This window comes from Chiloscyllium punctatum, chromosome 11 (assembly GCF_047496795.1).
Source record: "Chiloscyllium punctatum isolate Juve2018m chromosome 11, sChiPun1.3, whole genome shotgun sequence".
Taxonomy (NCBI): Eukaryota; Metazoa; Chordata; class Chondrichthyes; order Orectolobiformes; family Hemiscylliidae; genus Chiloscyllium; species Chiloscyllium punctatum.
The window spans coordinates 91,312,826-91,384,914 of NC_092749.1; positions in this window are offsets into that span (position 1 = coordinate 91,312,826).

The window sequence follows — 72,089 nt, forward strand, 5'->3', positions numbered from 1 at the left end:
GTCCGCGAGTTGGCATCTAGCTTCAGCGGTGTAAAGATCGGTGCGCGAAACTAAAACCGTGCCTCCCTTGTCTGCCGGTTTGATGGCGAGGCTGGGGTTGAAGCGGAGGAAGTGGAGGGCTGCGTGTTGCCGACCCAACCAGTACCCTTCCACTGACATCCCCCATCACGAAGGCCTCCAAGCCCTTATTTATACAGCTGCAACATGACATCCCAATTCCTATACTCAGTGCTCTGACCAATGAAGACAAGCATGCGAAATACCTTCTTCACTATCCTGTCTGCCTGTGAGGCCAATTTCAAGGAACTATGTAACTGCATCTCTTGGCCTCTGTGTTTGACAGCACTCCCCAGGGCCCTACCATTATCTATGTAAGTCCTTCTCTGCTTTGTCTCAAAAAATGGAACACCAAGCATGCGAAGTCTACCTCTCTGCCTTCATCTATCTTCTTGGTCACCTCCTCAAAAAAACCCAATCAAATTTCGGAGAGATGATTTCCCACACACAAAGCCATGCTGTCTATCCCTAGTCAGTCTTGCCTTCCAAAGTGCATGTAGATCTCATCTCTCAGAATCCCATCCAGCAATTAACCCATTGTTAGGCCCACCAGTCTGTAATTCCTTGTTTTTCTTGTTGCAGCCTTTCTCAAATAATGGCACAAGATTAGCCACGCCCCAGTCTTCCGGCATCTCACCCATGGCTATCGATGACATAAGTAGCTCCGTTAGGTGCCCCGCAGTTTCTTCCCCAGCTTCCCATAATGTCCTGGGATACACTTGATCAGGTCTCAGGAATTTATCAACCCTTATCCAACTGTTGTTTTGGTTGAACTACATAGCCTTTATGCTGTTCAAAATTAAACCAAAAAAAAGGTGGAGGATTTGGGATAAGATCGACAATAAATTGAAAGGCGGTAGTGATTAAATGACAAATGGCATGACTCAGGACAAAAACAGGGTGACAATGAGAGAAGCATTGAAACAAAAAAAGCACATTTCCAGTAACAATACTTAGCAGCGAAACCTCCCGTCTTCTTAGTTCACACACCTCATGACTTTGACACCGATCCAATTTCCTCTTTACATTCTCTTCTTTGAAGAGAACATCATCTTTTCTGATCTCTGCGTTAATGCTGCCCCTCATCCCTGCAACCACTCTCTCCAAAGCTTCCACATCCTTCCTAAAATGCACAGTGCAGAATTGAACACAATACTGCAGACATAAAACCAATGTTTCATAACATCTGGCAAAACTTGCTTGCTATTGCTTGCTATGCCTCTATTTATAATATGGAATAACTCATGGTATGAAAGAACTTAAATATGTAAAATAAGAATTTTAAGCTTGAAGCATTGGAGGGATGAGAGTCAATGTTGGTCAGTTTTAACAATGGCAAGCAAATCCAAAGAGGATAGAGGATTTCAAAGCCTCCTTGAAAAAGTACCCAACAATATCTGGAAAATCCTGGCTTAAGACCTCTCTAAGTGGAGGGAAAGCAACTGGGAAATATTTGTGTACCTTGAGTTCACATCACCAAAAACATGCTCAAGTCAAGCATCAACAGAGAGACTGGGCATTCAATAGTTGCCTCTATGCAGATTCTTGAGCAGCAACTGCCAGGCTCACTATTCTATCCCCATCACACATTTGTCATCAATATAGAACTTGAAGAGATTCTGGAGGGAACCTTCACATAATTTTGCTTAATGTGGGGACCTTGAGGGGTGGTCGTTAGCAACATGGTCATAGGCATTGGTCATAAGATTTAGGGAACATAGTGAACCATAATGTCCAGCAGCACTTTACCACTGCTGCCCTTTTACCACCTTCACAGTCAGTAGGACACACTATCTTCCTTCGCCTGTGTTGCTATTGAGAACTTATTGGACTGCACTTGCCCTCTCACCAGTGTTGCTATCATGGTCATACTAGGAACAAGGAGCTCTCAATAAAATTGGTCCTGGGATAATCAGAGTTCACAAGCCTCTCCGATACGTTGAGGCTATGATCTATGGAAGGGGTTTGTTTTTAGATCACTTCAATCAAGTAATTTTTAAAAGGGTATGATTTCAAACAATTTGTGTATATGGGCAGAATTGAATTGGCGCCAATGTTATATCCTTGCTGCTTTTCTATTCCATTGAGGTTAATGGATATGGAAGTCAGGAGAGGTGCATGCTGGTCCATTGCCAATGAACCATCATCCAAAGCTGAAATGACCCTCATGCTGAGCAAATGACTAAAGATTCCTTTGCTTTTCACATAGTCTTCATTCCCTCAAAGTGTTAGCACTTCAGTCAATGATTTGCTGAAATAATCTATTATTTCATGGCTTTCCCAATTCCTCTTTAATAGGATTCCTGTATTGACGGGCTTCACTCAATTAAGTTGCAGGTGTCAGCAAGTGGTTTACAACACATCTTTAACTAAATTAGCATGTCGTCAAGAGACCAGTGTCAGAGCCAATAAAACAGTTTTTTAAAGTCGAAACTCACAGAGGATGACAGGTGCGGCTTCACTGCTGAAAGCTTTCTGAAAGGAAACGCTGTAGCAACATGTTCTGAGTGTGTTGGAGAGACACCGCCCTGGCAGACTGTCTGCATCGGCAGAGATATCTGAGGAGAGTGGGCCAATATATTAAGATAATATGGTCAGGAATAACCAAAAGCAAAATAAAACAAATCAACAAGTTATAGGGAAAAAATGACTGTAATGCATTTTCAGATTTTAGGTTTTGATTTAGACTTTACTGTCATTTGTACTCAAGTACAAAGGAACGGGGTACAGTGAAAAGTTTTTGAATGTCACCACACACAGCCATGATTTGGAGATGCCGGTGTTGGACTGGGGTGTACAAAGTTAAAAATCACTCAGCACCAGGTTATAGTCCAACAGGTTTATTTGGAAGCACTAGCTTTCAGAGTGCTGCTCCTTCATCAGGTACACCACACACGGTGCCATCTTAGGTACAAGGACCTAGGTACAAAAACTAAGAACAATGTAGAACGAAATAAGGAATAAAGTTAAAAGTTGAACATTATAGTCTTCTTAAAATTAAATTGAAAAGTAAGAAATAAAACTAGAAGTTCAACCATTGCAGTCTTTCTCAAATGCTTAGCCATTCTGGGACCGTACTTCCTACAAGGGGGGTGATCTCCTCCTCTCTGACACTCTTTCCTCACATTGGCTAGATCACTTCTGCTTTGGCACACTTTCCTTGTGCTAGCATGATTTCCCCTGCTCCCATTGTCACTGAAGATGTTAGAGGAATCTCAGTCGCTGTGTTGAGCTCGCTCCTGGGATCTCAGAGCGCCCAAGTCCCCATCCAGGTGCCACCTTTGCCTTAATAGGGGAAACACAAAACAACAACAGCAAAGAAAACAGGCCAATGAATTCAGGTGGATTTCACCAGGGGAGAAAAATACCTGTGGAACAAGGAGCTGAAAATGTAACACTCAGCAGCAAACGTTGGGCTGAATTTTACAGAGGGCTTCGAGGCGTTGACTTTAGGCTGGGAGAAGTTCTTGTGCCCACACCAGCCGTGGGATTGGTTCAGCCATTTCCTAACCACAGGCGGTCTCCAATTTGAGCACAGCTGCTGCTGCCACCCGTTACCTCCTGTGGTTGGTGCCATCTCTGAAGTAGCAACAACAAGACCATTGGGAGAGGTGGGTACCACTGAGGCAGATCAGCGAGCTCTTGTGGGTATCTCAAAAGCTGGGGAAGTAGAAAAAAATAACATTTACGGGGATTTTGCTTTAGCATGCAGTTTAAGCCAATACTGTTAATCTGCAGAATGAGGTCTCTGTCTAGAGTATCTCAGGCTGTGGATGTGGACTTGCCTTGAAGTTGCTTGCTCCATATCTCAAAGTATGGTTCCTGAAGTCCTCAAGCTTTGTAACACTCCTTTATTTATCTCTGGAAATAATTGGTTCTCAAATGCAACTGTCTCATATAGTGTCTTAAACCTCTCTCTCTTCATGTTCACCTTCACAACTGGTCTCTTCTTTCTTACTGATATGAGAGTCTTGTGATTGAGTACAGCGCCAGTGATTTATCTCTTTAGTTCACAGCCATGAGGCTGGTACAGTCAGTAGGCAAACCCCTTCAGTAATCATTGGGGCTGGAGCCCACTCTTTAGGTGTTGGATCCTCCTTATGGGCTGCACTGATGTTAGCTCCATCATCATTGGTGATCCCTCATGGATGAGGATGTCTCTCTTCCATTCTCAGGGTGAGTCTGTAGGTGGCTTCAATGTGTCTACTGCAGACACTGCCGCACTTGGGGCAGAGGTGGTTGTGGGAAGGGGTGGGTGGTCTGTTGGTGTAGCAGCGTGCTCTAAATGCTGTTATCCCACCTCGCATTTTCACAACAGCAAGTTCTGCAGGTGCTCGATGCCTTCCCGGATGCTCCTCCCCCACTATGAACAGTCTCGGGCCAGTTATTCCCAGGTGCCTGTGGGAATGCAGCACTTCACTAGTGAGGCCTTGAGGGTATTCCTGAAACATTTCCTCTGTCTACCTGGGCCTCACCTGCCGTTTCAGAGCAGGGAGTTGAACCTGCTTGGGGAGTCTCATGTCGGTCATGTGGACAATGTGCCTAGCCCATCGTAGCCGATCAAGGGTGGTCAGTGTCTCAATGCTGGGGATGTTGGCCTGGTCAAGGACGCTGGTGTTGGTGAATCTGCCTTCCCAGCAGGATGTTGCGCAGGTAGTGTTGGTGGTACTGCTCCAGTGTCTTGAGGTGTCTGCTGTAGACAGCTGATGTGTCAGAGCCATATAGGAGGGTGTGAATGACCACAGAACTCCTGCTAACAAAATGGCAGTGGCTGCATAAAATGGCCCTTAGTAAGGCCTGCAAATATACACCTCGGCACACAGTGGACCAGGTCCTGAGTAACCTCACAATGCGAAGCCTACCTGAACGGTAGAACTGCACTGGGAGCCTTCCCAACATGGCTTCCCCTAATTTTACTAGCACTTCCACCTTAGATTCATTTACACCACCTAGAGGCCAGTAAAATTCAGCTGCATCTTTTTGTTCCTCTCCTACGTGACTGAGAGACAAGGCTCCATTCTCCATGGTACTCATACCACACTGATTGGGGTTTAACTCCAACACTCCAATTAACAGCTGTTCCATTTCACAATCCATGCTCTATCATTTAAACAGAAAATTGTACATGTATAGCAATTTTTGCTAATATCCCAAAGTGCCAGTTCCTGCTGTGTTCGAGGCAATGCAGCAGTCAGCAACATGATGAAACAGCAGCTGCTGTACTGTTTGTTGATGCTGATAAGGAGAAATGTCACCCAGAAAACAGGATGATCTCCCTGATTGTCTTTGAAAAGACTGTCCTGCTAACCTTTGCAACCATAGAGTCACACAGCATGGAAATAGACTCTTCAGTCCCACCAGTCTAAGCCAAACATGGTCCATTCCTGATGAAGGGCTTTTGTCTGAAATGTCAATTTTCCTGCTCTTCGGATGCTGCCTGACCTGCTGTGCTTTTCCAGCACCACTGTAATCTAGACTCTGGTTTCCAGCATCTGCAGTCCTCACTTTTGCCTATAATCCCAAATTAAACTAGACTCACCTGCCTGTGCTCGGCCCATTTCCCTCCCAACATTTCTTATTCATGTACTTACGTTTTACATATCATAACTATACCCGCATTCACTTCTTCCTCTGGAAGTTCATTCCGCGCACAAACCACTCTCTGTTTAAAACATTTGCCCCTCGTGTCTTTTTAAAATCTTTCTCTTCTCACCTTAAAAATATGTGCCCCTAGTCTTGAAATTCCCCTCGGGAAATGACACCTGCTATTCATCTTATCTACGCCCCTCATGATTTTTTAAACCTCTACCTCCCACGCTCCAGTGGAAAATGTCTCAGCCTAGCCAGCCTCTCCTTATAACTTAAACCCTCCATTATTGGCAACATCCAGGTAAATCTTTTCTGAATCCTCTCCCGCTTTATAATACCCTTCTTTTAAGAGGGTGACAAGAACTAGACACAGTATTCCAGAAGAGGCCTCACCAACGTCCTGTACAACTGAACAGGAAAATGGGTTGAGCTTAATGTTTAATGTTTAATGCTTAATGTTTCATCACAGGATAACACAAAAAAGACAAACTTGCGCTATAACATCATCAAATATCATTGTCAAATCTTCCAAAGAACATCACAAAAAAAAATCTGAGCCAAAATTAGCCAATGTACCACATAAGGAGATATTAGGTCAACTGATGGAAGCAAAGGTAAATTCTATCGAGCATCTTAAAGAAAGAAGGAAAGGTAGAGGGATAAAACAAATGTTAGGGATGGAATTATCTGCAGGGTGACCACTGAGGCAGAATAAAGTCTATCACACTTTGGCATGTTAAATGTGTAAAAGGATGGGGAGGGAGGGGTATTGTGAGGGAGTCCTGTTGTGTTTGAAGCAGCGCACCCAGAGATGCAGACTGAGTTCACAAGGACTGGAATGCAGTACTGGCTGCAATCAGTCTAGGACACAAAACGACCATCTTGTGACAGTTCGCCACTCTGAGGAGCACTCACTTCATATATCCCTAAAGTATCCCTGAAGATAGTTATGTGTTTGAAATATGAACATTCAGGTCTGGTCATTGAATGGCAGTTAAACCAATGGCACCAGCTGCTGTATTAGGAAGCCATATTCACATGTGGTCTGTCCCTCTGTGTTACTTGTTCAGTGACATTACCAGTGTCACTGTCTCCCTTAGTGAAAGCATAGAAAACAGGGTCAGAATGATAATAGTGAGTATCATTTTCCCTCCACTGGATGTTACTGTGATTGGTGGTTTATTTTGTACTGTTCGATTGTCTTCGTAAGAGGCTTGGCTATTATTACAGGATTGGATGTGTACACTAAATCCATCAAATCACCCAGTAAAATCCATGGATTCTGTACTGTAGTGAGTTGATAGTATGTGGATCTGTCTGACTAAGATATTGATAAGTCATGCTGATGCGCAGTTAATAGTTGTATTTACACCATCTCATTTGGGTCAAATATTCAAGCAGCCCACCTCAATTTCTAAGCATGCTGTCAGAAAACAGTTAATAAAATTCCAGAATTATTGTCATGGGTAGAATTTAAAGACTATTTCAGGGAATTATAGCTACTGCAGAAGGCTGCAAAATAAGTGGGCCTTATCATTCCCTGTGATAGACTCTATGCCGTACCTTCAATTGTAGAGCCTTACTACCTATTCTGTATGAGTACTGTAGTGACATTAATAACATTCAGTGAAATGAGACCCTGAATATGTGATAATTAATTGCACAGTAGAATACATAAAGATAATTACCACGCCAAATTCTCTCATATGGAAAAATGGCGTTGAATAACTAAAAAACCCACAGCCTGCTTCGACAGAAGGAATGAAGCAAGACACAGTGCAATTGATCTTTGACCTGTTTCACTGGGATGATTCAGTGAGCAGGATGTGAACATCCAGCTTCATTGTCACTGCTCCAAGGCAAGAACACAGATCTGAAACATTTAACTTGCTCCCGCTGTCTGCAAACACACACTCACAAATTCACTGAGTATTTCCAGCATCTTGTGTTAACTTCATTGTCAGTGGCTCTGGGTAAAAGTTAATCCCCGAAACCTCACAAAGATTAATGTCAGCTTCTGGAACTTTTATCGCCATTGAGCAGCAGCAGACTGGGACGTGAGGTGTCTTTAATGTAACAAAATATACCCAGCCGTTTTATTGTAGCATTTCCACTTAAGGACTCTGCAGAATCCCAGGAAATGCCTGGGAAATTAAGCTTTCTGATGGGAAATCCCTTTGCACCTTGAAAAATCCTGAATGACAGAGCATTTGGAGGGTTCCATTTATGCTAAACTGATAGTCACCCAGGAAAAGTTAGACAATTAAAATTAAACCTCGGCACTGTGGCTCAGTGGTTAGCACTGCTACCTCACAGTGCCAGGGACTCGGGTTCAAATCCAGCTGCAGATGACTGTCTGTGTGGAGTTTGTACATTCTCCCCATGTCTGTGTGGGTTTCGTCCGGCTGCTCCAGTTTCCTCCCACAGTCCAAAGATGTGCCGGTTAGGTGAATTGGCCACGCTAAACTGCCCATAGTGTTCAGGGATATGTAGCTTAGGTGCATTACTCAGGGATAAATGGAGAGGAATGGGTTTGAGTGGGATGCTGTTCGTTGGGTTGGTGTGGACTTGTTGGGCTGAAGGGCCTGTTTCCACACTGTTGGGATTCTAAGATTCTAAAACCCAATCTCACTCCTGGAAAGCTGTTAAGCTGACCCCCAACTTACTACTCCAACCACACAGCATCAACATCGATTTCACCAGTTTTGTCATCTCCCCTCCCCCCACCTCATCCCAGATCCAACCCTCCAACTCGGCACCGCCCTCTTAAACTGTCCTACCTGTCCATCTTCCTTCCCACCTATCTGCTGCATCCTCCCCTCTGACCTAACACTATCACCTGCATCTACCTATCACTTCCCTCACTATCTTGCCTCCATCCCCACCCCCACCCTCCTATTTATCCCTTAGACCCCCACATTCCTGATGAAGGGCTTATGCCCAAAAAGTCGACTCTCCTGCTCCTCGGCTGCTGCCTGAGCTGCTGTGTTTTTCCAGCGCCACACACTCTCGACTCTAATCTCCAGAGTCTGCAGTCTTCACTTTCTTCTTACAACATACACCTCCAATTACACCTCCCCTGATTCCTTACACCCTCCCAGACCTCCTGAAAACCACTGTTTGTCTCAGCCCCACCCCAACAGGCCCCACCATCCCGCACAATTTGACCTGATCCTGTGCCCAACATCAAACACCTGCTGCCCACAGCTAGCCACATTCCCTGCCCATCAGCCCCAACACTGCTGATAGCCCTTACACATCCACCTGAGCTATCCTCAGCAACCCATCACTTAGCTGGCACAGTATACACCCGGCATCCCTATTCACTTGGTACTCTACCCACTTGACATATTAATTACCTGCCACCATACCCATCTGATACCCTGGCACCATACCAACCTGGCATCCTAACTTCCTAACCAACATCTTACTTATTGAACCTTTCACAGCAGCTCTCTAAGGGTCTGGCTGGACATTTAAATTTCAGGGCACAATACACTGACTGCTGCAAAATTATAGCAATTTAACTGTGATAGCCACTCCTTGGAAATATCTCATAAAAACATCCTTTTTGTCAAAACAACAATTTTTAATTCACTGGCTGGAAACCAAAATTTGTTTTTTGTAAAACCAAAACCTTCTTAAAACAGAGACACATTGTACCTTGAGTTTCACAATAAAAGATGACCACAAAACTTGCATTTCTCAACCTTTCACTTTGAATCCATTGAGGTGAAACACCGAGTCTGCAAAGATCGATCAAGGACAATGTCCTCAGGGAAATATGAGTGAGTCACATATCCTGCTCCCCATTGACAAACTCCCTTGAGATATTCAACAGACCACGATGGGTCAAGACTCACTTACTCCATTCCTGCAGGGTTCCTTCAGTGTGGTTCAGGTAGCAACCCTTACTTAAGCACCCCAGTGGTCTGTTTGGGCTCCTTGCATATGTACATGCTGCTCTCAAACTGTCTGAGTTATGTACCAATGTTGGGTGATCAGGGGAGAGCTCCTGTTTTCCAATAGCCATCTCCAGTTTCTTACAGCGGCTCAAATGACACTGGTACAGTGGATTAACACAGAATAAAATAATCAGGCATAATCTGGATAATATCCTGCATCTGGTAGGCTAATTAATAATGTTGGATCACATGGGATTCAGGGTGAGCTTGCCAATTGGATACAAAACTGGATTGACGATTGGAGACAAAAAGGTGGTGGTGAAGGATTGTTTTAGGGCAGAATCTTCTGGTTTTTGACTAAGTCTAAGTGTATCGGGTGTTTTGAAAGAATTTCTGCCACAAAGCCGAGTAAATACTCTGTCCTATTTGACCAAACCTGAATCATTAACTACTCACTCCTTCCTGTTGTGTACCAGCACAAGCACTGTCCACCTGGAGCTGCCCTGCATGGGTATTTGCCAAGGACATATCACACAGGGAGAAATCAATGCCGTGCTGTGCTGGTAGGAACCTGGGGTCGTGCCAACGCAGGGCTTCCTCTTCCTCCCTCCCATACCAGTAGTTTAGGCCATGGCACCTGATCATGCCAGCCTGGTCTGAGGATGCCACCTGGGTTAAAGCATTCTTAGCCTCCTGGAGGAATTCAGGGCAATGCAGGAAGACGGTCATTGACCTTCACTGTGCCAGTGTAGATGCCACCTACTTCTCTTCAAGAACTTTACGGAACCCACCTCTCACTGCGGCTCATACTCTATCACTCTCACTACAACCTCAGCTTGCTGCCTCATCACTCACTTGCTGTCAACCACTCCAACCCCTCACCACTAACCCTGCACACCCTCAGAGCTGGCTGTTCCCTCATCTCAGGACACTTCCTCACCTCCACTTAAAGTAACATTGATCTTTCATCTCCCTCAATACCTGCCTTTCCCTCATTCCAGGAAAAACAATCAGCCCACAAACAGGGGAAAAAGACTCAGGATGGACACTGGGCTATCTGACACATGACTCCTCGTCCTTTATGAGACTCTGACTGGACAGTTGGATGACTGTTTCCGAATCTCTAAAAGCCCTTGATTTTTTTATTTCCATTCATGGATGTGGCTGTCATTGGCTGGGTCGGTATTTAGTGCCTGTTCCTAGTTGCCCTTGAGAAGGAGGTGGTGGGGAGCTGTCGTCTTGAACAGCTGTAGTCCACCTGCTGTGGGTTGACTTAGGGAGCGAATTCCAGGATCTTGATCCGGTGGCAACGAAGGAATGGTGATAACGAAGGAATGGTGATAAATTTCCAAATCAGAATGATAAGTGACTTGATGGGAAACTTGCAGGTGGCGTATATATCTGCTGCCCATGTCCTTCTGGATGGAAGTGTTTGTGGAATTTAGAAAATGCTGTCTGAGGATCTTTGGTGAATTTCCGCAGTGAATCTTGTTGATATTACACACTGCTGCGACTGAACGTCAATCGTGGAGGGAGTGGATGCTTATGGATGTGCTGCCGATTAATCGGACTGTTTTGTCCTGGATGGTGTCAAGTGTTTTGGGGCTGCAATCATCCAGGCAACTGGGGAGTATTCCATCACACTCCTGACTGGTGTCTTGCAGATGGTGGACAGGATTTGGGGAATCATGAGGTTCTTGATGCAGTATTCCTAGCTGTGACATGTCCTTACTGTGCTGGGACCCCCAGAGTGAAGGCTATCCCTTTAGATTTGATTGAGGCCTGCTGGCAACAATTTTCCTTCCTTTGTGTTTAAGCTAAATAGCAAGGCTGAGAGTGTAAAACATCAAAGACAAGGCAAGGGAAACTGTGAGCAACCAGGTAGGCTCAGAGTGAGCAAGGGCTATGCCAGAGAGTAAAGAGCTGGGAAATACAGCCTGGTCCAGCTCATCAGATGTGTGTCTGCCCCTGAGCACACAGTGCCCTTGCTGCAACTTTACAATGATAGATGGCAGTGCAGCTGAGAGGTAGCATCGAAGTGTAGATGATCCTGTAAGTGGAGATGCGTCAAGAATATTCTTAGAGTTTGTCACATGTCAGACATCCATGTCTGTGGATGTGACTTATCTGTGATGGGTGTGCACTGACCATACCCTGACCACAATACTATACAAACATGTCATGGCAACCACTGCAAGACATGTCAGAGTGCTGGCATGTCTCCTACCATTACACATGGGGACACCACCCACCACGTATGCAGCAGGTACTGGTGTGACTCAGCCAACATTGTCTATCTCATAAGCTGCAGACAAGGATGCCCCGAGGGCATGGTACATTGGCGAGACCAAGCAGACGCTATGACGACGGATGAATGGACACCGCACAACAATCACCAGATGGGGTGTTCCCTCCCAGTCGGTGAGCTCTTCAGCGGTCAGGGACAATTGGCCTCAGATATTCGAGTGACCATCCTCCAAGGCGGACTTTGGGATAGGCAACAACGCAGAGTGTCCGAGCAGAGGCTGATAGCATCCTTGGGGATGGCCTCAAACAGGGACCTTGGGTTCATGTCACACTGCAGATGACCGCACTACACCATACACTCTCACACACAAGCACATATATACACCCCCTCTTACATTCTCACACACTCATGCAGACCTTCTCTCATGCACACGCTCTCTCTCACACACACACACATGCACCCCCTGACACTCACACACACTCACACACACACACCCTCTCACAGGCTTATACTCCATCACACTCACACACACACTTTACCAAGCATGCACACATACAAACACACACTCTAATGTTCACACACTCACACGCACACTCACTCTCTCTCTCTCTCTCTTTCATGCACACACACACGGACATAAGTCTATGGGGTGAATTTGAATTTGCAGAATTATATTTGCAGATACATTCTATTTTGCTCAAAAACAATGCACAATCTGCAGGGATTCAATGTAGGCAGTCAACCCATGTAATATTTTAATAAATTCCTACTTTGGAAATAGAACCAGTCTGAGTTCTATCGGGACAAGATTGGGACAGAGGCAGACTCGAACCTCACACCTTTAATGTCTGAGCTGAACTGTCAACTTTTTGATAAAACTTTAAGTTATTTCAAGAAGGTGACTTAGAAGAAGTTCTGGGATTTGAATAATAGGGTAGTTACGGTAGGGGATTTTAACTGTCCAAACAGAGACTGGGACTGCCATAGTGTTAAAGGTTTAAATAGAGAGGAATTTCTTAAGCGCGTACAAGACAATTTTCTGATTCAGTATGTGGATGTACCGACTAGAGAAGGTGCAAAACTTGACCTACTCTTGGGAAATAAGGCAGGGCAGGTGACTGAGGTATCAGTGGGGGAGCACTTTGGGGCCAGCGACCATAGTTCTATTCATTTTAAAATCATGATGGAAAAGGATAGACCAGATCTAAAAGTTGAAGTTCTAAATTGGAGAAAGGCCGATTTTGACGGTATTAGGCAAGAACTATTGAAGGCTGATTGGAGGCAGATGTTTGCAGGTAAAGGGATGGCTGGAAAATGGGAAGCCTTCAGAAATGAGATAATGAGAATCCAGAGAAAGTATATTCCTGTTAGGGTTAAAGGGGAAGGCTGGTAGGTATAGGGAATGCTGAATGACTAAAGGAATTGAGAGTTTGGTTAAGAAAAAGAAGGAAGCATATGTCAGGTATAGACAGGATAGATCGAGTGAATCCTTAGAAGAGTATAAAGGAAGTAGGAGTATACTTAAGAGGGAAATCAGGAGGGTAAAACGGGGACATGAGATAGCTTTGGCAAATAGAATTAAAGAGAATCCAAAGGGTTTTTACAAATATATTAAGGACAAAAGGGTAACTAGGGAGAGAATAGGGCCCCTCAAAGATCAGCAAGGCGGCCTTTGTGTGGAGCCAAAGAAAATGGGGGAGATACTAAATGAATATTTTGCATCAGTATTTACTGTGAAAAAGGATATGGAAGATATAGACTGTAGGGAAATAGATGGTGACTTCTTGCAAAATGTCCAGATTACAGAGGAGGAAGTGCCGGATGTCTAGAAACAGTTAAAGGCGGATAAATCCCCAGGACCTGATCAGGTGTACCCTAGAACTCTGTGGGAGGCTAGAGAAGTGATTACTGGGCCTCTTGCTGAGATATTTGTATCATCGATAGTCACAGGTGAGGTGCCAGAAGACTGGAGCTGGCAAACGTGGTGCCACTGTTTAAGAAGGGCGGTAAAGACAAGCCAGGGAACTATAGGCCGGTGAGCCTGACCTCGGTGGTGGACAGGTTTTTGGAGGGAATCCTGAGAGACAGGACGTACATGTTTTTGGAAAGGCAAGGACTGATTAGGGACAGTCAACATGGCTTTGTGCATGGAAAATCATGTCTCACAAACTTGATTGAGTTTTTTGAAGGAGTAACAAAGAAGATTGATGAGGGCAGAGCAGTAGATGTGATCTATATGAACTTCAGTAAGGTGTTCGGCAAGGTTCCCTATGGGAGACTGATTAGCAAGGTTAGATCTCACGGAATACAGGGAGAACTAGCCATTTGGATACAGAACTGGCTCAAAGGTAGAAAACAGAGAGTGGTGGTGGAGGGTTGTTTTTCAGACTGGAGGCCTGTGACCAGTGGAGTGCCACAAGGATCGGTGCTGGGCCTAAATGATTTGGATGCGAACATAAGAGGTACAGTTAGTAAGTTTGCAGATGACACCAAAATTGGAGGTGTAGTGGACAGCGAAGAGGGTTAACTCAGATTACAACAGAATCTGGACCAGGTGGGCCAATGGGCTGAGAAGTGGCAGATGGAGTTTAATTCAGATAAATGTAAGGTGCTGCATTTTGGGAAAGCACATCTTAGCAGGACTTATACACTTAATGGTAAGTGTTGCTAAACAAAGAGACCTGGGAGTGCAGGTTCATAGCTCCTTGAAAGTGGAGTCGCAGGTAGATAGGATAGTGAAGAAGGCGTTTAGTATGCTTTCCTTTATTGGTCAGAGTATTGAGTACAGGAGTTTGGAGGTCATGTTGCAGCTGTACAGGATATTGGTTAGGCCGCTGTTGGAATATTGTGTGCAATTCTGGTCTCCTTCCTATTGGAAAGATGTTGTGAAACTTGAAAGGGTTCAGTAAAGATTTACAAGGATGTTGCCAGGGTTGGAGGATTTGAGCTATAGGGAGAGGCTGAACAGGCTGGGGCTGTTTTCCCTGGAGCGTCGGAGGCTGACAGGTGACCTTGGAGAGGTTTACAAAATTATGAGGGGCATGGATAGGATAAATAGACAGTCTTTTCCCTGGGGTGGGGGAGTTCAGAACTGGAGGGCATAGGTTTAGGGAGAGAGGGGAAAGATATAAAAGAGACCTAAGGGGCAACTTTTTCACACAGAGGGTGGTACGTGTATGGAATGAGCTGCCAGAGGAAGTGGTGGAGGCTGGTACAATTGCAGCATTTAAGAGGCATTTGGATGGGTATTCCACACATAAACCACTTTGTATAAAAAACCATGCTCTTCATGTCTTTTTAAAATCTTTCTCCTCTCGCCTTGAAAATATGCTCCATTGTCTTGAAATCCCCCACCCTGGGGAAAAGGCACCTGCCATTCACCTTACTACAACCCTCATGATTTTATAAACCTATACAGTGTCACCCTTCCATCTCCTGTGCTCCAGCGATAAAAAGCCCCAGTCTGTCCAGCCTCTCCCTACAACTCAAATCTTCCATTCCCAGCAACATCCTTGTGAAGCTCTTCTGAAGCCTCTCCACCTTAACAATATCCTTCCTTAAACAGTGCGACCAAAACTCGACAGAAGATGCCCCACCAATGTCTTGTACAACCTCAACTTAGCATCCCAACCCCAAGCTCAAACTTCTCCTGCAAGTATGAAGGTCCTGGGAGAAAGGTACGCATTAGTACTCGTAAAGTAATCTTAACATCGTGAAGTTGATCATATTTCACTTGCTGTGGAAATCAAATCAACCCTGACTGAATGTCTCATGACGGGTGAATCATTGATGTTTAATTGCATCACAAGGTTGCTGGGAGGTTGCCATTTTCTATGCCCAGGGTTGCTGAGGCCCCACTGATCACTGGCACTTTCTTCCCTACAGTTGTTAGCCATGTAACCTGTGGAGAATTACCCCCTCTTAACTTACTCGCTCACTCACTCACAGATGAGTGGCAGTGGTGAATGCATGAATGGGGACGTGAGGATGAGTGTCAAAGGATGATGCACATGATTGTAAAATAAGAAGGTCTGAGAAGTGATGTAAGGGAGCAGGTTTGACAAGGTAGAGGAGGGTGTTATCAATGTCAAATTGTTTCAGCCTTCTTCACCCAGATTCAACCACTAAAACGCTTCCTGCACTGCATCTAGGAAGTTGACACAATGTTTTTCTCTAGGTGTTTCTCCGTTATGATAACAGCGAGTTTCTTCCTGTGGGAGGATACGACCATAAGAAATAAGAGGAGATGTGGGTGATTCAGCCCATCAAGCCTGCCCTGCCATGCTACAAGATCACGGCTCCAGATTAGATTCCCTACAGTGTGGAAACAGACCCTTCAGCCCAACAAGTCCATACCGACCCTCTGAAGAGCAACCCACCCAGACCCATTCCCCTATATTCACCCCTGACTAATGCACCTAACAGTACGGGCAATTTAGCATGGCCAATTCACCTAACCTGCACATCTTTGGACTGTGGGAGGTAACCGGAGCACCCGGAGTAATCCCAGACACGGGGACAATGTGCAAACTCCACGCAGACAGTTGCCCGAGGCGGGAATTGAACCCGGGTCCCTGGCGCTGCCCCACGGTGTCGTATTTGAACTCCTCACAGTCCCGACTCTACATCACATTGCTCCCCCAAACCCCTTACTGTGTCCAGCATGGAATAATACCAGGGCTTTTGGAATCCAGCCTTAAGAAAGAAATGGGTAATAGTTTGAAACTGGTCTGGGTCATACTAAACCACCATTTTTCAATTTATAAGAGGAGTCAGACCAGTACAGCTCATTTGTCAGTTTTCTGTCTTTTCCTTCTGAGAATTCATCTGTTTCTTCCAAATACGCCACATTTAGTACAAATCGAGATAAAAATGATTTAGTTAACGGTCACCGTGTTGATATTCTAGAGACGGATATTGCCAATGGTTACTACTCTTGCGGTGCTTACCGAGAAAGGAATACTCACACCCGGTATAGATAATGGCTTGCAGAGGTTTCTGCTTTGAGGGGAATGATGTCGGTCTGCGCAGTGCTGCTTGGAGTGGCAGCTGGTGGAACTCAAATTCAGTGAATTAATAAAATCAGGAATCGAAAGCTAAATAAACACCCATCTGTTTCACAAAAGGAATCTGTCACCATTACCTGCTCTGGCCTACACAAGAGTCCTGATTCATAGCAATGTACATGCTCTTAATGGCCAGTCACTTCCAGGATTAATAAATACTGGCACTACCATGGATGCCTACATCCTATGAAAGAACAATATAACATTAAAGAAAAGGCCACTTGCCAAGGCTGTTCCATTAACCCCTAAGTTTTATCAGTAACCAATTACATATCTATTGTAAAATAATCTCACTGTCACCTACATTCTTTATATTCGGTGTTAATCTTTGTAGAGCATATGTTTTAATACTGTTGCTGAAATCCTCATTTATTGCCTCACCTCTCTCTATTTACTGCCTGTCTACAAGAAAACCAGCCAAATAGACTGACAAGATTTCCCCTTTATGAAACAACATCCTTCACAATTTTATTTCTGGTCAGTGGGTCCATGTTCTGATTTTGACCAAAGAGCCCCGCGGCTTTACACACTCATTGGTTTGCACATTCCTGACTTAATTTTGGTATGTTTCTTAACAGTAAGAAAAGGGAGCAACATCTTGCCTTTTTCCAGTCTCATGGCGTTTCCTGGGCAGACAGGGATATCTGGAAGATTTGTGCCAGACCTCTTGTAATTTCCTTCAGTATTCTCAGATATATTGTAACCAGAACCTGAGATATTTTCATCTTAAGTTTACACAGCTGTTTGGCATCCATGCTGTTAAGAATGCGAATAATGTCACAGCTTAGCTCTGTAGTGCCCTCTAGTAGCCTTTTCATATCATGTTACCTATGGTTTTAAAAGACAATTGAATCAAGGAAGCTTACTTAGTAATTTTGTATTGATTATCATGGCTTCAACCTGAGTCAAAAACCTCCTTAATGCGGGTGTACTTACTTCCTGAAGACTGCATTAGCTCACCACCATTTCCTCATGAGCAATTAGGGATGGACAGTAGATGTGTGCTCAAGCCAGTCATGCCTATGTCATGGGAATGAGGTTAAAAAAACACAACCCTGCTTTCCAAGCCCACCAACGTCACTTAGTTTTTGTTTCTTTCTGAATATAAGCTGAAAAACAATCATATTTGATGTTAAAAATCACACAACACCAGGTTATAAAATAGGAGAGAGTGAGGACTGCAGATGCTGGAGATCAGAGCTGAAAAATGTGTTGCTGGAAAAGCGCAGCAGGTCAGGCAGCATCCAAGGAGCAGGAGAATCGACGTTTCGGGCATAAATCCTTCTTCAGGAATGAGGAGGGTATGCCAAGCGGGCTAAGATCGAAGGTAGGGAGGAGGGACTTGGGGGGAGGGGCGTTGGGAATGCGATAGGTGGAAGGAGGTTAAGGTGAGGGTGATAGGCAGGAGAGGGGGTGGGGGGCAGAGAGGTCAGGAAGAAGATTGCAGGTCAAGAAGGAGGTGCTGAGTCCAAGGGTTGGGACTGAGAAAAGGTGGGGGGAGGGGAAATGAGGAAGCTGGAGAAATCTACATTCATCCCGTGTGGTTGGAGGATTGCTAGGAGGAAGATGAGGCGCTCTTCTTCCAGGCGTCGTGTGGCCAGGGTCTGGCGATGGAGGAGGCTCCTCCATCTTCAGACTCCTCCCTCCTCTTCCTAGACCTCTCCATTTCTATCCCAGGCGACCGACTCAACACGGACATTCACTGTAAACCGACCGACTCCCATAGCTACCTAGATTACACCTCCTCCCACCCTGCCCCCTGTAAAAACACCATCCCATATTCCGAATTCCTTTGCCTCCGCCACATCTGCTCCCAGGAGGACCAATTTCAATACCGAACAACCCAAATGGCCTCCTTCTTCAAAGACCGCAATTTCCCCTCAGACATGGTTGACGATGCTCTCCACCACATCTCCTCCACTTCCCGCTCCTCCGCACTTGAGCCCCGCCCCTCCAATCGCCACCAGCACAGAACCCCACTGGTCCTCACCTTCCACCCCACAAGCCTCCGGATACATCGTATCATCCACCGTCATTTCCGCCACCTCCAAACAGACCCCACCACCAGGGATATATTTCCCTCCTCACCTCTATCAGCGTTCCGGAGAGACCACTCCCTCCGCGACTCCCTCGTCAGGTCCACACCCCCCACCAACCTAACCTCCACTCCCAGCACCTTCCCCTGCAACCGCAAGAAATTCAAAACTTGTGCCCACACCTCCCCCCTCACTCCCCTCCAAGGCCCCAAGGGATCCTTCCATATCCGTTACAAATTCACCTGCACCTCCACACACATCATTTATTGCATCCGCTGCACCCGATGTGGCCTCCTCTACATTGGGGAGACAGGCCGCCTACTTGCGGAACATTTCAGAGAACACCTCTGGGACACCCGCACCAACCAACCCAACCGCCCCGTGGCTGAACACTTTAACTCCCCCTCCCACTCCGCCAAGGACATGCAGGTCCTTGGACTCCTCCATTGCTAGACTATGGCAGCACAGCGCCTGGAGGAAGAGCGCCTCATCTTCCGCCTAAGAACCCTCCAACCATAAGGGATGAATGCAGATTTTTCCAGCTTCCTCATTTCCCCTCCCCCCACCTTATCTCAGTCCCAACCCTCGGACTCAGCACCGCCTTCCTAACCTGCAATCTTCTTCCTGACCTCTCCACCCCCACCTCCTCTCCAGCCTATCACCCTCACCTTGACCTCCTTCCACCTATCGCATTCCCAACGCCCCTCCCCCAAGTCCCTCCTCCCTACCTTTTATCTTTGCTTGCTTGGCACACCCTCCTCATTCCTGAAGAAGGGCTTATGCCCAAAACGTCGATTTTCCTGCTCCTTGGATGCTGCCTGACCTGCTGCGCTTTTCCAGCAACACAGTTTTCAACACCAGGTTACAGTCGAACAGGTTTGATTGGAAGCACTAATTTTCGGAGTGCTGCTCCTGCAGTAGGTGGTTATGCAGGTGATGAAGGAGCAGCGCTCCAAAAGCTAGTGCTTCCAATTAAACCTGTTGGACTATAAACTGGTGTTGTGTGATTTTCAACTTTGTACACCCCAATCCGACACCGGAATTTCCAAATCATACTTGATGTTATTCTTTTTTTCCGTTGCTGTATTGGTGGGCTTTTTACAATCCAAGCGTTTTTTTTTTCAGTATTACACCTGTTGTTGTTCTGTATCATTTTCTCCCATTGTTTTAAATGGCTTATTTTCCTTTTTTGTGAGCTGAAAGTCAGTCCCATTAAATTACCCTGAGCTGCCTTATATCTTTGTGCATTCACTTTGGACAGATACATATTGGTCACCTACAACGAAGTTAACACTTCCGTCTTCTCTCTGTGAAATATTCGGCCACACACTTCCCAGACCCTGAGAAATGCTCCTCCTGAAATTTGACAGAATTGTTGGGCTTTAGTAACTCCTACAAATCTTGTTGAACACAATCACTGGTATTTAAAACCTCACTCACCTTTCAATCTTTCCTGTTGCCCAATATCAAATCCAGAATGCTCTTGCACAAATTGAGTCATCAAACAGCATTCCATTAATTAGGATGTGGTGGAGGCTGGTAAAATTGCAACATTTAAGAGGCATTTGGATGGGTATATGAATAGGAAGGGTTTGGAGGGATATGGGCTGGGTGCTGGCAGGTGGGACTAGATTGGGTTGGGATATCTGGTCGGCATGGACGGGTTGGACCGAAGGGTCTGTTTCCATGCTGTACATCTCTATGACTCTATGACTCTAACTCTTAGAAGCCCTTCTATCATTTACAGTGTGGATGTATCAGTCTAGTTAATTCCTGATAAATTGATTGCTCTAAGTTTTATATTCGTTGCCTTATTTTATCACACATTCAGACTTTGGCTCTGGTCAAGGTGATGGGGGCTATCACATACCTTCAGTGATGGCTCACTTCTCTCGCCATGTGGTAATTAAATTAATTAATTAATTAGAGATGTGTATTAACACCCCAGCTTGTCTGGATCTGTATTAGTAACCTTGATAGTGTAGCACTTCAGGGCAGTGTTACACTTCATCAATCAAAAAGTGTGGCGCTGGAAAAGCAAAGCAGGTTAAGGCAGTATCTGAGGAGCTTCATAAAGACATGGACAGCTTGGTGGAATGGGTGGACAAATGGTGGAAGACTTTTAATACAGGGAGATGTGAATTGATTCCTTTTGGCAGGAAGAATAGGTAGAGGTCGTACAAGATAAAGGCTGGGGGTTGGTTTAGCTCAGTTGGCTGGACAGTTGGTTTGCGAAGCAGCGTGGGTTCAATTCCTGAACCAGCTGAGGTTACCATGAAGGACTCTCCTCCTCATCCTCTCCCCTCTCCTGAGGTATGGTGCCCTGTAGGTTAAACCACAACAGTCATCTCTCTCTAACGATGGAGCAGCCCTATTGTCTAGTAAGAGTATGGCAGCTTAACTTAACTGATAAGAAAAAGAGCAGAAATCTAAAGGGGGTGTAGGTATAGAGGGACAAAGAGCATTTGTGCTGAAATTGTTGAGGGTGACAAGGCAGATTGAGAGACTAATTTCTAAAGCAGACCGCATCCTAGATTTTATAAAGATGAGTATCGAATATAAAAGCATGATGTTATGATGAATTTGTATGAGGTCCTGGCTCAGGCTCAAGTGTACAGATCTGGGCACCACACTATAGGAAGGATTGTGCATTACAGTGGATGTGAAAAAGATTCGCAAGAATGGTCCCAGGAATAAGGAACATCAGCTAAATTTATCATGATGAATTGGAGCGGCTTTTCTCAGAGAAGAGAACATTTAGAGGACATCTGATAAAAGTCACGAGGGGGCTGGCCAGAGCACAATGGCGGACAATGGTGGAAGGATGGAGAACTAGAGGATGTCAACTGACAGTGGTTGACTAAAGAACCAGTGGCGACATGAGCAGGAACATCTTACCGCAATGAATGGTCAACCAAATGCACTGCCTAGGAGTGTGGTGCAGTAAGTTCCATCAAAGTCTTCAAAAGAGAAATAAAAACAGAAAATGCTGGTAACTCTCAGCAAATCAGGCAACTTCTGTGGAGAGAGGTAGAATTATAATTCAGATTGGCCAAAGTGAGTACTGCAGATGCTAGAGATTAGAGTCAAGATTAGAGTGGTGCTGGAAAAGCACAGCAGGTCAGACACTATCCGCGGAGCAGGAAAATTGATGCTTCAGACAGGAACCCTTCATCAGGAATGAGCCTCCAGGGTGGATGGATAAGTGGGAGGGGGTTGGGGCTAGAGAGAAGGTAGCTAAGACTACAATAGGTGGATGGAGGTGGGGATAAAGGTGAGAGGTCGGAGAGGACAGTGGAGCGGATAGGTTGGAAGGAAGACTGACAGATGGGACAGGTCATGAGGATGGTGCTCAGCTGGCAGTTTGGAAATGAGGTAAGATGGAGAGGAGGGGAAATGAGAAAACTGGTAAAGTCCACATTGATGCCCTGGGGTTGAAGGGTCCCAAGGCAGAAGATGAGGCGTTCTTCCTCCAGGAACGGGTGGCTTGTGAGTGGTGATGGAGGAGGCCCAGGCTCTGCATGTCCTCGGCAGAGTTGGAGGGGGAGTTAAAGTGTTCGGCCAAGGGGCAGTGGGGTTGATTGGTGCGGGTGCCCTGGAGATGTTCTCTGAAGCGCTCTGCGAGAAGGTGTCCAGTCTCCCCAATGTAAAGGGGGCTGCATCGGGGGCAACGGATACAATAAGTGACATTTGTGGGAGTGCAGGTGAAACTTTTATGGATGTGGAAGGCTCCTCTGGGGCCTTGGACAGAGGTGAGGGAGGAGGTGTGGGTGCAGGTTTTGCAATTCCTGTGGTGGCAGGGAAAGGTTAGAGGACGGGAGGGTGGGTTGTAGGGGGGGGGGGGCGTGGACCTGACCAAGTAGTCACGGAGGAAATGGTCTTTACGGAAACTGGAGAGGAGTGGGGTGGGAAATATATCTGTAGTGGTGGAGTCCGTTTGGAGGTGGCGGAAATGGCGGAGGATGATGCAATGTATACAGAGGTTAGTGGACAGGTAGGGTTCAAGGGCAGAGGTGTGAGACGTGGATGGGATGCGTTGGAGGGCATCATCAACCACGTGGGAGGGGAAATTGCTGTCTTTAAAGAAGAAGGCCATCTGGTGTGCTCTGTGGTAGAACACGTCCTCCTGAGAGCAGATATGGTGGACGCAAAGGAGTTGGAAATAAGGGATAACATTTTTACAGGAGGCAGGGTGAGAGGAGATGTAATGCAGGTAGCTGTGGGAGTCGGTCGATTTGTAGAAATTGTCAGTGTTGAGTTGGCCACCATTGATGGAGATGGAGAAGTCCAGGAAGACCATAAGACCATAAGACATAGGAGTGGAAGTAAGGCCATTCGGCCCATCGAGTCCACTCCGCCATTCAATCATGGCTGATGCGCATTTCAGCTCCACTTGCCAGCGTTCTCCCCGTAGCCCTTAATTCCTCTAGACAACAAGAACCTATCAATCTCGGCCTTGAAGACATTTAGCGTCCTGGCTTCCACTGCACTCCGTGGCAATGAATTCCACAGGCCCACCACTCTCTGGCTGAAGAAATGTCTCCGCATTTCCGTTCTGAAATGACCCCCTCTAATTCTAAGGCTGTGTCCACGGGTCCTAGTCTCCTCGCCTAACAGAAACAATTTTCTAGCATCCACCTTTTCAAAGCCATGTATTATTTTGTACGTCTCTATTAGATCTCCCCTTAATCTTCTAAACTCCAACGAATACAATCCCAGTATCCTCAGCCGTTCCTCATATGCTAGACCTGTCATTCCAGGGATCATCCGTGTGAATCTCCGCTGGACACGTTCCAGTGCCAGTATGTCCTTCCTGAGGTGTGGGGACCAAAACTGGACACAGTACTCCAAATGGGGCCTAACCAGAGCTTTATAAAGTCTTAGTAGTACATCTCTGCTTTTATATTCCAACCCTCTTGAGATAAGAGACAACATTGCATTCGCTTTCTTAATCACAGACTCAACCTGCATGTTTACCTTTAGAGAATCCTCGACTAGCACTCCCAGATCCCTTTGTGCTTTGGCTTTATTAAGTTTCTCACCATTTAGAAAGTAGTCCATTCCTATATTCTTTTTGCCAAAGTGCAAGACCTCGCACTTGCTCACGTTAAATTCCATCAGCCATTTCCTGGACCACTCTCCCAACCTGTCTAGATCCTTCTGTAGCCTCCCCACTTCCTCAGTACTACCTGCCTGTCTACCTAACTTTGTATCATCGGCAAACTTCGCTAGAATGCCCCCGGTTCCCTCATCCAAATCATTAATATATAATGCGAACAGCTGTGGCCCCAGCACCGAACCCTGCGGGACATCGCTCGTCACCGGCTGCCATTCTGAAAAAGAACCTTTTATCCCAACTCTCTGCCTTCTGTTAGATAGCCAATCCTCAATCCATCCCAGCAGCTCACCTCGAACACCATGGGCCCTCACCTTGCTCAGCAGTCTCCCGTGTGGCACCTTATCAAAGGCCTTTTGAAAGTCCAGATAGACCACATCCACTGGGTTCCCCTGGTCTAACCTACTTGTTACCTCTTCAAAAAATTCCAACAGGTTTGTCAGGCATGACCTCCCTTTACTAAATCCATGTTGACTTGTTCTAATCAGACTCTGCTCTTCCAAGAATTTAGAAACCTCATCCTTAATGATGGATTCTAGAATTTTACCAACAACCGAGGTTAAGCTGATTGGCCTATAATTTTCCATCTTTTGCCTTGATCCTTTCTTGAACAAGGGGGTTACTACAGCCATCTTCCAATCGTCCGGGACCTTTCCTGACTCCAGTGACTCTTGAAAGATCTCAACCAATGCCTCTGCTATTTCCTCAGCAACCTCTCTCAGAACTCTAGGGTGTATCCCATCGGGGCCAGGAGATTTATCAATTTTAAGACTTTTTAACTTTTCTAGCACTATCTCTTTCGTAATGGCAACCATACTCAACTCAGCCTCGTGACACCCTTTAATTTTTGGGATATTACTCCTGTCTTCCACTGTGAAAACTGACGCAAAGTACTTGTTAAGTTCTCCTGCTATTTCCTTATCTCCCATCACTAGGCTCCCTGCATCAGTTTGAAGTGGCCCAATGTCTACTTTTGCCTGTCGTTTGTTTCTTATGTACTGAAAGAAACTTTTACTATTATTTCTAATATTACTGGCTAGCCTACCTTCATATTTGATCCTCTCATTTCTTATTACACTCTTTGTTATCCTCTGTTTGCTTTTGTATCCTTCCCAATCTTCTGATTTCCCACTGTTCTTAGCCACTTTATAGGATCTCTCTTTTTCTTTAATACATTTCCTGACTTCCTTTGTCAGCCAAGGTTGTCTAATCCCTCCCCGGTTAATCTTTCTTTTCTTGGGAATGAACCTCTGTACAGTGTCCTCAATTATACCTACAAACTCCTGCCATTTTTGCTCTAGTGTCTTCCCGGTTAGCCTCTGCTTCCAGTCTATTTTAGTCAGTTCCTCTCTCATGCCCTCATAATTACCTTTATTCAACTGTAACACCATTACATCAGATTTCGCCTTCTCCCTTTCAAACTCCAGACTGAACTCTACCATATTATGGTCGCTACTTCCTAAGGGTTCCCTTACTTTAAGATCTTTTATAGAGTCTGGTTCATTGCAAAGCACTAGGTCCAGAATAGCCTGCTCTCTTGTGGGCTCCATGACTAGCTGTTCCAAAAAGCCATCCTGTAAGCATTCCATGAATTCCCTTTCTTTAGATCCACTAGCAACATTATTTACCCAGTCCACCTGCATATTGAAGTCACCCATGATCAATGTAACCTTGCCTTTCTGACATGCCTTCTCTATTTCCCGGTACATGTTGCGTCCCTGGTCCTGACCACTGTTAGGAGGTCTGTACACAACTCCAATTATGGTTTTTTTGCCTTTGTGGTTCCTCAATTCCACCCACACAGACTCCACATCATCCGACGCTATGTCATTCAATACCATAGATTTAATTTTGTTCTTAACTAACAAGGCAACCCCACCCCCTCTGCCCACCTCTCTGTCTTTTCGATAAGTCGAAAAACCATGGAGGTTTAACTGCCAGTCCTGACCCCCCTGTAACCAAGTCTCTGTGATGCCTACTACATCATAATCATTCACTATTATCTGTGCCATTAATTCATCGGCTTTGTTATGAATGCTACGAGCATTCAGGTAAAGTGCCTTAATGCTAACTTCCTTATTAGAGATGTTGTAAGTCATATGTCCTAAGTTATCCTTGCTTTTTTCTGCATTCTCAGTCTGCCTCAATTTTAAATCCGCCTGGAAACATGCTATCCTGCTGCTTATCTTTCCATTTACCTCCATACTCCCTGTCGCTTTCACTTTCCCTTCCCCCCAACTCAGAAGTTTAAAGTCCTACTGACCACCCTATTTATCCTCTTCGCCAGAACATTGGTACCTGATCGGGTCAGGTGGAGACCGTCCCAACGGTACAGATCCCCCCTGTTCCAAAACTGATGCCAATGCCCCATGAAGTGGAATCCCTCTTTCCCACACCAATCCCTTAGCCACGAAGGGGAGAGAGGTGTCAGAGATGGTCCAGTTGAATTTAAGGTCGGGGTGGAACGTGTTGGTGAAGTTGATGAACTGCTCAACCTCCCTCAAGGTGGCGCTGATGCAGTCATCAATGTAGCGGAGGAAGAGGTGGGGAGTGGTGTCGGTGTAACTGCAGAAGATAGACTGTTTGGCTACGTGTCCTTCCAGATGTGGATACCATTGGTTGGAGCCATGTGTTTGTGATACAAAGGATGTCCAACTGATCAACTATTGCCAGATTTACAGCACATATTAAATTTGTCATAAATGTTGTATTTTAAGCAGGCAATGCATTTTAAGTTTCTCATTTGCTTCAAAAGCCTTTTGATATTTTGTCTCTTACTGTTGGTGTTATTGATTTCTGGTTTGGGTTTTCCGTGGTATACTCTGAAACTTATTCCAATTGGTCCACATATCATTTCCACCTAAGGTATTCAGGCCTACAGTTATATAGTCACAGAGATGTACAGCATGTTCGGTTAGATTTAATTTTCCCCCACCATTCTCTCTATCCTGCACATCAACATCTCTATCCCACATTTGTTTCAGTTAAGTTGAGAAAAGCCAGCTATTGGAACCCTTCCACCTCTTTCTTCCCTGATGATCAGCCTTTCGACAGCTTTATAGTTAATTAATCCTCCTCAACAAAGCCATGACCTTCAAATAATTACTGTCCCGGAGTGGTGACTCGAAAATCTTTATTTAACTAATTATCTCGCGAGAAGCCTTGGGCATTATTTGATTAATTTCCCTAAAGAAGCCCCAAGCTTTAACCTAATAATTCCCAGGAGATATTAAAATCATTGAATAATAGGGCACAGAACGGTGGGCACTTGACCTATCATGTCTTTGCAGGCTCTTTTGTAGGGTGTTCCAATTAATCACTATCTTCTGTTTCTCCCTTATAACCTTCTATTTCTGTTTTCTTTCAGTCCTTCACCAATTCTCTTCTGAACATTCCCATTAGAAACACAGAATCCCTATGGTAAGGAAGCAGGCCATTCAACCCATCGAATGCATATGCCCCTCTGAAGAGCATCTCACCCAGACTTGTCACGCTAACCTATCTCTGTAACCCTGCATATCCCATGCCGAATCCACCTAACCCCCACATCTTTGTGACTGTGGGGATATAGTGATTGGAACCAGCTGGATCTTGTTGACTACAAGATCCTTGATTGAGGTTGTTGACTTGTGCCAGTTAGGAAAGCCCTGGCTGACAATATAGCCAGGAGATTAGAATCTCCTCAATTGAGGACTGACTGAAAAAATATATAAACCAGGACATGAGGATCGCCTCAGTCTGTGTGTACTAATGTTGTTGGTTTCTGCCGTTTCTTTTGGGGGGTGAAGCCTCATTCCTAAACTGGCTGGTCTACTTGGCCAATTTGTTAATTGGTATTCCTTTTTTTTTATTGAGGACTGATTTCTAATCTGCCTGATCCACACAGTTAATGTGTTTCAGGTGTATTTCAGTTTTCATGAGGGGACTGTTGTTTCACATGCTGGTTATAGCCTGTGTGTTGCTACTTTTCTTTGACTTTGAGAAAAGGGCTTTCTGGCTTTCTTTCTTTTTTGTATATGTCTTCACTGTTTTTTGGTGTTTGGACTGTGCCCTTGTGAGAAGATATATCTTGCCAGATAAGCTGTTCCTGTAGGTAGGCCTGGCTGTTGGGCTAGGCATCTGTAAAGACTAAACACCTGTGTGTGTGCTGAGAGGTGAGCACTTGCTGCGTCCTGGAGTTTGGGAGTAGACCGTGTCTTCAGGAGAGGACCAAACCCCTGTGAGTTAACTGCACCATTACAATTGTGCTGTGTTCCTGAGAGTGGGCCTGGTTCTCTATGGATGGGCCAGGACTCTATGGAGACTGAACACCTGTGGGGTGTGCATTTACTGCCTTCAGGAGTGGACTCTGCCCTTGATTGTGGACTCTGTTTTTAGCAACGGACTCTGCAGTTTGGATGGACTCCATTTCTGACAATGCACTTTGTATACTAGAGTGGACTCTGTTCCTGGGAATGGACTCTACATTTTGAAGAGAACTGTTTATGGTAATGGACTCTGTGTACCGGAAAGGACTCTTTTTGGTAATTGACTCTGTCTTGCTTGTTGGGGTTATCAACTGCACTGTTGTGTCCCTGTATCTAGCAGGCTTCTCTGTGAGCTGGGAGGTTCATGGGTTGTCCTGAAAGCTGTCACCCCGAGAGCCAAAGAGTGGGTAGGCTGCCCTTTGAGGGCATCCTTAGTGCTGTCACCCTGGGCAGGTACTGGGGCGGGCTGGCCTCGAGGTGGCCAGAAGTTGTGAAGGGCAGGTAGGAAAGCCAGAAGATAGGTAGGCTGTCCTGACCGCTGTCATCCTGCAGGGGGGGGGGAGGTGTGTGTCAGGGTCGACAGAGAGCCGGAAGGGGCATGTGGTCGACAGAGAGCCGGAAGGGTCATGGGGTGGACCGAGAGCTGGAAGGGGCATAGGGACGGGCTGCCTAAGAGTGGCTGGAAGGTAGGAGGGATGGGTGGCTTGCTGGGGGCTCTGTATTTGATGCACTTTTTTAATGTAATTGGACTGTCCTATATGTATTTGTTACTGTTTTGTGGTGAGTGAAAGTGGGATTTAAGTTTTGTCTTCATTTCCTGAAAATTGTTGGAACGGTGTGGTTTGGGGCTTGGCTTTGCTGCTCCTCCCTTGTAAAGTTGCTGTCTCTCTGTATACAGCTGTTAATGTTCACTGTTTTGTAAATTGTGTATTTTTAAATATAATTTAAAAAAACATGGATTAGAATCTCCTCAGTTGAGGACTGACTCTGAGGAAAAATATATATAAATCAGGAGATTAGAATCTCCTCAGTTCAGGGGACTGACTCTCAACTAGCTGGCTAATAAAAGCAAAGACAAAGAACAATAATGAGGGAGGAAAAAATTACCAGGAGATTTAGAATCTCCTCTGTTCAGGCAACTGACTTCAAGCTTGCTGGCCACAGTCAGTGTACTGCTGTTGGTTAGTTATTTTGTGGGAAAACCTCATTCCTGAACTGGCTGATCTACACAGCCAATTTGTTAATTGGTATTCCTTTTTTATTGAGGACTGATTTCTAATCTGCCTATCAACACAGTCAATGTGTTTGAGGTATATTTCAGTTCTCATTAGGGAACTGTTGTTTCACATGCTGGTTATAGATTGTGTTACTCATTTTCTTTGGCTTTGAGAAAAGGGCTATGCTGATTTTTGTGGCAGGGCTTAGCCCTTGCACTCTGGTTTTCTTTCTTTTTTTGTATGTGTTTTCACTGTTTAGACTAGGCCCCTGTGAGATAATGCACCTTTCCAGATGAACTGTTCCTGTGGGTAGGCCTGGCCCTCTGAGTAGACTAGGCCTCTGTAAAGACTGAACAGGTGTGCGCATGCATGCTAGGAACTGAGCACTTGCTGCCTTTTGGAGTGGACTCTGCTTGTTGGAGTGGACTACACCTTTTACAATGAACTGTCTTTGTGTGAGTGAGTCTGGTTCTCTGTGGATGGACCAGGCCTCTATGGAGACTGAACATCTGTGTGTGTGCTGTGGGGTGTGCATTTGCTGCCTTCAGGAGTCGACTCTGCATGCTGGAGTGGACTCTGTTCCTAGGAATGGACTCTGAAGAGAACTGTTTACAGTAATAGTCTGTATACCAGAAGGGACTCTGGTTGTTGGTAATGGATTTTGTCTGTCTTGTGTCCCTGTGTCTGGCAGACCTCACTGTGAGCTGGGATGCTCATGGGTCATCCTGAAAACTGACACCCCGAGAGCCAGAGGGTGGTTAGGCCGTCCTAAGAACCAGAAGGTAGGTAGGCCACCCTGATGCCAGATGCCCCGAGAGCCTGAAGCCTGAGCACTATCATCCCGACAAGGGGTAAGCGGGACGGGCTGTCCTCAAGGTGCTGGAAGCTGTATCAGGGCAGTCGATAGGCCAGATGGCGTGTTGACTTAGACAAGAGCCAAATGGTACATAGAGGCAGACCGAGAGTCAGAACGCGAGTAATCCACCCTCAGCGCTGCCACTCCTGGCAGGTACCAGGGTGGGCTAGCCTAGAGGTGGCCGGAAGGTGTGTCAGGGCCACATGGGGCATAGGGGCAGGCCTTCTTTGAGTGGCTGGAAGCTCTGTACAGGCTAAACCCTGCGTGCAGCCTGGGAGCTCCACGTGCAGGCCCCGGCTGATGTTTCTATGTGGGAAATGCAAGCAAGCTTCATTAAACTAGTGATGCAATTGTCAATAATGTTGTTATTCCATGTATTTTGTGAAAGAAGTTGTGATTTTGCAAGAGGAAGAAAAGAAATGCATGTGACCAGGAGAGTGGATTCTCCTGTGTTTGAAGGATGGACTCCATGTTGGCTGGGCAGAGCCAGTGTACTGTGCACTGGTATAATAAAGGATGATTTGGTGATGAGGAAAAAATATATAACCAGAAGATTAGAATTCTCCTCTGTTCAGGCAACTGACTCCAAGCTGGCTGGCTACTGCCAGTGTGCTGTGCACAAGTAACGGGTGATGGGATACCAGCCTCTAGTTATTTGTGTCAAAAAGCAGGGTGCTGGAAAAGCACAGCAGGTCAGGCAGCATCCAAGGAGCAGGAGAGTTGTTATTTGGGGCTGGTGGATGCTGCCTGACCTGCTGTGCTTCTCCAGCACCATGCGTTTTGACTCTGACTGTCCAACATCTGCAATCCTCATTATCTCAGTTATTTCAGTGGTGATGGGAAAAAAAACAGGACATGCCTGAAGAAAATTCACTTGCAGCAGTCATCTTAGAATTGGGGTAAGCATTTCTGGCTTTATGCCTTTATTTGGGAAGCTTGACTCATTCGATCCTGCCATTGGAGACTGGGCCCAGTATGTGGAAAAACTGCAGTATCTTTTCTGGGCAAATGACATTAGGGCAGATGAAAAGCAACAATCCTTCTGACTGCATGTGGATCTGCAGCATTTTCAGTTATAAGGGCCTTATGGTTAAGGACTATTATGACCCCGAACCTCCTTTTAATTCTGAAACTTTATCGGTTTTATTTGGCTGTTAGAGAACCAGGGGAATCTGTACTAGGATTTTTGAGGAGACTGACAGGGGCATGTGACTTTGAGATATCCTGAATGAGATGCTGAGTGACTATTTGGTATGTGGGATTAATAACATAACCATTCAGAAGTGCCTACTCGTTGATGCCCAATTAGACTTCAAACAGGCACTGCAGCTGGTCTTGTCACTAGAAAATGCAGCAAGTGGAACATCGGAGCTACAGGACATTCAAACAAAAGTGAACTCCCTCATGTCTCCAACTGAGCTTGAGAAACACCACTTGAGTGTAGTTAATGCAGAGCCTCACACAGGGCATATCTTGAGCAGATGGACCCCAGGCCAGCCCACAGCAGAACCCCACAACAAAGCCGAGACTTGGCCAAGTGGCTTATAGGTTCTCCAGTATCTGGGCCAGCAAGCTCCTGTAGTTGCTGCAGGTTTGCGGACTCGAGACAGCAAAGGAGTCCTGCAAGGCCTGACATGAGTAATAAAACTTGTAGGCTGGTACCCAGGAGAGTCCACACCCTGTAAACTCCCTTTACATGTGGATTGGAACAATTAAATTACTTAGCAACATCCCAATCAGAACTGATCAAAATTAATGTTTGGTTAAATGGTCACCAAGTTCCCACAGAGTTCGATACTGGCGTAGCTGTACCTGTGGTTGCGGAATCTGTCTTTAACAAGATTCAATCAAGACTCTAACCCTTAGGTTTGTACAAGACCTCAGCCAGGTTGAGCGCATACACTGAGGACCACTGCAGGTTAAGGGTATGACTTCAGTTCCAGTCTCCAATGAGAAGCAGTTGGTGCAGTAACCAGTGATGGTAGTAAAAGGCTCAGGCCCAGGCCTGTTGGGGTGGAATTGGTTGAGAAAGATTTGCCTGGATTGGTTCAACAGTTTTTCAATTAGAAAATGGCTCTCTGTGTAGTTTTTAGTGAAATAACCAGGCGTTTTTCAGGAAGGGTTTTGAACTATCAAAGGGGCCAAAGCCACATTACTTGTCGACTAGGAAGCAATTTGAAGGATTTACAAGGCCCACCAGGTGCCATTTGCCTTGTGGGTAAAAGTAGAGGCAGAAATCTGGAGGCTGAAGAGCGAAGTAATCATCAAACCAATGCGTTTGCAGAACGGGCAGGACCAGTCATACTGATTGTGAAGCCTGACGTAGGGATTTTTAAGCAAATGGTAAACCACGCTCTCAGCTGAATAAATACCCAATCCCTCATATAATGCACTTTTATGCAGAGTTGGGGGGGGGGGGAAGGTGGTGGGCTATCCTTTACAAAACTGGACATGAGCCACACTTACCTGCAATTGTAACTGGATGAGGAGTTCCAGAAGTATGCTACGATTAATACCCATCAGTGTGGAGATCAGTATACAAGACTGCCATTTGGGGTATCATCAGCCTGTGCCCTTTTCCAGCCACCATGGAGAACATTTTATAAGGGGTACCTCAGGTTCCCATTTATCTGGATGATGTACTAATAACTGGGAAGGCCAACAAAGAGCATTGGAGGACTAGGACATAGTGCTTAAGTGCTCCCAGGCAGGCGTACACCTTAGAAGGTGAAATGGTGTGTTTTGGGTGCCCCCAAGTGACCTACTTGGGTTACAGAGTCGACAAAACTGAGTTACACCATTTGGAAGAGAAAGTGAGAGCAATCAAAGGAGCCCCAGCTCCCAGGTCTGTATTGGAGCTTAGGTCTTTCCTCAGGTTCGTGAATTCTTATGGAAAATTCATACATAACCTGGCCTCCATCTTGGCACCCTTACACCTGAAACAGGGAAGTGGCCACACAGCCAAGAAGTATCCTTTAGGAAAGTGAAAATGCAGCTATCGCCATCTAAGGTGTTGATCACTACCATCAGAAGCGAGAGGTAGTGCTGACATGCGATGCCTCCCTGTATGGTATCAGGGTGGTTTTGGCTCACCGGTGGCCCATTGAAGAGCTACACCCGATAGCGTCTGCTTCCCGGACCTTGGCTAATGCCGAAAGCAAATATGCCCAGATAGAGAAGGAAGGTTTGGAGGTCATCTTTGATGTGCAGAAGTTCCACTAGTATCTTTATAGATGGGAGTTTGTGATAGTTACAGATCACAAACCCTGCTAGGCCTACTGAAGAAAGACAAGGTGGTGACATCCACAGCTTGTGGTAGAATTCAGCATAGGCTCTTAGTCACAGTGCATACAAGTTAGAACACTATCCAGGAAGCCAAATGGCTAAGGCAGATGCCTTGAGCAGCCTCCCACTGGCATATACTCCACCTACGGTGCCTCCCCTGGAACAGTCTGTTTGGTTTTAAACTTTCTTGACACCCTCCACCCCAACATTATCCAACTGTGGACACAAGAAGATCATGTCTTAGTGCAACTGAAATAGCTGGTGCTAATGGGGGCTATAGAAGGGCCATTACAACCAGGGATGAAACTTTTCTGGACCTGGTGAGACCAGGTCACTATAAAGCATGGTATGTTATTGAGGGGCACATGGGTGATTGTCCCAACACTGGCCAAACTCCACCAGGGTCATCCAGGGGATTCCAAGAGGAAGATGCTAGCAAGAAGCTGTCTGGTGGTCAGGGTTAGATGCTGACATTACTGCATTGGTGGGACAGTGCCCAGGGTGCTAACAAGGACAAAACTTGCCACCAGCAGCACCCCCACATTCATGGGAATGGCTGGGAAAGCCCTGGGCTCAGTTGCATGTTGACTCCGCCAATCCTTTTATGGGCTCAATGTTCCTGATAGTTGTGGACATCCATTCAAAGTGGTTGGACACACAAAGCTTATCCGGCAAACTCAGGGATAACGATTGAGAAGCTGCGAGCATTGTTCACAATACACGGACTCCTGGAATTATCGGTCACAGGCAACGGGACACCATTTACCAGCAGGGAGTTTGAATATTTCCGAAAGTCCAATGACATTCGACACATAAGGATGGCTTCATACCATCCATTGTCCAATGGTCTCGCGGAAGGAACAGTCCAACCATTGAAGGCAGTCTTAAAGAAGCAGCCTACATCGTCACTTGATAGCAAACTGTCCCAGTTCCTGTTCAATTAAGGGCCATCCCACACACAACAACAGGGATAGCTCCAGCAGAGTTGCTGATGGGGAGAAGACTCTGCACCAGGTTAAATCTGGTGGGGGGAGGGAGGGTGAAACGGAAGCAGGAATGCCAATCCAGCCACATATTCCCTCTACATGAGAGAGACAATTTAATTCAGGGGATGAAGTTTGATGCTGGAACCATGGGAATGACCCTGTATGGGTACGAGGTCAGGTTCTGTGACTTAGAGTACAGGAAGGTGATCCAGTCCTGAACAAACATGTAGATTACCTGAAAGCTGTTACCTCACAAATGGGGCACAAACATATCTGGCCCCTCAGAACAGCTAGGAAGCCTGTCAGAAACCACTGGTTCTCCCCCTCCATCTTGTGTCGAGTAAACCTCATTCTGAGATGAATGTAGCTTCAATTCTGTTACCAACAGAAGAAGGGGAAGAAACTCTCCCGAGATGCTCGAGACACAATATCTGGGCAACAGTCCAGTAAACACCACCGTGTCAGAGTCTGCATCGGTGAAACTGGCCTTAGTGGAAGTAGGGCAAGAAAATCTACGAGACAAAGACCAGGCCGATATCCCTGGACTTAGTGATTGGAACCAGCTGGATCTTGTTGACTGAGATTCCTGACTGGGGCTGTTAGTCTGGGCCAATCAGGAAAGCCCTGGCTGACCCATATCAGCAGGAGATTTTTAAAAACAGGAGAATTCAGAAAAAATGGAAAATTATATAACCAGGAGATAAAACAAAAACCACTTACCACCGGGCGGTGGAGATTCCCAGTGGAGGGGTCTCTACGCGGGAGTCCTCCCCCTTTCTCTCGGGGATCTGGGGTGGAGGGTGCTGCACGCAGCAGTCTCTGCAACCGCAGATTGTGGTGGTTCACGGACTCCCAGCCCAACTGCTTGTTCTGTGGAGTCTGTGGACCATGTGTATATATGGGCTGTGGGTGCTTGCTCTTCTTTTTAGCTTTCTAGAGAACCTTCTCTTCTGCTTTTGGTTGCATTTCAGTCCCACACTCCTGATCTTTGGGCACAAGGTGCAGAGGGGTGAGGGTAGGTCAGAGGACCTCCTCGTGGGTGTGCTCCTGGGCCTGGCCAAACTGGCCATCAACAGGTCCAGGCAGCGGGCCGTGGAGAGGGTCGTTAGGGCCGACTGCCTGCCCCTCTTCCGGGGTTACGTTAGAGCCCGGGTGTCCTTGGAGAAGGAGCACGCGGTGTCCACCAACACCCTGGAGTCGTTCAGGGAGAGGTGGGCGCCGCAGGGAGTGGAGTGTATTATTTCCCCGTCCAACTCTCTTTTGATTTAATCCCTGTCCTTTCATGAGAAGGGCACTGCTTGTCACTGGCCACTCAGGTGTTTTGTTCTTCCTGGTGGTGGAATATAAATTAAATTTTCTGCACTCGTTTTTTCATTGTGTCCGACCCCTGCACGCACACAACGTGCGTACTGGGGAAAATGAGCACTCCCACAGTTAGGCGGTAGGGTGGGGGGGCTTTTCAAAAAAAAGGATAAGAAAGAGAATTAAAAGCAGAAAACAAATAACTGAGGAGATTTAGGTTTAGAATCTCCTCAGTTCAGGGGACTGACTCCAAACTGGCTGGTCACAAACAAGTGTCCTGTGCACAAGGAAATGAAGGGTGACTTGGTGACAGGATATTGCTGTTATTTCAGGGAGGAAACTGGAACACCCGTCGGAAAACCACGCAGACACTGGGAGAATGTGCAAACTTCACACAGATTGTTGCACAAGGGTGGAATCAAACCTGGATCCCTGGCGCTGTGAGGCAGTTATGTTAACCACGGACCCACCATGCCATCACATTGAATCTATTTCTACCACCCTACCAGGCAGTACACTTTTGATCAAATGTTTACGAGCTACCAATCCTTCAGCCATTGGATTCTCATTACTTATTCGATAACGGCTACGCGTACCCTTTGAACATCTCTCTTAAATTTCCCCCGAAGCTCCTCTGTTCTAAGGAGAACAATTCACGGTCTCTCTAAATAAAAATTATTTGTCTATGGTGATGTGTTAGCCTGTGCGCACTGGGAGCAGATATCACAGAAGTCCAGCAGAAGGTCAAAGAGCAGCAGTTGCAAAGTTGACATGTGTTTGTCCGGAAGTGCTGCATTAAAACCAAAAAAACGTCTTTCTCATGCATAAGGCCAGAATTCCAAATATGAATGAACAATCAAGTATAAAGGAATTGGAGGAGAAACATGGTCCATAAAAAATTGATTAGATGAGAATTCTCTGGTTTAGAAATTTTAGACTTTTCAAATTGGATAACCAACAGAGAATTTTGTTTAAAACGAAGTGTAATGAGAAAACAGAAAGTTTGACCCAATGAATAAGAACAATGTTAAATGTCTATTTGCAGCTGTATTACTTAGGGATGAAATTACAGAATGAAGTTCACAATAGCACTCCAAGTATCTCACATATGCTTTGCAGTGAAGCTGTCAACAAGTCTGATTAGCACATACCAGGATCAAGCTGAGAATTCTGCAATTGTGAATACTGCCAGGAACAGGGAAACAGACAGTGCGATGTTCCTGCCAAGTGAGAGGAATGGAATGATAAGCATTGTGAAAGAAGTTGGCTGCTTGTCCATACACTTCAGAACTTATTTTTGTTCACTTGCTGCTCTGCATTCAATGTGACAAAGTGTTATCAATAAACTTGTAGCTGTTAATGGTTTTGCATAACACTTGAGAGCTACTAACACTCCTGACCATTTTGATTACGGCCAGGGTTAAATGATTCAGCAATTTTTTCAAGTAATTGCTTTACGCAGTTTAACAAATGGTTTTGATTCTTATTGTGGTATTACTGGTGCTTTAACGTTGGAGATTTTAATTTCATAGAACAGAACGAATGAAACAGCTGCTGCCTTTAATAAAAAGGATAATGTTGGACTGTACAGCTGGGTCCGATAGGCTGGGAAGTGCATCACACATGGCAGAGATGCTGTTTCTTGAGTTTCTGTTGAGCTTCAGTCAGGTAGTGCAAGAGGCCAAGGACAGAGAGTTAAAAATCACACAACACCAGGTTATAGACCAACAAGTTTATTTGGAAGCACTAGCTTTCGGAGCGCTGCTCCTTCAGGTGGTTGACAATCATCTGATGAAGGAGTGTCACTCCGAAAGCTAGTGCTTCCAAATAAACCTGTTGGACTATAACCTGGTGTTGTGTGATTTTTTTAAATTTGTACAACCCAGTTCAATACCGGCATCTCCAAATCAAGGACAGAGAGGTCAGAGGTCAAGGACAGAAAATTACACGATCAGGGAATTGAAAGCTTCAGATATGTTTGCAAACTGAGCAGAGGTGTTCTGCAAAGTGTCACTCATTCTGTGTTTGGATTCCCTCACCTTCCAATCCGACCACATCATGAGCAGACATTACTGTATGGGAGACTGATGGAAATGCAAGTAAACCAAGGTTTCACTTGGAAACAGTGTGTGGGACCTTGATTGGGGGATAAGGAGGAGGGGAAAGGGCCAGTATTGCATTCTTGCACATGCTGTGTGCGAGGGGAGAGGCTGTTGGCGGAGTTGAGGAGTGGCCCAGGTGCTGAGGAAGGAATGTTGAAAACTCTGATCACCCATCAGACTGTGTTCACTGACCCACACTGGCTCGCATTTAAGTAAAGCCTCAATTTTAAAATTCTCGTCCTTGTTTTCAAACACTGCTTTCTGCTCCCAATCTACGGAAGCTCCTCAGCCCCATAACCCCCATGATATCCGCGTTTAACTAATTCTGGTCACTCGAAAATCTCCAATTCTGGTTTTTCCGCCATTGGTATCCATGCATCTCGCTTTTTAAACTCTAAGGTCTGCATTTCCCTCAGTAAATACCATGACCTCATCATCTCTCATTCCATCATTGAGCTGCTCCATGAAGCCAACTTCATTGGCTCAGCTTCAGTCACCTGACCTTGCAGGTGACTCAGGGTCATGTTTAACTTCAAATGCTCCTTTGAAGCATCATGGGGCAATTTGTTACATTGAAGGAACTATTTAAATATAAGTTATTGCTGTTTGCAAACGCTAGGTGTCAGATTTGTCGTTTGAGTAGAAGTTGGGTTGACTGGGCCTGAATTTGTTGGAGTTCAGAGGAAAGGGAGAGGACCTCACGGAAACATAACATCCTGGTCAGGCCTAGATAGGCTGGACGCAGACTTGGTTACAATCACAACATTTAAAAGGCATCTGGATGGGTATATGTAAAGGAACGATTTGAAGGGATATGGGACTAGACCAAAGAATCATTGAATCACTACAGTGTGGAAACAGGCTACTTATCTCATTGAGTCCACACTGACTCTCTGAAGAACATCCCACCTAGACCCAACCTTTAACTCTGCATTTTTCATCTAGCCTGCACATGCCTGAACACTATGGGCAGTTTAGCATGGTCAATCCACCTAAGTTGCACATCTTTGTACTACAGGAGGAAACTGGAGCACCTAAAGGAAGCCCATGCAGACACAGGGAGATTGGACATGGAGTTTGTATAGTCTCCCAAAGCTGGAATTGAACCCAAGTCCCTAGCACAATGGGGTAGCAGTGCTAACCACTGAGCTACCATATTGGGATAGCTGGTTAGCATGAACGAGTTGGACCAAAGGGTCTGTCTCCATGCTGTATGGCTCTATGACTGTATTACGATAAATGAAATCAGCAGTTATGGCCTCATGTCATATTAACATTCAGGACACCTTCCATCATGTTGTGTGCCAATACTTCCCTGTTCTGCACCAGCATCACACCACAAACCAAAACAGGAGATAAACGCTCAAAATTCTTCCATGTAACTTCCTCGTGCCACAAAACATCATCATCTCTGCTGCTGATTGCATCTAGGAATGTGGAAGCCCTGAAGTGATGTTACAGCAACAGGCACTGCGGCAGTGTCACTTGATACAAGGCAAGGCTTGTTCAAGGTGTTACTTGTGGTCCTGAACATTAGGATAGCAAAAGCCATTTTCCATTCTTCTATGTATCGGTAATCAGCAACCATGGGACTTTTAATCATTTGTCAATCGACTTATTATTGTAAGCATTTTGAGTCTTTTCTGCCTGGCTGACTGTTTTTTAAAAATCTTATTATCTGCCTTACAAAGCAGTTCATTTATTGTTGCCGCCATATTGCAAAGTCCGTCAGTAATGATGTTTGAGTGTTTTTGCCAGAATAGAGTTTGTAACTATATTAGTGAAAACTAAAAGTCTTTCTTAATTGTTTACACCATGTATTGGAGAGGCTCAGAGAGGAGATCTCTAGAATCTTCCGTACTCAGGTTTACTGTGATCTGACATCACTGACGAAGCAAAAACAGAAATTGCAGGAGAAATTCAACTGCCCTAGGAAATGCCTGTGGAGAGAAAGCTGAGTTAACATTTAGGGTCAAGTGATCCTTCTTCAGAACAAATGATGCAGTCTAGCTGCGAGCTAAAGCTACTAATTTATACATGCTATGATTAAAATGTGCAGTGATCCATTCAGATACATCCTGACTAATGTGTCCAGTTCCAGTTCCTGAGAAACAGCGTTATTCAAACATTGGGAGACAGTACAAAGAAAGAATGACATGCCTGACCCCTGTTGTCCAGTATTTGAGTTGCAAGGGATGATTGTGGAGGCTTTGCAGTCTGGATAGGAGGCATCTATGAGGCAATTCTAATGTAAATTAGATTGCAAATGAATGGAAAATGTCACTTCATGCACTAATTTAAAACTCTCAGTGTTAAGAAAGGGAATGAAGACTCAAAGAGTTAATCATAATTGAGATCTAAGCCTGACAAAATGAAGGTTATCTGAAAGAGGATTGAAAGTTATCGGGACCCCAGGTCAGAGCTGTGACAACGGGGAACGCCTGAAACGTTTTGGTCTTCCAGAACAAGGAGTTGACCCTGACCAAGTGTTGAGAGTGTGCTGCTGGAAAAGCACAGCAGGTCAGGCAGCATCTGAGGATCAGGAGAATCGACGTTTTCGGCAAAAACACTTCTTCAGGTGCAGACTGGCACATTCCCAGTTCCAGGACTACATACTGAGGGTCACACTAAAGCTTGGGGCAGCTGCTGCCAAGATGCAGTGGGAAAAGACAACCGTCTAATGTCTTTCAGCCAAAATGCAATGGGGTCCATTCAATTATCAGACCCTCTTGGTGATGCAAAGTGTGTGTAAATATAATGTTGTACAAGTAAGAAATGTCTTTGGCTTGTTTGTTGGATACAGTCAAACTCCGGTATTTGATTATTCCTTTAAATGCTTCTGTACAGAACTGAATTGCTTCAATAACTATGTGTGTATATAAATGTAGTTTTATTAATAAAGTATATTTCTGAAATTAAAAAAAATTATAATGCACACTCAATCCTCTTAATAATCACTGTCTCACTCAGCACCAAAATATTCACCCTGTCTCACTTATTTCCACACTCTAAAACTCACTCACTCATATATTGTCACACATATTCATTTATCCTCACGCTCGGCAGACACACACGCACAGACATGGTTTAATTCCCTCAGACGACTGTCTGTGTGAAAGGTTTGTAGCTCAGGTTGAGGTTTAGGGTGTAGGTATGCTCGCTGAGCTGTAGGTTTGATATCCAGACGTTTCATTACCTGGCTAGGTAACATCATCAGTGGTGACCTCCAAGTGAAGCAAAGCTGTTGTCTCCTGCTTTCTAGTTATATGTTTGTCCTGGATGGGGTTCCTGGGGTTTGTGGTGACATCATTTCCTGTTCGTTTTCTGAGGTATTCAAGAAGTATTCAAGAAGAACGGATACTCAAAAAATATAATCCGCAGATTCCTCAAGAACAAACCACGACAAGCAGACCAAACACAGCCAGAAACCCTAACCACCTTACCATACATCAAAGAAGTTTCAGAAATGACAGCCAGACTACTAAGACCCCTCGGAATCCTAGAAGCACACAAACGCACCATCACTCTCAAACAAAAACTAACAAACTTAAAAGACCCAGTACAACCCATGGACAAAACCAACGTCATCTACAAAATTCCATGCAAGGACTGCCACAAACACTACTTGGACAAACAGGAAGAAAGTTCGCCACCAGGATACACGAACACCAGCTAGCCACAAAAAGACACGACCCTCTCTCCCTCGTAGCCCTGCACACGGAGGCAAAAAAACCCACCGTTTTGACTGGGACAACACATCTATCCTGGGACAGGCTAAGCAAAGACATGTCAGAGAATTCCTAGAGGCCTGGCACTCCAACCACAACGCCATAAACAAACACATAGATCTAAATACCATCTATCAACCCCTCAGAAAACGAACAGGAAATGACATCACCACAAACCCCATGAACCCCATCCAAAACAAACATATAAGTAGAAAGCAGGAGACAACAGTTTCGCTTCACTTGGAGGTCGCCACTGATGATGTTACCAAGCCAGGTAATGAAAAGTCTGGATATCAAACCCAAGCTCAGCGAGCAAACCTACACCCTATGTCTGTGTGGAGTTTGCACAATCTCCCCATATCAGTGGGGTTTCCTATGAGTGCTTCAGTTTCCTCTCACAGTCCAAAGATGTACAGGTTAGGTGAATTGGCCATGCTAAATTGCCCATAGTATCCAGAGATGTATAGGCTAGGTGGATTAGAGATGCAGAGTTACAGGGATAGGGTAGGGGGTTGGATCTGGATGGAATGTTCTTTGGAGATTCAGTGTGGACTCAATGGTCTGAATTGCCTACTTCCATGCTATAGAGATTCTATGATTCACACACGCAGAAAAGGCAGTCAGCCATTTGGAGCTAGGTGTCATTAAGGGTGAAGTGAAGTAAGGAGAGTTTGATTTGGGCTTTTGTAGACATGTTAAACTGACTGGTTAGACTAGACCCCTTCACTCTCTGACAGGACCCAGCAGGACACCAGGCAGGTGGATAGGAAAGGAGGAACATCACTGATTCTGGTGCATTGTAATGGCCCATGATTGTTAATGTTCAAAAACTTTAATCCCAGGTGAGCAATTGACATGTGCAGAAGTGAACCAAGTTAAAAATCACACAACACCAGGTTATAGTCCAACAAGTTTAATTGGAAGCACACTAGCTTTCGGGGGGCCGCTCCTTCATCATAAAATCAAGAAGTAAATCAGCAGCTAAAACGCATTGACACCATTATCCGGTCAGGTCCAATATGAGAAAGCGGTGGCCTTTCTGCAAGATGCTGAAACATTCTGCAAATAAGTGCCTGACAATGAAGAATTGTAGCATTACAGCAACAGATAGCCACTGGAGAGATATTGATTGGGTGTTTGCTGAATCATTGTACACCATATGACAGGTTGGTTCACTCAAGGCAATAGGTGAGCATCAGTTCACCATAAAGTATCAGACAAGTCCCAGTGCATTGTGCAATGTCATGAACTTCACAACACCTGTATGAATTGGTTCAACAAGGAATCCAAAAATGTAGCACTTGATCATAAAATTAAGACTAGGTTAACACTATATGATGACACCATACTCATGCTGAGAGGACAGCTCCATTCCAACAATCTGACCAAGGATCCGAAGTTCCGAATCATAAACAGGCAAGTGAGTGGCAATCTCCTGAACTGAAGCACATCTAAATTTGGACTGGTAACCCTTAATATACCAAAAGAGATTTGTAATGTGTCATAGGACACCAAACCATTGACCATGGAACCCATCCTAGAGAAGTATACAATGTATTAATGGATACGATGTCTTCAAAGAGAATATCTTTTTCAAAGTTGATAAGAATGCAAGACAATTCAGGATCTGCTGAGGAAAGTTCCTAACTGCCCTTAAGGTCAACCTGAAGATACAAGAGCTGGAAATGAAGGGAGTCGTCAAAAAAATACCATCAGGGTGTGAACCATAACCTACACCTGAACCTTTTCTTATTTTAAAGGTAAGTATCAAGCATTGCATTCCAGATGCAATTCAATTGGTCAGACTACCAGTCTTGAAGCAAAACACACTTTATTCATACACTGTAGTTAAAATACGACAAAAGAAAGAATTGCAATAACTGAACTCTCTTGGAAAACTTAACAAAATAATAGATTATCTAACTACAAAGCAGAAATTGTTCCAATGTAGCAACATCCTATAAACATGCCTCTGGCAAAGGCAAATTCAGGAAGATAGATGGTCTCACAGTCAATTCTCCAGTCCAGGAGGAAAAACATTAGGAGGAAACTCCTAGAGAGAGAGAGAGAGTAGCAGGGAGATATATACTACAGCTTCTAAACCCAGCTTCAAGACCCCAGCAACTGCTACTGACAAACAAAAACTAAAAATCCTAGTTCTGTGGGAACCTGACCCCACCCATACAGGCTGCTACTATTGTTCCAACTTAAAAAAAATGCCCAAGGCCTCACAAACTGTCTACTTTATTGGCTCTGAGTAGACCACTCAGTACCTCTGACTCAACCCTTCTTCTTGAAAAACATACAGAACAAAATGCACCTCTTAAAACCATAGTATTGTCACTATGGACTTGCACGAGTACAGGGGTACAGGGATTGATGCAGCATTCAGCACAGTCAAACAGCCAGTGATAACAATGCCAGTGCTGAGATAATGTGATACCAAAGATGAAGTCACTCTGTAATGTAATGGGCAATCCTAAAAAGTAGGCCCAACCATTGACTTTTCCTGTGAGCATTTTCATCAATATCTCCCTAGAAGACACAAAGTGATGATCAAATCTGACAACAAGCCACTTTGAAGTATTTTCCTCAAGCTGTAACTACCACCTGCTCTAAAAGCGTCTTCAAAAAATGTTACTCCAAATGCAGTGAACCCGTCTGGGTGTGGCGCACAAACCAAGGATGCAGGTGTATGTTGCAGATTTACTGTCAAGAGCAGCACTCTCAATGAAGAAAATAGAGGATTCTACAAAACAGTGTGAAATCTTTTGGACCTAAAGTGGAACAGCAGCTTTATGCACTCTGCAAGTTGTCAAGCCAGCAGAGACATTGAATATAACAGATAAGTGGTTTGCTCAAATCTTGTATAAACTACGCAACAAGGTGGAAAACCTACAGCTGTCACAAGGTGTATTGATAAGAGAATAGCTTGATCATAGACATACCTGTTACTGTAAGAACATTTGGGCATATTATATAAAGGAAATAGAGTCATTAGAATTATTATCCCTGAGGAGTTGAGAGAAGATAGCATAAAGTGCATCTGTGCAAAAGAATTAAGTCAAGTCTGAAGAAGGCAAAATGCATGCTCCACTGACCAAACCTGAGCAATGAACTTGCACATCATCCAAGTGCAGCACTTCTAATGAGATCTACACGAAGCAAACTACAGATACAAGACATTCCAGAGAGGCATGGTGGCACTGTGGTTGGCACAGCTGCCTCACAGTGCCAGGGACCTGGGTTTCATTCCACCCTTAGGGCCCGAGTGTGGAGTTTGCTCATCCTCCCTGTGTCTGTGTGAGCTTTCTCCAGGTGCTCTGATCTTCTCCCACAGCTCAAAGATGTGCAGGTTTAGGTGGATTAGCCATGGGAAATGCAGGGTTATTGGGTAAGAGTTAAGGATGCTCTTTAAAGGGTTGGTGTGAAAGCAATGGGCTGGATGGCCTGCTTCCCCATTGGAGGGATTCTATGAAATTTCAAGAGACAATGGAGGTAGTTTTGAAATTGATCTCTTCACACCTTTAGAAGCTAATTATTATGTCGCAGTAGACTACTACTCTGACCAGATTCTGGATTAGTGTTGCTGGAAGAGCACAGCAGTTCAGGTAACATCCAAGTAGCTTTGAAATCGACGTTTCGGGCAAAAGCCCTTCATCAGGTATTCCTGATGAAGGGTTTTTGCCCGAAACGTCGATTTCGAAGCTACTTGGATGCTGCCTGAACTGCTGTGCTCTTCCAGCACCACTAATCCAGAATCTGGTTTCCAGCATCTGCAGTCATTGTTTTTACCTTATTACTCTGACCAATTGGCTTCAATGACTACTAAATTGTCCAATGCCTAAAAAAACACAGTTCAGCCGATATGGCATGATCATCATTGCCATGTGCAAAAATGGCCTTCAGTTCACAAGTGCTTAGTTCAGCCATTTCATGAAGGATTGGAAAATTCAACTCCTCTCACTGTACCCAGTCAAATGGAAAGGCTAGGCATCAGAGAACATTGCCAAAGAAATCAAAGAAATTTGAGCAAATCCCCGAATGAAGTAGCACACCTACTGAAGGAATGGTAAGTAGTCCAATACAATATGTTATGCTATACACAAACTACACTTTCTGTAGCAAAATAAAACTGCTGAATCCAAAATATTAACAGTGTGGGAGTGGAAAAAATCAAAGTTAAATGACAGGAAGTCAAATTTTGTTTTGACAAGACTGGTAGTAATTGTCAGACTATTATAGAGTCAGAATACAAATTTTCAACGTCCAGAGAGAAACTCTCCAAAACATTTGATTTAAATCTTACTTAACTAAAAAAAAGTAATATTCAAGCCTATGATGTTGAATCTTTCACTTTGCGTTCATGAGGACAGACATAAGAGAATCAAATTTCAAATGATCTTGTGATCTAATGTCTAGTGAAGGAGAAACAGATGCTGATTCGTTGCAATTCAACAGTGCTTGGCCCAGGTGTTGCCATGGAGAAAGCAGTATATTGATTACATGGGAAACCTGTAGTTGCCCACTATTTTCTCCATGGTGACATTCTGGCCAATCAGAATCAATTTGCCAAACGAACTATCAGTCTGCTTTTCTCCTGAATTTTGTTTTAATGTGTAGTCGCAGGATGTGGATGTAACTCGGTAGACCAACATTTAGTGTCCATTCTTAATAGCTCAAGGAGCATTTAGGAGTCAACCATATTGCTGGGGCCTGGAGTCATATGTAGGCCACACCAGGTAAGGAATGCCATTAGCGAACAGCATGCATTTTTACAACAATCAGCAGCGATCATGTAAGGCTGAATCTTACATTCTTTTGGCTTAGTGCCAGTTGAGTGGAATTTTTTTGGAACGTTTTATTGCTGAGAGGCCTAGTAAGCATTCTTGTTGTCTTATCAAAAGCACCTCATTAACTCATCTCCATCACATCCCTCACATCTGATTTCTGCCCTGGTTTACCATGCACTGTTCTAGAAACAACTCACCAAAGCTGGAATATACTGGAATTAAGATTAGGTTCCCCTACAGTGTGGAAACAGGCCCTTCGGGCCAACCAGTCCACACTGACCCTCTGAAGAGTAACCCACCCAGACCCATTTCCCTCTGACTAATGCACCTAACACTACAGGCAATTTAGCATGGCCAATTCACTTGACCTGCATATCTTTGGAATGTGGGAGGAAACCAGAACACCTGGAGGAAACCCACGCAGACACGAGGAGAACGTGCAAACTCCACACAGACAGTCGCCCGAGGCTGGAATTGAACCTGGGACCCTGGTGCTGTGAGGCAGCAGTGCTAACCACTGAGCCACCATGCCGCCCCAATTCACGTCTCTTGCATCGTCTTTAGAACCCCATTGTGGGCCTTGCCAAGCAGGTAGTCAGGAGCTGGTGTGCAAGATTCCTGACATCTGCCCTGGTTGAGGAATCATAGGACTGTATAAAGAAATCGGTGTCTTTCTCCATTCCAGTAGCGTAAGTGTTACCAACATCTCACTCGCTCTATCCCTGCACCCATCTCCCACAAGGCTCATACTCTATCATTCTCACCATCGCCTGTAACACCCTCCCTACTGGCTGTTTCACTCTCCAACCCCCAAATGCTCTTAACATTGAGATAGGCATGACTGGTATTATTACACAATTCTGCCTCAAATCTTGCTATTGTCCACCTCTCTCATACTTCTATAAGATTCTGCCCACAGTTCCTAATTGTTTGGCCTTTTTAAATAAAAAGAAAGTTCAACTTTCAACACAGTAGGATTTGAATCCAGGCCACTAGAACTTTAGCCTGGGTCCTCATTGTACCATCACCTCCCCACAAACTAGTGGTTGAAATGCTTGCGTTAACCCTGATGAGAGCAAGGTAAAATGTTTAAACAATGTTTCTTTTTCAACAATATTCAAACACTATCTTTCCTGCAACTATCTCCTATCAAAACCGTCAACTTCAGTTCCTTCACCAGTAATTGTTCCCCATTCTTTTGGTCCAATTCTGGGCTTTCGGAAGCATATGACAACTGCACAAAGGGCACGGAGAAGATTTACTGCAATGGCTCCAGAAATGAGCAATTACAAAGAGACAAAAGACTGGAGAACCCGGTGTTGTTCTCCTGAGAGCAGTAAGAGGAATTTAATGACGGAGGGTGTTTAAAATCATTAAGGGTTTAGACAGAGCAAGTAAAGGCGAGATCAAGTAAGTCAACAGATTTAAGGTGATTGGTAAAAGTGCCAGAAGCAACGTGATACATAACCTTTACATGCACCATTTGGAATGTAGGATTTGAAGTGTGCTACCTGATAAGCTGATGGAAGCAGAATTGAGAGTCCCCTTGGTGGAAATATTGCAGGGAGGTAGGGAGAGGGAAGGTGAATGGCACTAACTGAATTGCTCCTTGAAACTGGAAAGGCCAGAAGTTTCTTTCTGGTGGGTAAAGTTCAACGATTCTCATGTAGGGGTGTATTTGAGGTTTGGTACATGCGCAGGTTGTTTAAATAACCTGTGCTGTTTCTTTGAAGATGACAGCAAGTGCATTTCAGCATCCTACAGAAGACATGCACGAACCTGCAAACACCCAGGGCTGAATTCTACCAGGAATCAGCTAAATGCCATTCTCCTTGTGTTTCACAAAGGATTTCTCTCTGTGAGGTTTTCTCCATCTATCGTTCAAATGCACCTTATTAACTATGTTCAATGCCTCTATGCTGCCCTCCTTGTTCGATGCTAAGCTGATTCTCTCACCTGTCACAGGCAGAAATACTCAATAGCTCCTGGCATTAGTGCTGTGTCTAAAAGCTCATTGTGCAACCAGTCAAATGTTGTCAATCAGGAGCTGCTCTGCACAGTATGTGACATTTACGACAGATGTGGCAGACAGAGGGTAATTGACACCCCACTTTGCAAGGAGGGAGCTGGAAGTGCTCCTCGGCCGGGTAGGTGGCCACTCCCTTTCCCCAGAGCAAGGAGAGGAGGCCACGACCCCGGACTCCTGGGGCAGCCCCTAGTCAGAGGTGGCACAAAATGGCCACCGGTTGGCATAAATATGGCTGTAGTAACAGAATTAGCTTACCTGATCCAGCACCAAAGTGAGGCCATAAGTTAGCACATAGGTAGCTTTGAGAAGCAGGTGACTCAAGGTAACAGGGTCTATTTTCATCAACGAATCATACAAATTAATATACAGGGAGTTCTGTACAAACAATAACTGCAGATGTCTGTAAGAGACAGTTTGATAAGAAATGTCTGAGGAGAGACAGCTTGAAGTTTGTAGCAAGCATTCAAAAGAAATGTAGGATACCACAATAACAAAGACAAATGAGAGTGGTAGTAGATGGAAAGTATTCAGCCAGGAGCTCGGTGACCAGTGATGTTCCACATGGATCAGTTCTGGGACCTCTGCTCTTTGTGATTTTTATAAGTGACTGGGCTGAGAAAGTGGAAGGGTGGGTTCGTAGGTTTGCCAATGACACAAAGATTGGTGGAGTGGTGGACAGTGTGGAGGGCTGTTGTAGATTGCAACAGGGCATTGACAGGAAGCAGAAATGGGCTGATAAGTAGCAGATGGAGTTCAAACTGGAAAAGTGTGAAGTGGTTCACTTTGGAAGGTTGGATTTAAATGCAGAGTTCAGGGTTAAAGGCAGGAATCTCAGCAGTGTGGAGGAACAGAGGGATCTTGGGGTCCATATCCATAGATCCCTCAAAGTTGCCACCCAAGTTGATAGGGTTGTCAAGAAGGCATATGGTGTGTTGGCTTTCATTAGCAGAGGGATTGAGTTTAAGAGCCGTGAGGTTATGCTGCAACTCTATAGAGCTCTGGTTAGACCACACTTGGAATATTGTGTTCATTTCTGGTTGCCTCATTATAGGAAAGATGTGGAAGCTTTAGAGAGGGTGCAGAGGAGATTTACCAGGATGCTGCCTGGACTGGAGGGTTATGAAGAAAGGTTGAGGGAGGTAGGGCTTCTCTTACTGGAGTGAAGAAGGTTGAGAGGTGACTTGATAGAGGTGCATAAGATGATGAGAGGCAGAGATAGAATAGATAGCCAGAGACTTTTTCCCTGGGTGGAAATGGCTATCACTATTTTAAGGTGATTGGAGGTAGGTTCAGGGGAGATGTCAGAGGTAGGTTTTTTTACACAGAGAGTGGTGGGTGTGTGGAATGCAGTGCCAACAGGGGTAATACAGATAGATACAGTAGGGACATTTAAGTGACATTTAGGCACACGGATGATAGTACAATGAAGGGTATGTAGGTTAGTTTGATGTTAGAGTAGGATAAAAGGTCAATACAACAGTGAGGGCCAAAGGGCCTGGACAATGCTGCACTGTTCTATGTTCTGTAAGGGTGGGATTATGTCTTGTAAACACTTAAGAGATCATACAAGTTCATTGAGCTGTGAAAGTGATTAAGTTCTAGTCTTATTAATGAAAAAGATGTGATCTTATTAGGTAAAGGTATAGTCAGAGTAGGGGCAGTAAATTTCATCTCAAAAAACAGTATGTGACTGGAATGAATTATCATGCAGCTGCAGGCTAGAGGGGCAGTGTCTAATCGCACCTTCAAAGTCAGATGGGACAGAAACTGCTCACAACTCATTAGCTAAAAATGCTGACAGTAGGTGTAAACATAAAACTTTACATTTAACTAAGTATATACTAGAAACTAATTTTATGAATCTTATACAAATTAGGAAGAACTAACCCACTTTTGTATCTCTTGTGATTAGGACAGTGGGAAATACGAGATGAGGAACAGAATCTGAGACGGGTAACAATGAATACAATTAGTAAGAGATTTTGAGCAGTCCTTTGAGATAAGCAAGTCTGGGGAATGTCTGAAAAAGAGTATAACCATTAACTTTAGAATGTGGATTAATGGGGTACACTGTCAAATCCCAAGGCCTGATGATTAGGGTGTCTGTAAACATTGTGAGGTCATGAGCAGTCCAGTGCTGTCTATGGGGGTATCCATTATTGATCAGGTGTTTCACACAATTGGATGCATAGATTAAGGGGGAAGGAATAATGACAATGTTGCATGTAATTACTGTAACCCAAAATGTATCCCACGGGGGAAACCAAAGTATCATTGATTGTCTTCCGAGCTGAGCTGTATTAAGAGGGTGACTGAGCCCCATGTGAAAGTCAGACTTGGAGCGTTCTAGGTCTTTCTCGCACCTGTGGTAAAGAGCTCAGATAAAGATTGATTATACCTCTGCAGACAGAACTCGAGACTGCTTGTTGACATCTCTCCCCAACAAGGCCCTGCCAGCCTGGTCTGAGGTTCTACCTGGGTCAGTGCGGAGAAATGCACAGTCATGAAGGGGAAAAGACAATAAGCTTCTCTGCTCCACCAGGGTAAATGCAACCATCGTCTCTCATCTACCTAACATTCAGTCTGTCTCTGCTACTGCACCCATCTCCCACCAAGAATCACACTCATTGCCAAATGTACCGTCGGCAGCTCTGGACTAAAGGCTGTGCTGTAGCTTGATTGAAGAATATTACTGAGACTTTGAGGGCATGATCATTTGCTTGAAGCACAAACAGCATGTATATGTGGCTGACAGACAGTTCAGGTGTAACACAAATGTAGCAGAGTGCCATAGAACAACATGACTGATCAATTCTTACCCCTCCCTATCACTTTGTGTCTGTGCTAAAAGGTTGCGCATTTTGATGTACTGTTAGCACTAAAAGGCTAAGCAAATCATAGATGCTGTGAATATTTAAAGAGACAGAAAGTGAGTGAATGAGTCTTCAGCTCAGTGAGCATTAAGAGGGCACAGGAAGATCCTGGAGACCATGGGGATTAATAAGTGTGAGACCACCTGGTCCAACTTTTTCTAATTATATTCTGCAACGGTAGTTCAAAGACCTTTCACTAATGAAAAAATCTCAGATCTATCCCTCTTTAGTCCAAAATGGGTGGCCACACACTTGCCTTTGTTGAGATAATTGCTCATCCACTCAATGTATTAATGTTTCTTTGCCATTTTATGCTCCTGTCCAAACAATTTACAATGGCACTAATTATAGTGCCATATGACAAGGAGAAAGTGAGGACTGCGGGTGCTGGAGATCAGAGTCGAGAGTTCGGTGCTGGAAAAGCGCAGTAGGTCAGGCAGCATCCGAGGATACAGGAGATTCAACGTTTCGGGCATAAGCCCCCCATCAGGAATCTATAACCGGAGTCCATGGGGGGATCAGTCGGTTCCGTAGGCAGGTACTGAGGAAGGAGATATGGCCGAAATAGTGAGTCTGCTTCAGGACATGGCAGAAGAGCTTCAGGGCAGAGGAGGTGACCGGGGTGGGGTGGGGGGTGGTATGCAGTGGGAGACAGACTCACTGAGATTCTTGTAGAGAGAGGAGGTGAGCTTCTTCAAAGTAGACATCCTTGAAAAAGGCTTCGCAGTAGGGTTGAAATCAACTAGGAGAAAGTGAGGACTGCAGGTGCTGGAGATCCGAGCTGAGAGTGTGGCGCTGGAAAAGCTCAGCAGGTCAGGCAGCATCCAAGGAGCAGGAGAATCGACGTTTCGGGCATAAGCTCTTCATCGGGAAGCTTAGATATATTGATTATTTAAATAACATAACAAAAAAACAATCAGTACATCAAATATTTGAAGAGGAGACCTTGTGTACATTAGTGTGTATACGGTCTTTATTAAAACAGGGGAACTGTGGGAAAAGATCTGCCATCCTGCCCATCTACAACACGGCCACATAAGAAACACAGAAGCTGGCCTGTAAAACACAGACATCAAGCCTGCCAGCACATACAGAACACACCCACAATGCCCCAGTCAAACAGGCTAACAAAGAAATCAGACATGGCCAAGCTATTCCCAGACCAGAGAATACACTTCCCAAAAACCTTCAGAGTAAAACTCCCAGCCCTGGTTAGCACTGTGATCCCAATAACCTGAGGGCAGGCTCGATGCCCAGTGAAACCGATATCGCATAAACAAACAGGCCGACCGAGAGACCCTGGAAGATTTCACTCGCAGGAGGAGCACACTGGGCCCATCTGAATGATAGGGGAAGGCACATTTACACATATTTGCGTGGATGGGTAATACAATAAACAATCCTTTGGAAGACATTGACTTTTTTTTTCTTCTTTCTTTTTTCTTTTCTTTTTTTTCTTTTTCCCCACACTACCACCTGACAGCAATAGTGCTTATTTTTCCCCAGTACCCATGTCACATGTGTGCAGGTATCAGCCACAGTGAAAAACAACAAGTGTGTAAATCTTTATTCAATTCCCAACACCAGGAAGAAAGGAAACACCCGAGTGGCCAGTGACGAGCAGTGCCCTTCACAAAAGGGCAATGCAGTGTGATCAAACAGTGAAGGGGAGGGCAGGGACTAAATCAAAATAGAGTTGGAGGGGGAAATAATGCACTCCACTCCCTGTGGCGCCCATCTCTCCCTGAACAACTCCAGGGTGTTGGTGGACACCACCTGCTCCTTCTCCAAGGACACCCGGGCTCTAACGTAACCCCGGAATAGGGGCAGGCAGTCGGCCCTAATGACCCCCTCCACGGCCCGCTGGCTGGACCTGTTTATGGCCAGTTTGGCCAGGCCCAGGAGCAGACCAACGAGGAGGTCCTCAGACCTACCCTCACCCTTCTGCACCGTGTGCCCAAAGATCAGGAGCGTGGGACTGAAATGAAGCCAAAATCAGAGGAGAAGAACCTCTAGAAAACTGCAAAGGGAGTGTAAGTTCCCACACCCCATATGTAGATGGTCCACAGACTCCACAGCACCACAGAACAAGCAGTTGGGCTGGGAGTCTGTGAACCACCACAAAGGATAGGAAGGGCAAAAGATAAGAAGGGCAAGATTCGTGAACCGTGGATGACAGGAGAAATTGTACGACTAGCTGAGAGGAAAAGGGAAGCGTACATAAGGTCTAGACAGCTAAGAACAGAATGGGCCCTGGAGGAATATCGGAAGAGGAGGACTAGTCTTAAAAAGGGAACATGAAATAGCTTTAGCAAGCAGAATTAAGGAAAATCCCAAAGCATTTTATTCTTATATAAGAAGCAAGCGGGTAACTAGAGAAAGGATTGGTCCACTAAAGGATAATGAAGGAAGGCTGTGTGTCGAACTTGAGAGAATGGGTGAGATTCTGAATGATTACTTTGCATCAGTGTTCACTGAGGAGAGGAACTGATGAATCTTGAGATTAGAGATAGAAGTTTAATTAGTCTGGATCACATTGGCATAAGTAGGGAAGAGGTGTTGGGTATGCTAGAGGTTATTAACGTGGACAAATCCCCAGGACCGGATGGGATCTATCCCAGGTTGCTGAGGGAGGTGAGAGAGGAAATAGCTGGGGCCCTGACAGATATTTTTGTGGCATCCTTAAATACAGGTGAGGTGCAGGAGGACTGGAGGGTAGCTCATGTTGTCCCCCTGTACAAGAAGGGTAGTAGGGATATTCCGGGTAACTACAGACTAGTGAGCCTGACGTTGGTGGTGGGGAAGTTGCTGGAGAGGGTACTGAGAGGTAGGACCGACTTATATTTAGAAAAGAATGAGCTTATCAGTGATAGGCAACATGGTTTTGTGCGGGGGAGATCGTGCCTTACCAACTTAATAGAGTTCTTCGAGGAAGTGACCAAGTTGCTAGATGAAGGAAGGGCTGTTGATGTCATATACATGGACTTTAGTAAGGCATTTGATAAGTTTCCCCATTGTAGACTAATGGAGAAAGTGAAGTTACATGGTGTGCAGGGTGTTCTAGCTAGGTGGATGAAGAACTGGCTGAGCAACAGGAGACAGAGTAGTAGTTGAAGGGAGTTTCTCGAAATGGAGAAAGGTGACCAGCGGTGTTCCACAGGGGTCAGTTTTGGGGCCAATGTTGTTTGTAATATACATAAGTGATCTAGAAGAGGGCACTGTTGGTATGATCAGCAAGTTTGCAGATGACAGAAAGATTGGCTGAAAGTAGCTGAAAGCATAAGGGACTGTCAGAGAATACAGGAGGATATAGATAAACTGGAGAGTTGGGTGGCAAAGTGGCAGTTGGAGTTCAATCCAGACAAATGTGAGGTGATGCATTTAGGCAAGTCTAATTCTAGCGCAAATTATACAATGAACGAAAGAGCCTTGGGAAAGGTTGATGGGCAGAGATATCTGGGAGTGCAGGTCTTTTGTACCCTGAAGGTTGCTGCACAGGTGGATAGAGTGGGCAAGAGGGCATATAGTATGCTTGCCTTCATTGGACAGGGTATTGAGTATAAGAACTGGCAAGTCATGTTACAATTGTACAAGACATTGGTTCGGACACATTTAGAATACTGTGTACAGTTCTGGTCGCCACATTACCAAAAGGATGTGGACGCTTTGGAGAGGGTGCCGTGAAGGTTTACAAGGATGTTGCCTGGTATGGAAGGTGCTAGCTATGAAGGGAGATTGAGTAGGTTCGGTTTATTTTTATTACAAGAAAGGAGATTGAGGGGGGACCTGATTGAGGTTTACAAAATCATGAAGGGTATAAACAGGGTGGATAGAGACAAGCTTTTTCCCAGGGTGAAGGATTCAATAACGAGAGGTCACACTCTCAAGGTGAGAGGTGGAAAGTTTAAGGGGGATACACACGGCAAGTACTTCACACAGAGGGTGGTGGGCGTTTGGAACCTGTAGCCAGCAGAGGTGGTAGAGGCAGGCACAAGAGATTCATTTAAGATGCGTCTGGACAGATGGATGAGTAGGTGGGGAGCAGAGGGATACAGATGTTTAGGAATTGACCGACAGGTTTAGACAGTACATTTGGATTGGTTCAGGCTTGGAGGGCCAAAGGACCTGTTTCTGGGCTGTAAATTTTCTTTGTTCTTTGTTCTTAATCTGCGGTCGCAGGGGACCGCTGCGTGCAGCACCCTCCACCCCAGATCCCCGAGAGAAAGGGAGAGGACTCCCGCGTAGAGAGCCCTCCACTGGGGATCCCCACCGCCCGGTGGCAAATGGGCACTCCAAGGCGTGTCCGGACGGTGGATGAGGGAGAAGAGGTGGGCAGTGTGCAGCAGCAGTGTGTACAGGGCCCGACTTTTTACGGGCAAAAAAGGGACAAAATTAAAGTTCCGGAGGCGGCTCAGGTTGTGGGGCACAGGTTCCGGAAGTACGTGACCTTGGGGCCAATGTGAAACTCCATCCGGGCTGGGGTGAGCGCGGACGGGATCCCACCGCACACCTGAGCGTCCTCCAACTGGTGCACTACGTCGGGTCCGAGCACCACCATTTTATTTTTCTTTCTTTTAAACAAGGGGGGAAAGACAAAGAAACTCTCCTCCTCTTTAACAGCAGGAGCACACTGACTGTAGCACCAGTCAGCACAGAGTCAGTCCCCTGAACTGAGGAGATTCTAAATCTCCTGGTTATTTTTTTTGCCCCCACACTATTGCCTAACAGCAATAGTGTTTTATCTTCCCCAGCATCCACATTGTTTTTTTTCCCTCTTGTTCCTGTTTATTTTTCTTTTCTAACAGAATCTCTGACATGCCTTTTTTTTATTACCCCCACACGACCACTTAACTGCGTTAGTGCATATATTCTCCCCAGCACCCAGGGTGTGTGTGTGCAGGTGTGGGACACAGTGAAAGACACAAGATGTACAAATCTTTATTCAATTTCCACCACCAGGAAGAAAGGAAACATTTGAGTGGCCAGTGATAAGCAGAGCCCTTCACATCAAAGGGCAGTGCTGCGTGATCAAAACAAGTGAAGGGGAAGGCAGCGATCAAATCAAAATAGGGTTGGAGGGGGAAATAACACACTCCACTCCCTGCGGTGCCCACCTCTCCCTGAACAGCTTGAGGGTGTTGGTGGACACCGCGTGCTCCTTCTTCAGAAATACCCGGGCTCTGACATACCCCCGGAAGAGGGGCAGGCAGTCAGCCCTAACGACCCCCTGCACAGCCCGCTGCCTGGATCTGTTTATGGCCAGTTTGGCCAGGCCCAGGAGCAGACCCACGAGGAGATCCTCTGACCTACCCTCCCCCTCCATACTGGGTGCCTAAAGTTCAGGAGCGTGGGACTGAAGGGCAGCCAAAAGCAGAGGAGGAGGTTCTCCAGAAAACTAAAAAGGATGTGCAAATGCCGAGACCCCATATATACATGGTCCACGGACTCCGCAGCACCACAGAACCAGCAGTTGGGCTGGGAAAAGGAAGCACCACAAACTGCCTATTGTACTTTGTTCAAGATTCTGGCAGTGGTGGGCCTTGAACCCATGACTCACTAGAGACTCACACTTAAAGCCAGTGCCTTAGACCACTCAGCCACATTTCCACTGCAGGTATCATACCCAGACCCATTCCCCTACATTTATTCTTAACTATTGCACCCAACGTACACATCCCTGAATACTATGGGGAAATTTAGCACGGCCAATTCACATAACCTGCACATCTTTAGATTGTGGGAGGACACTCACGCAGGCACAAAGACAGTCGCCGTAGGCTAAAATCAAACCCATGTGTGTACCTGGCATCGTGAGGCAACAGTGCTAAGCACTGAGCTACCATGCCACCCCATAAGGAGATCTTAGATAATCAGATGAGGTAAAAAAACATTAGAAAGATTATGCTGATATAGTCAGACATGGGCGGACATGTTAGAGGAGCAAGAACATCAGTGTGGCCTGGCTAGACCTTGTTCTGCATATTTTATGTAAATCAATAGATCAATTTAAGCAAAACTAGAGCTGTATATATATTTGGTAGTGGCAAAGGAATTTTACTTAGTAAACCTGAACCTTAAAGATAGTCATAAAATTACCTGATCTTTTAAGAAAAATAAAAGTTAAGATGTAACAGAGTGAGTTGCTGTCTTGAGCTGGAAGAATCAATAATAAGCATTGATTTTGAGTTGAAATGTAGCCCCCTGTACTGTTCAGAATGAAACCTATATGTGTGTCCAGCAGACTGTGTGTTGTGCAATATAAATTGATTCAGCAATATAAATCACCTATGGAATGTTTTTCAAAGGTTTAAGGAAGCTAGCAGGTAAAGAGATGTAAAGAGATAAATTTTATTTCAAAACGTTCTTTACAAAAGACGCATTCTTTCTATTTAACCAACATTAACTACTCTCAATTAATTTAACTGCAATTCTGAGGGTCTGTAACTAACTGAGGGTTATTAGCAACAGAAATAAAGCAACTCCTTTCAGGATAGTAACCTTCAATCTAAGTGTAAAATTGATTGAAATGAGCTTATAGACAACTATAATAAGAACCACGAGAAGGATTTTGCATTTTAAACCTATGTTTAATGCTAGAACTTAAATTGAATCTTAGAAGTCAACTTTTGTAAGAAATAAATTCTGTTTGTTTCAGATTTTGGCACTAATTTGGACAAACGAGGCTTCCAAATTTGCAAGGGAATTAATCACTGGAATTTTATTCCCTGTGCAGAAATAAATTTGGTAATATGGTGAAGGAGATTGATGTCATCTTATATATATGTAAAATGTTATTTTTGCTAAAGACTGTATTTGTTGTGAATGTAGCCAGATTTTGGAACATATAAGAGAAGTGCGGGTATTTGCTTGGGAGAATTTTTATTACGTTTTACGACAATCAAGAGGTCAATGCCTCATGGATAATAATCGTTATGTGAGAGATAGTCAAGAACTGAATCAAAGCTAGATGGAGGTGACATGGGATTCAGGGCAGCTTGCCAATTGGATGCATAAATAGCTTAATGGCAGGAGACAGAAACTGGTGGTAGAGGCTTGTTTGATGGACTGGAAACCTGTAACAACTGGTGTTCCACAGGGATCAGTTCTAGGACATCTTTTGTTTGTCATTTATATACAGAGGAACCTCGATTATCCAAATATCAATTATCCGAATATCAGATTATCCGAAGGAGATCTTGAGCTGTTTCAGCCCTGATCGCATTGTTTGTTTACAATGATTAGAAACGATCTGGGTTTACTGAAATGCTGCCGAGAACAGTCCTGGACATCGATGGGAGCCCAGGCACCGTCTCCAAATAACTGACCTCCTGCCCTCCCTCTCTCTTCCCACACTTTCCCTGGAGTTCTACACAGGCATGTATCCTAAATCACCCTTCCCCAGATAATCTCTCCAGTGTTGTCCTGTACAGGGCAATGGTGGAAGTTGTCAAAAAGTTGCGGTAAAAAGGTGTGTGTGCGCTATTTGAAGACTTACCCCACAAAGGGAGCAGCAGTCTCACTGTTGGAGCCCACTCTGGTTGCTCTGGAGGGTAGGGGCACTGACAGGGTCAGGGACACATGGGGTGGGGGGGTGGGGATACACGGGGGCGGGGCGGCCGGTTTTGGAGGCAGACGGTGAGCAGGAGTGGTGCTGCCAGGGTTGGGGGTGGGCGGAGGGCAGTGTTGGGGGTGGGCGAAGGGCGGTGTTGTGGGGCAGGCAGAGGGTGGAGTTGGGGGGGACGAGCGGAGGGCGGTGTTCGGGGGTGGGCAGAGGGTGGAGTTGGGGCGCGAGCGGAGGGCAGTGTGTTGGAGGTAGGCGGAGGGTGGTGTAGGGGGGCGAGCAGAGGGCGGTGTTGGGGGTGGGGGGGTGGGCGGAGTGCGGTGATGGGGGACGGGCGGAGAGTGGAATTGAGGAGCGAGCGGAAGGCAGTGTTGGGGGGGGCGAGCGGAGGGCGATGTTGGGGGGCAGGCAGAGGGCGATGTTGGGGGGGGTGGGTGGAGGGCGGGATTGGGGTGCGAGAGGAGGGCGGTGTTGGGGACGGGCGGAGGGTGGTGTTGTGGGGTTTGTGGAGGAGGGCAGTGTTGGGGACGGGCAGAGGGCGGTGTTGGGGGGTGGGTGGGGGGTGGGCAGAGGGCGGTGTTGGGGTACTGGTGAAGGGTGAAGTTGGGGGGGGCGGGTGGAGGGCGGTGTTGGGGTGTGGGCGGAGGGCAGTGTTGGGGCGGGCGGAGGGTGGTGTTGGGGGAGCAAGCGGAGGGTGGTGTTGGGGGGCGAGCGGAGGGCGGTGTTGGGGGACGGGCGGAGTGCGGTGTTGGGGGCGAGCAGAGGGCAGTGTTGGGGGACGGGCGGAGGGCAGTGTTGGGGGCGAGTGGAGGGTGGATTAGACAGGGGACGAAACGTCTGCAACACAAATTCCCAGCTCGGCGAACAGAACCACAACAACGAGCACCCGAGCTACAAATCTTCTCCCAAATCTATCACTCTACATAAATTTTACAGTATTATATTATTAGCACCTGATCATTATGTACACCTTAACGGATGAGCAATTCTGGTGTTCCCTTCAGAAAAGTTGCAGGAATAACTTACAAGTCATTTTTCACTAAACCAGAGGCAATAATCCATGACAAAATCACACCTCTCAAAGGAAGGATGACATTTTCAAAATCTTTTCCATGGGAAAATATAACACAGCTGCATTATTTACATTGGTGATAAAATTGCTGAGGTTCTAACACGATATTGCTAAGTATATAATAATCCATTCGTGCTCATTAGAATCTAACGGCCAAATATAATAGATTGACGTCCTGCTGTGGCACTTTTATGTTATAGCTTCAAGTTACAGAAAATGATGATAGACAAGATGAGACTTACATGACCTCTTTACAGATAATGATTCACTGAAGACAAAATTTGAATTACAATTAGAATTAGATTTATTGCCATGTGCCACCTTGGTTACAAAAGCAGTCTTTTTTAAAAAATCAACAATTTTAAAAAACAACAGCAGAAATAAGAAAAACAGAGCCTAAAGGAAAGAAATAAAACATCCAGATCTTAAAGAAAAGAAATGACCATGCTAAATTGCTCGTAGTGTTCAGGGATGTGTAGGTTAGGGGTAAATGTAGGGGAATGGGTTTGGGTGGGATGTTCTTTAGTAGGTCAGTGTGGACTTGTTGAGCCCAAGGGCCTGTTTCCACACGGTAGGGGTTGTATTCTGTGTTCATGACATGATATTTTATGTCCCATTTGCTAGCATTTTAGGATCAATTTTGGCTATTTGGTCCATTTTTTCCACAAAAGCTGGCCCTCCTTATTAAACTTGATGATGGATTCTCAGACCATGTCTGGTGTAAGGATCAGTGCAAGGGTGAGGAATGGCCCTTTCAGTTTACTGTTAAATTTCTGATCATACTCTGTCTCCTGCTGGATCATGCCTGTGGTGTAACATTAGCTAACTTTTCCGCGTGTTTTCTTTCACTGTGCCTGCTACTTTACCTGACTACTTAGCAGTGATAGATGTACAGTAAGTACCAAAGGTAGCATGTAGACAAGTCTCGCTGTCTTTAGGGGGATAGTCTGAATGTTAAAATTGTGAGGTGTTTCAGAACAATAGACAAACATCCTGAGTTTCTCTTATTTCTGAGCTGAAAATGTGTTGCTGGAAAAGCGCAGCAGGTCAGGCAGCATCCGAGGAGCAGGAGAATCGACGTTTCGGGCATGAGCCCTTCTTCAGGAATGAGGAAAGTGTGCCAAACAGGCTAAGAAGGGAAGCCATACAGAACTGGGAAACTAATCATCTGCGACTTAAATGACTTGTCTTCATTGCTCAGACCTTTGAGTAAAGGAGTTGGGAGGTTATTGTTGAGGTTGTAAAGGATGTTGGAGAGGGCTCTTGAGGGAGTACTGTATCCAGTTCTGGGGTCCCTGTTACAGAAAGGATATTTTTATGCTGGAGAGCGCTCAGAAGAGATTTACCAGGATATTGCAGGGAACGGATAGTTTCAGTTATAAAATGAGGCTGGATAGGCTGGGACTTTTTTCACTGGAATGTAGGAGGTTGAGAGGTCACCATATAAAGGTTTATAAAATCATGAGAGGTATAAATAAGGTGAATGTTAGGTGTCTTTTCCCTAGGATGAGGGATTTCAAGACTATTTTTAAGGCGAGAGAGCAAGATTTAAAAAAGACATGAGGAGCAATTGTCTTACACAGAGAGTGGTTTGTGTGTGGAATGAACTTCCAGAGGAAGTGGTGGATGCAGGTAGAGTTACAACATTTAAAAGATGGTTAGGTAAGAACAGAGGAACCTTGATTATCCAGCATTCGATTAACCGACCTTCGGATTTCCCGAACAAGATTGCAAGGTCCTGATGCTTGGCTAACTACATTTAACCGAACAAAATACATCACGCCCGTGGCCTTCGGATAATTGAGGTTCCTCTGTATCCGAATAAGAAATGTTTGGAGGGACATGGACCAAGCACAGGCAGGTGGCACTAATTTAGTTTGGGATGATGGTCAGCATGGACTGATTGGGCTGAAGGGTCTGCTTCAGAGGTGTATGACTCTATGACTGACAATAGAAACTGTCCCTGAGCGGGCATCATGATCTAGACGGCCTGAGTTACATGTTCTGTAAAATGCCTTCAATCTTTCCCAGAAATTAAACTTTATAAGTCACTTTAAATGCTATCCAAATTGCTGTTTTGATGTGTGTGACATTAAACAAGGTATTTTAAAAGTTTCAAATAAAGGTCTTTCTAATCTCTTTAACAACCATGTGTTTTTAAATAGATAATTACAGCAAATCACCAGTAAGAACCCTCCCATTATCCTTTTCATGCTGGAGGACAAGTACAATTAGTAGCATGAGAACACAACAGAGCACTTACAACAAAGCTTAAAGCCTCAATTGCCCCAGTTTTGTAAATTAAGGTTGTGGTGATGGGAAAGGCTTCCTCTGATTATCTCTCATCGACGTGCAGTGAAATTAGTTGCAGATAGAAATAACAAGGTAAAAGAGCAGGGAGAATGGGGTACACAGTGTTGTGCGAGCAGGGAGAGGATGATTGCAAAGAGTGTGATGGTGGCTGGGGCAGAATTCTGAGTCCAAGGAGAGTAAAAATACATGACAATTTAGGAGAAGGTACCACACTGTCACACAGGCTGGAAATTGATCAGAAATGAATCAATGCTTTATCAGAAGTAGTGTATGAAACAACAGAATAAAAACAAGAGAAGAAACAACACAGTTGTTCCTGCTAATTTATTGCCATATAATGGACTGGAATATATACTCCCACATTGAAATGTACTACATTAATAATTTGATCCAGTGAAAACATTAACCCTCAGACAGAAACCTCCCATCAGTTAAACTATGTAATTCTCTGATCATCAAATTAAAAATGTAAAGTGGATTAGGATTCATGTTAAATTCACAGGACTTGGATATTTCCTCAGCTGCTGCCTTATAATATATGGTATGTAGCCTTGTTCTGATCTGTCACTCTTTCATTTGTACATTAGCAGCAATTTCAGACAATACCTTGCCCTTTCCTATAGTACCTTTCCATGCAAGTGCAGGAGATGCTAAAGTTGTGTCATAGTGTCCTAGAGGTTGATAGCATGGAAGACAGGCCCTTCAGCCCAACTTGCCTATGCCAGCCAGTTTTCACAGTTTAAACTAATCCCCTTTGCCTGCATTTGATCCATATCATGTCAGATCTATCGCTGTCTAAATGATGAAATTATACTCACTTCCACCACTACCTTTGGCAGCCCGTTCCAAACACTCACTGCCCCTTGTGTGAAAAAAATTACCCCTCTGGGCCTTTGTGTATCTCTCCCCTCTTATCTTAAACCTATACCCTCTAGTCTTGGCAAAACGAAAAGGAACAATGTTATCAGGACCATGTTAGATTCTGCATGCAAGCGTCTGGCTGTCTCCATGGAGAAGTTGACAAGTCCAGCACACTCAGCATCTGCTGGATATGCATTTCAGCACTCTAGTCATAGATGCTCAGCATTAATGGTGAGGGACACAAGCTCCATGTGTCGTTTCCACTCGGCAGGGCTGATTGCAGTATATCAGATGATTAAACCCAGTTCATTCATCCTGGAAGTGGGCTTCAATCAGGTTCTCTCTGGCATCTCAAGTTCTGCAATGCATTGCTCTGTTATGTTGCCTGACCCTCCTGGTCAATGTTCTGATCCTAAGTGTTATGTTCATCCTCAGACACTTGTGCTGTCATTCCCCCATTCCATCTACACCAAGGCCATCTCTACCCCCACTACATAACATTGTCCAATCTAGTTGTGAAGCTCATGGCAAGACACATTGGCATGGGACCCCCCTGTTGGACTGCACTATTGAAACCTCATAAGGATGTTATGAATGGTGTTTGAAGGGCCTGCCCCATATCCCCCAGCAGATGACCCTATATGGGCTGAGGTCCTTGGAAAGAGGCAGGAACTTGTGAATTCACAAGGCAGTGTAATACCCAGTAAGGGGGTTATGCCCTTCATTGCATCTCCTCCACTTCCCGCCCCTCCACCCTCAAATCCCACCCCTCCAACCACAACAAGGATAGAACCCCTACCCACCCTGCCCCCCAACCCCACCCCCACCAATCTCCAGATACAGCACATTATCCTCCACCATTTGTGCCACCGACAGTCAGACCTCACCACCAAAACTATATTGCCCTCCCCACCCCTATCAGCATTCTGCAGAGACCTTTTCCTCCACGACTCCCTTGTTAGGTCCACTCCCCCCTACCAACCCATCCACGACACCCACACCCACCGCACGAGGTACAAAACCTGCACCCACACCTACCCCCTCACCTCCGTCCAAGGCCCTAAAAGATCATTTCACATCTGGCAGAGATTTTCCTGCACACTCACCCACCTCATTTACTGCATCTGTTGTGCTCTATATGTGGTTTCCTCTACAACGGTGAGATCGTGCCAACTCAGGGACCAGTTCAGGGAACATTTCTGGCACGCACGTATCACACAACCCCACTGCCCTGTGTCCAACCACTTCAACTCCCCCTCCAACTGCCCCAAGCTCATGCAAATCCTGTGCCTCCTCCAGTGCCAAATCAAAACTACCTATCAACTGGAGGAAGGCCGCCTCATCTTCCATCTTGGGACCCTACAACCACACGGCATCAACATCAACTTCGCCAGTTTCCAAATCTCTCCTCCACCCCTCTTCATCCCAGATCCAACCCTCCAACTCGGCACCGCCCTCTTGACCTGTCCATCTTCCTTCCCACCATCCGCTGTATCCTCCCCACTGACCTATCACCATCACCTCCCACCTGCATCTACTGATTACCTTGCCACCCACCTTCCCTCCCAGTCCCACTCCGTCCTCCTATTTATTTTTCAGCCCCCTTCTCCCTCCACATTCCCGATGAACAACTTATGCGCCAAACATCGATTCTCTTGTATCCTCAGATGTCTGCCTGACCTGCTGTGCTTTTCCAGCACCACAAGTTTTGACTCTGACTCTCCAGCATCTGCATCCCTCACTTTCTCTGAGTTACTGTAACAACACCACAACAGAACCTATTACATTTGAAGCCACACACACAAACACACAGATATACACACATGCACACACACATGCACTGCTACAAAATGTCCACACACACAGATACACAACAACACACACACGAAACTACAAATACACACATAGGGTTACATTATTTTGTTTCATTGGTCTATTTTATTAGAAAGTTGCTTTTAGTGTAAAAACACCCTTATAGCATTCAAACAGTAACTTGTATTTCAGGGGTGTTATTCGATATCTCTGGCAAACACACATAGGTCAACAACAGTACCCAGGATAGCTGACTTAGAGCTCTAGAATTACATGTAACTTTACCGTTATGGGGTGGAAGGCTTTCCTATTGATTAAAAAAAAACTCAATAGGTGGGCAACAGAGCACTCTCAAAGTAAAATAGGTACAGTCAATAGCTTCCAGTATCTGGGGTAGGCCAGTGATGGTGGAGAACTGCACTGTCTGAGGAGCTGCTATGAAGAGCTGTGGTCTGGTGCGGTGACAGCAATAACATCCCAGATGCATTTCTGGGTCAAAGATTGCAAGTTTTTTTAACCCATTTGTGAGTGGGCATCAAATTTATTGTCTGTGCCTAGTTGCTCGTAAGAAGGTGAGTTGCCTTCCTGAATCCTTGCAGTCCCTATGCTCTAGGTTGAGCCACCATGCTGTTACAGAGGGGGTTCCAGGATATTGACCCAGCGACAAGGAATATTTGGTATATTTCTGCTATATTCAACTCAGGATGTTGAGTGGCTTGGAGAGCAACTTGTAGGTTGTGGTATTCTCACTTATCAGCTGCTACTGTCCTTCTGAATAGTGGGTTTGGATGATGCTGTCGATAGATCTCTGATGAATTTCTGTAGTGCATCTTGTAGATGGCACACTCTGCTACTACTGTCAGTGGTCCCACAGTCGATGCCACACAGTCCCCAGTTGCTCCCAGAAGCCAACTGCTGGCGTAGGAATTCAGGGAATTTATGATCCTGATGACATCAGAATAGGATTGCCACCCATTCCTCCTGAGCGCAGGTCCTGCTCCAGCAGGTTGCACAGTTCAGGAATGACAGCCCTGGGCATCCTTGATTGGTACCGGTCCTGTCTTTTAGACAGTTGAAGAAAATGACAGCAAGATGAGTGGTTTCAACATAAGCTTCTACCTCCTTGATGGGTATTCAGTTGCGACTTCACCCTGTGGATTCTGTAGGGTGGTGGCTGGAGCATTGCTGGTCTTCGTGGAATTGTCACGCCAAAGTCACAAGGATCCCAGCAAAAGTGTCCTTTATGTGAGATCCATCAGCAGAAAATCTGCGTAGGGAGTCAGAACAATGACACAATTTTATTGAAGGAATCCCTGAACCCTCACATCCTTCCCAATGATGTCTCACGTTGTACCCTCACACAAAGTGTTTTGAAAGCTTCCCAAGAAGGTCACTGTTCTTCCTTCGTAGGGAGTTTTGACACATACGACCTTACTTGACTTTATGGTGTAAATCAAAGTTTTACTGCTGCATTGGGGATATAATTGTACCAATAAGCCACCACGGTAACCACTCCCTCTCCCCTCAAGGGGAATGCTCCCTTCCACATCACAGCCTATGTTCTTCCATAATTAAAGATCAGTATCTGAATCTGGAAGCGTTGTCTTCCAGAGTTTGCGATGGAACATGATTATTAATGGGAAATCCATGTCCCGTTTTTTATGTATCTTTATGTAACTTTATATAACCCTTCATGGAAATATTAATGCCCACTTTAGCCAGAACCCAAGTCTCTGGAAACCCCCTTGCCTTTATTTACTCTATACACCTCCCGATATAGAAACCAATGTTATCATGCATGGAATTGTCTCAAACACTGAGTAAGGTTGGCATTGGTGGGAAAGTTGGGAAAGTGAGTGAAATTGGCAATAATACATCGAGAGCAAAATGTCCAATTTTCCAACCAAGTGGGAAACTGCAAGATTAGAATTCAATTTTCATGCATTTACATGCTTTAGGATGTCGCTATTAATTAATTTTGCCTTATTTGTATGTAATTTCCAATCCTCCCACTCACCAGAGAGAAACTAGATGCAGACAATTCCCGACATGAAAGTCTAAGCTGTCACCTGTCAATTCCAGTTCACCACTTACTGTTCTTACACTCCATCTTGGGGCCCGTTCCAGGGGTATTGACCGTATGCATATCCCTGTTCATATATGTTGGCATAGATGTGTACCAGCATGTCACACCTTCACGTCATATCTCCAATCCACTTGCAAGGTGGTTCTGCACTTCACCACTGAACGTTGCAGTGCACTGGAACCCTTCATTGCAATTCTACTTCCAGAACTGGTGCCCAACTCATGGATTCGACCAAGGTGCATCTCAGGACCCCTCACTTGCTCTTTTAGCACTCACTAATTTCAGATTTACTTGGATGTTCATAATTTGTCTATCCAACCATTTTGTGCTTTGCCCGACAGCCAGAACTAACAGACCCACAGCATTAAATAAAAAAATGAAAGAATTGCAGATGCTTGAAATCAGAAACAAAGGCAGAAATTGCTGGAAAAGCTCAGCAGGTCTGGCAGCATCTGTGGAGAGAAATCAAAGTTAACATTTCGGGTCCAGTGACTCTTCCTCAGAACGAATGGTCATAAAGTGTTGCTTTATATGCAGAAGTTAGGGTGGGGGAGGGGGATTAGGAGTAAACGATAGGTGGGGGTAGAGACTAAAGAGAGAGAGAAGAACAGTTGGACAGACAAAGGAGTGGACAATGATCTGGCTAGGTGGGTGAATAACTATAAATGGGGACTGTTACTGACGAACAATGGGTAATGTGGGTTAAGGACATGGGAGGGCTCAAGCCCTGAAATTGTTGAACTCGACATTGAGGCCATAGGGCTGCAGGGTCCCAGTGTAGAAAATTAAGTGCTGCTCTTCCAACTTGCGCTGAGCTTTGCTGGAACAGTGCAGCAAACCTGAGACAGAGATGTTGGCCAGGGAACAGGGTGGGGCGTTAATTGACAGGCAACTGGAAGCTCAGGGCCTTTTGTGCAGACAGAATGTAGGTGCTCTGTGAAGCAGTCACTCAGTTTACACATTTTCCCAATGTAGAGGAGACCCACATTGTGAGCAGCGAATACTGTAGAATAAATTGTGGGAAGTGCAGATAAAATGCTGCTTCACCTAGAAGGTATGTTTGGACCTTTGGATATTGAGGAGGGAGGAAATAAACAAGCAGGCATTACACCTTCTGTAGTTGCAAGAGAAGGTGTTATGGGCTGTGGGTGGGTGGACGTTGGGAATGAAGGAAGAGTGGACCAGGGTGTCCTGGAGAGAACGGTCCCTGTGGAACGTTGACAAGGAAGGGGAGGAGGCATTTCACTGAAGGTGGCAAAAATGGCAGTTACTGATCCTGTGGATGTGGATGTTGGTGGGATGGTAGGTAAAGACAAGGGGAAGATTATCACTGTTGCGGTAGGGAAGAGAGGGGGGTAAAGGCCAAAGTGCAGGAGATGTGTCAGATCCAGCTGGGGGCCCCGTTCACCTCGGTTGAGGAAGAAGGTGGACATTTTGTAGACTCCCTTGTTGAAGCTGGCATCATCAGAACAGATGCGAGGAAAATGGAGTAGAGTCTTTACAGGAAGCAGGGTGCAAGACTGTATAGTTAAGGTAACGGTGCGAGTCCCTGGGTTTGTCATGGACATCTAAGATCCTGAAAAGTCTTTAGGATGAGGCTGTGGAAAGGGCGTTCCCTTGTATGGGTGAATGTAAAACTGTTTAAAATAAGGGGCTACCATTTAAGACAGAGATTAAAGGCATCTTTCATTTCTTTCAGAGGGTTGTGTGTGTTTGGATTTGTCTTCCTCAAAACTGGTGGAGTAGACTCTTTGAATATTTTTAAGGCCGAGATAGATAGATGCTTGATAAGCAAGGAGGTGAAAGGTTATTGGGGATAAACAGGAACCTGGAATAATCAAATCAGGAATGATGTTATTACATTGTCACCAAGCTAGAAGAGTCAAATAGCTTACTCCTGCTCCTAATTTATATGTTCACTGTTGAAGAACTGTTTTCTGCATCCCTGTTACAATGAGTCTGTGTAAATGGGGAAAGAATAAGCACAGGGCCCTGGTGATGTTTGAGTAAAAGTAAGTGGAGTAAAGGTCAAAATACCAGCTATGAAGCCAGGTACAGTACTGAACAGGACTGTACAGGGTCCTGGTCATTGGAAAAACAGTCTATGCAGTACAAAACCATATGGGGAAAGTGACGACTACAGATGCTGGAGATCAGAGCCAAGAGTTTGGCGCTGGAAAAACACAGCCGGTCAGGCAGCACCCAAGGAGCAGGAGAATTGATGTTTCGGGCATAAGTCCTTCATCAGGAATGACAAAACTACCTGCCTGACTCCCCTTGCCAGAGGAGGAATATCTAGTGAAACAGTGAAAATGACATCACAGATAGGCCAGTCCCTTAAAAAAGCAAAAAGGCAAGGAGTGAAGGAAATACATTGGAGTGTCTGGTGATAGAAATGGTCAATGATGGAACATTTAGTGTAAGGTGAGGATCCTGTAGTAATGGGGACTGGAGAGGTTCACACAAACAGAATTCCAGGCTGGATTTGACTAGGTTTCCTGCCAACATCCACAAAACAAAAATGGAATGGGAAAGTTTCTATGTTGAAAATGGGGTCATCAAGGTCAACCTCATGGAGATGGAAAGTCATTATGTTTCTGATGGCCCCTAATTGTAGTTATCTTCCAGCGTGAAAAGGATAATGGGAGGTGCCTCAAAGAGGATTTGCTAATTGGCTTATTTCAAATCCTTGATTGTTCAAAAAAGTCACGAGGTTAGGTTTAATACTATAATATTGGGATAGTTAACTTAGTTATTTAATATGCTTTTGTTCTTAACTAACTTATCAATTTGTAGGAATGGCTGGGGCAATTATTGAGCATATCGTATTACATAATTTTGTCCTTCACAAGGATTTGAATAAAAAGCTGGTTGTCAATGTAACTCTTCAGTCACTTGCTGTAGAGCGAGGGAAAGATGGCAGCTATCTGGATCGGTGTGTGTGCCCTACTGTCTGCTGCTTTCTTCACCTCAACTTCAGCAATGAATGATGAAGAGGATCTTCTTGGTCAGCGTTTTGATGTAAATGTGACCAACAAATATATTCAAAAAGCTGCTGCATTGATAAAAAAAGGGCCACTTTCCAGTCATCAAAAGTTCACAGTGGTGAAAGCTCAACAACAGGTAACAATGTAGTGGGCCTTGCCTACATCGATTATTTATCTATGTCTCTTTGTGTATATTCACTACTATTGTGCAACAATGTTAAATTCCAGGGACTTTCCTTACCCTCCTTAATAAGGATAAGCAGGAGCCAAATTTGAATTTTCAGCGTTGTCCTGTTGTGGTAAATGCCATAGAGTCATACAGATGTACAGCATGGAAACAGACCCTTCAGTCCAACCCATCCATGCCCACCAGATATCCCAACCCAATCTAGTCCCACCTGCCAGCACCCGGCCCATATCCCTCCAAACCCTTCCTATTCATATACCCATCCAAATGCCTCTTAAATGTTGCAATTGTACCAGCCTCCACCACTTCCTCTGGCAGCTTATTCCATACATATACCACCCTCTGTGTGAAAAAGTTGCCCCTTAGGTCTCTTTTATATCTTTCCCCTCTCACCCTAAACCTATGCCCTCTAGTTCTGGACTCCCTGACCCCAGGGAAAATACTTTGTCTATTTATCCTATCCATGCCCCTTTTAAACAATTTACCAACAGTTTTCTGAGGTTTATGAAAATGCTTTGCAGAGACTTATGACAACTCTGGTCACTGCCAGCTCGGTGCAAGATTTTCACTGAGACCAGAATTCTCAAGCACTGAAAAGATCAGCAACTTTACAGAAGATTTGTAGCTCAGGTCGAAGTTCTGGTTGTAAGTTTACTCGCTGTTGCGGTAGGGAAGAGAGGCTGTAAGGGCCGAAGTGCAGGAGGTTTGTCGGGGGCCCTGTTCACCACAGGGCTGGGGCGTCCTCAGTTGAGGAAGAAGGTGGACATTTCATAGGCTCCCTTGTTGAAGCTGGCATCATAGGAACAGATGCAACAGAGATGGAGGAAAAAGGAGTCCCTTCCAGCTCAGCGAGCAAGCTTATATCCAGAATTGAAAAGATCAATTGGATGCCAGAAAAAGTCTAAAGTCTGGTAGGCTCAAGGTAATAATGTGCTGATTCAGATATGCTACATTGGTGTATCATGATAAAGCACAGAATCAGCATGAATTCATTCCTCCTAATAGTCCATTTTGATTAACAGTGCCACTAATTTCCATCTTCACAGAAAAAAGAACAGAATAGACACTTGTAAAATCCAGAAATAATATCTGTTGACTTAATTTACTTATATTTGACTCAATCGTTATGCATTAGTCTTAAGTTGTTTCATTGCTTGAAGATGATGCATAACTATAGCCAAATGGAAATTTTTCCTTGCCCTAAATCCAGATATAATATGGTGAGGTTAAAGTAGTTGATACATAAATAAATTTACGTTTGCTCAGTGATAGCACTCTCAACCCTGAATTCGGCAGCTTTGTTTAGATTAGATTACTTACAGTGTGGAAACAGGCCCTTCGACCCAACAAGTCCACACCGCCCCGCCGAAGCGTAACCCACCCATACCCCTATATCTACATCTACATCTACCCCTTACCTAACACTACGGGCAATTTAGCATGGCCAATTCACCTAACCTGCACATCTTTGGGCTGTGGGAGGAAACCGGAGCACCCGGAGGAAACCCATGCAGACACGGGGAGAACGTGCAAACTCCACACAGTCAGTCGCCTGAGGCGGGAATTGAACCCGGGTCTCCGGCGCTGCGAGGCAGCAGTGCTAACCACTGTGCCACCGTGCCGCCCACTTTTAACAAACTAATTACCCATGGGAATCTGTGATTAGATTAGATTCCCTTCAGTATGGGAACAGGCCCTTCAGCCCATCAAGTCCACACCAACCCTCTGAAGAGTAACCCACCCACACCTGTATTTACCCCTAACACTGTGGGCAA